This window comes from Phoca vitulina, unplaced genomic scaffold (assembly GCF_004348235.1).
Source record: "Phoca vitulina isolate PV1807 unplaced genomic scaffold, GSC_HSeal_1.0 scaffold32, whole genome shotgun sequence".
In the NCBI taxonomy this organism is placed as follows: domain Eukaryota; kingdom Metazoa; phylum Chordata; class Mammalia; order Carnivora; family Phocidae; genus Phoca; species Phoca vitulina.
In genome coordinates, this window is record NW_022589735.1 from 5,991,284 (window position 1) to 6,060,769 (window position 69,486).

The window sequence follows — 69,486 nt, forward strand, 5'->3', positions numbered from 1 at the left end:
AGGTAGTGTCCGGTCATTCCTGTTGCCTAGGGTGATAGGCTTAGATTTAACCCGTTCCATTCCCTCCTCGTCTTGCAAGCTCTTGAGAACATGGCAAGAGGCTTCCTTCTGGTCCAGCTTATGAATAATTACTCCTTTTCTGTCAACAGGGCTTCTCCGGGCCTTTCTGAGAGAAGCATTGTCCTCTTGAGCATGTGGTTGTGACCATGCTGAGGTGTTGTTTCATAAACCAGCTCATTCTTGGTCCATGAAGTGTCTGGTATGGGGAGGGTGTGGCAGTGGTGGGACTGGGGAGGTGTAGGGTACGGAAAGTAGCTGGGCTCAATCCCGCCCATCTATGACCTATAGCAGAAAAGCAGAGGAGGCGGCGGGGGGCATCTGGCCAGCAAGACAGGTGGTAAAAGGAATAGATGCAGGCTGCTGTAGGCACAAGGGATGCCCTTAATCAGACGACACACCACCAATCTGATTCCCACCACTTGGAGCAGTTGGAATTGATGGCCCCAGGTTCAGGCAGAAGTTGTGCAGCCTCGGAAGTCTCCTGGGCCTGGTCCCTGAGAGGGAGGTAACAGGGCCCCTGGCCAGTTTCCATGTGATTTGGGGCTCTGTCGCTTCCTCTCAGAGGATGGGTCCCTGGAGGCGGCCAGGTGTCCTGTGCATGCTAGGCTGCCTGTCTCTGAGATTCCTGTCGTTGCACCTGTGTACTCTGCAGGGCGCCGGGGGGGGCCTGGGGGGGTCCAGGGGGCTGGGAGGCTGAGAGCGGCTGAGAGCCCTGGTGATGTAGGCGCCGGCTCCGCAGGACTAGCAAGCAGTTCTGTGGGGAGGTGGGGCAGCAGGAGGTATGAGGGCGAGTCCTGGGGGGCTGGGGACCCGGGGCAGCCTAGAGCACTGTCATCGGAAGGAACGGGGCTGGGGCAGCGGCCTTCTCCGGGTAAGTACCGAATGCATTTCTTTTTCCTCCTAGGAATAGTGAAGAGAGTTATCTGTAAACAGAGGGTGAATTCACAGTCATACACCACAACCAGAAAATGCTGTCCTTGCACAGGCCTACTGACCTCTTGTCCCCTGTCCCCAGGACTTGGGTGATGTGCCTGTGCCTTCAAACCTAGCATTGCAGTTCTGCTGGGCCTGGCCCAGACCTGGAACAGGTGTAGTTCCCAGCACAGCCACAGGGTGGCACAGGAACCTCTTGCAGGCTGGCTGTGGGGAGCCATCTCCTGGTTTGGGCCGTGAAGCTTCTGCTTCACGTGTTTGTGGATTCTTGGGTGGTGCTCGGGCAGAATAATACAAATGCGCCCAACGTGTGTATATACACACACGCTGATGTACTGCCCAAGTTCCTCTTTGCCCTTGGAGAGGGAGCATGGTGGACACTGAGGGACTGGACGGTATTCCTTAGAGTCTGTGAACTTACTGCCTGAGGTAGACTCAGCCTTACCAGACCTAGCCTCAACCTCAACCAGGCAAACTTTAGCCACCTGGTAGGTGTACCTTCTTTTCACATACACACTTCTCTGTTGTATAGGGAAACACATGGGTTTAGTGCCACAGAGCCTAAGTACGGCCCTTTTGCTAGGATGGCCCAGGGATACCCCCTCTTCCTCTCTCCCTACCTCTGCAGTCCCTGGTCTCAGGTAGAAGATGAGGTACATGACCATTTGGCGTCCAGGCGGTCCTCTACTACAGTCACTTTGGGTTTTTTTGGTCTTTTTTTTTAGATTTAAGCGTTCAGGATAACACAGGCAGGGATCCTAACTTGAAGTGAGGGAATTGGTGGACCATGGTGAGTTCTAGGCCTGGTAGCCAGGGGCTCAGGCCACTGAATGGGGTACATGAGATTGGCCTGCTGAGGATCTGCTAACCTTAGTCAGCATCAGGTCCTCATTAACAGAGGACCCTAGGCACCAGGGGCCAGAACTACCTTCTTGAGTCTGCTTTTCTAGAACATTCTCCATTCTTAGGAGACATGGGTTCCCTAATCTGTGGGTATGCTATGGGACTGGGGGACCAAAGGAGGGCTACAGGCCCAGCAGAACATGTGCAGAGTCAGGGAAGCAGCTTGAAGCAAAGGGAGGATGGTGGTGGGGACAAACCCACCTGCACGGACCACACCAATCCGTCTGCTGGTTGAGGCCAAAGCGAGCACGGCATTTCTTAGGCGAGCCAGGGTCTGCTCACAGCCATGCCAGAGGGGCAGAGCAGGGCAGAGGGCGAGCAGGCAGGCAGCAGGGCAGAGCAGGGCCCAGAAAGAAGAGGTAACATCAGTGTCAGCCAGTCACAGATACCCCATAGGCCCAATAGGCAGCGGGCCTCTCCATGGCACAGCCAGCCCCAGTGGGAGCCCCAGGACCCAGAGCCAAGTTCTTAGGAAAGGTGGGCACCTAGCTAGGCAGGAGACGCAGTGGGAAGAATGGTGGAGGGAGGGAGGGAGGGGATCCTGGCACGTTAGCTCCTCTCTCTGGCTGCAGCGTGGGAGCTGCGGGAGAGGAGCCCAAGGGAGACTCACAGGGATCCAGCCTCTACTGCCTCAGGGCTGCCCACCCCCCACATCTCCCTGCCCACGTTATCCAGTTTTTCTTCCTTTTTGCCAGTGCTCAATCTACCTAACCCATAACCCCCTCATGCTGTAGCTTAAATCAGATGGACAGCAAAGCCCACACTTCAGCCTCAGAAAAGGGCGAGGATTCTACCCCACCTCAGTCCTAGCCTCGAGCTCCCCTGTGTGGGGGCAGCACAGCTGAGATAGTCATGGATGTGGGGTCTGAATTACCAGACTCGGGGCAAGAATTCACCCACAGGAGGGAGACTTGAAGCAGAGCGTGGCTACCTTGGGTCCTCCATACAGAGCACTTTGCACTGCCTAAATAAACAGGGCTTGGGGGTGGGGGGGTGACCGAGAAATGGCCAGGCACCAACCAGCCGGCTGTGTGACTTCAGGGCCTAGGCACAGCTGCACCTCCGTCCCCACAGCCCGCATGCCCATCTCAGCAGAACCACAGGCTCGGTTTCTCTGGCAGAGGCTAGCTGGGAGCAGGGCTGGCAGAGGTGGGAGGGTGCAGTGGGTCAACACACCAGTGTTACACTGTTAAAGGGGCTTCGTGTAGTTGTTCCTCACGTGGGCATTTGACTTGTGAGAAGTGGGCCTTGTTTCCAGAGGGCCCAAGGCCTGAAGGTCTGTGGCTGAGTTCTGCCCCTCCCTCAGGGCCAGAGCAGGGTGCTCATGAAATGCAGGCTTGGAGAGCAGTCTCCGCTACTCACCTGTGTTGGATTCCTGGTGCTTTTCCCGTGACCGCCTTTTCTTCTTCCCCTGCAGGGAACAGAGGGAGGGATTCTGCTCAGATCTGGGAAGTGGTCCCTCGATAATTCCAGTGAGTGTGTGGCTGGGAGACCTGCAGCCTAGCCTGGCTGTTGCTGAGATTCTGGGTACACAGTTCCCTCCTCCCCAGGAGGCCTGGCGTTTCTTGATGGCAGTTTTTGCCGGGATAGCATGGGGCAGTTAGAGGCTTCTCCTCCCTTTCCCATGCGGGTCTCCCTTCTGAATGGAGGCGATGACTTACAAGGCCCCTTACTCCCCTTCTGCCTATATGGCCAAATACCAGGCAATAGCCCTGTCGGGGGAGTGCATCCCAGGTGGAAAAGAGGACATGGGCCTGTCTTCAAGGGGCAGCTTCCCTTGCTTAGCTCTCTTCAGACTAGCCACGTGAGGCCTTGGGCCCTTGCACTCCACCACCTGCCCTCCTCGTCTCTGCCTTCAGGACAGTGGTCTGGCTTTCCCTGTGGAGACTGTGGCCTGGGGCATGGCATCTTGAAGGTTCCCCTCCCCGTCCCTACTGTGTGTCACTGGCCACTCACATAATTGTCCCGCGCTGACCAGCCTGGATAGAGCTGCATGTGCAGCTGCCTCTCCTTTCGGGCCAGCTCATAATACTTCGCTTGCTCTTCCCGAGACAGCGCGTGCCACTGCAGTGGGGAAGAAGGGGTAGGTGGGGTGCACCAAGGAATCAACAAGGCAGCACCAGGGTGAAGGTGGTCAGGGCCCACTCCCGCCAGCCCACCTGCCTGTGGCCTCACCCTTCGGCCTAGAATCTGGTTGATGGCAGCGCTCTCCTTGAGTGTGCACTCTGCGATGACCTTGGCTCTCATCTCCTTCATGTATAGCATGAAGGCGTTGAGGGGCTTCTTGATGGTTGGCTTCTTGGCCTCCTTCTCCACCTTGGATTCTGCCTGCGTCTTCCTGAGGGGTATATGTCCAGATCACTCAGGAGCCCCCCAGTGTCCACCTAACGCGACTGCCTTTTTCTAGTGTGTGTCCAGTGTGTGTGTAAATGCATGGTAACGAAGGTTTTGTAAATGGTATCTTTCCCAGCTGCTCCAAAATGGATGATCAGAGCTACGTAACTCTTCCTTGCAGGAATACTGCAGCTAAGAGAAGCATGTTTAAGGACTTCTCAGCCCCTCCCCTGTTGGCTCAAACCAAATCTCTGTTCCCCACCCCATCCGTCCCCTCCTCCTTCTAAGGATCAAAAAACACTGGTTGGGGGAGGTGGGGGCGGAGTGCTGGCTGGCTCACTTGGAGGAATCTAGCACTCTTGATGTCGGGGTCGTGAGTTCGAGCCCCACATTGGGTGAAGAGATTGCTTACGTAAAAAACAAAACAAAACAAAACAAAAACTAACAAAAAAACCCCGAACAAAACACTGGTCAGTCAGTGGCGAGAACCACAAGATGGCTCAGCCAGAGGCCGCCCCTGGCAGCCCCTGGAGCTTCTAGGTGGCAGGTGTAGAGCCTGATGGGAGGATTGTGTCCGGCTGATGAACAGATGGGACCCTGAGGTCTGCCCCCTCCACATTGGGTGCCTTCTCACTCACAGGCTGCGGTCATACGGCTGCAGCTCCTGCTTCGCTGAGGGAGGTACGATGGCCGGGTGCGGGATGGCCGCGGGGTGACCAGGCACACCAGAGCCTAGCATCAGGGGCGGGTGGGTGAACCTAAAGGTAGAAGGAGAGTTAACACTGAGCCAGGAATGTATGGGCCAGACCTTGGACACCTGGCGGCCCCTGCACAGTACACGAGGACAGGGGCACACGCCACCCCCACGGGCTTGCACACAAGCACACAGCTACACACAAACACCTGCTCCCAACACATCACACAGACACACTGCACAAACCCGCATACGTGTCATTCAGGTGGCTGTGAAGTGAGTCCTAAATAGCTTTGCAACCTGTCCCCTTACCTTATGCTAAACCAGCTCAACCTCCTGAGCCTGTGGCTGCCCTGTTGAGTCTCCTTCCTCTCCTGCTTGAACCCTCCAGGCCTCTCTCCACACAACACCCAGAGTGACCTTTGTAAGCGCCCGAGTGCTCTTGGCCACCCCTGCTGAAATTCCCTCACAGCCCACCGAATAAAACCCAGGATCCTCCATGGGACCTGCCCCGCTGACACTATCCGCCCCATCCTTTCCCGTTTTCCATCACTTCACACCACCAGCCATCCCCGACCAGTGCTGTTCCCCTTGGCCGCTTTACTCAGGACATGTGACTCTTCGTGAAGTTCTCCCTGCCCATGGCCCTGTTCGTGCTCTGTCCGTACCCCCCGCCCTGGGCTGTGAACTCCAGCAGGGCTGGACATGTCTGCTGAGTTCTTGTTCCATCCCTGGCTTGGCTCTGTCACTGAGGGGGTGAGTGAAGTGGAGGGACACACATACACACACCTGTCACTTCGCTTTTCTGCTCTTCTGGGGAAACCACCGTAAGGGCCCGAGGTTGGAGACACATGGAAAAGGTGGTGCCTCGGCGCGGGCAGAGCTCATGGAATGCCCAGGAGAGCGTGCCTGACCTGCCCTTCAGCAGGGAGGCACAAAGGGGTGAGTGCACGCACACGTGCACTTGGGCGGGCTCACGCACGCACAGAGGCAGGAGCAAGAGCGCACACGTGCGTGCACTGTCCCTGGCTGCCCCAGGGCGCTTGGCTGCACGGTATGGCCCGGCCTCAGGCCTCTTGCTCTCCCACTGGCTTCATTCTCAGGCACAGCGCAGCAGGGGGCTGCAGAAGGACGGACGGACGGCTGGACAGACAACTAGCACAGGGCAAGCACTGGCCTGGGCATGGCCTCGTGTGGGCACTGAAGCCTGGGCAACAGGAAGCAGGAGCCTGGCTGCAGGGTTCGGGACTCACCTGGGGTAGGGGGCGCCAGGGGCTGCAGTGGGGGCAGGGAAGTGCTGTCTATATCCGCAGGAAGGGGACAAGGGGTAGAGAGGAGGGCTGGGCCTGTGGTTGGGAGAGACAGCTGTTAGCAATCTGGCTACCGGCCAGATGTGGGGCAGGACCTCCCCACCAGGTGCAGGGGATCGGCCTCTGTAGGACTCTCCAGCGTGTGTACTTGGCATCTGCCACCAGGGGGCACGCCGTGCTGCTCTTTGCTCCACAGACTGGTCCTGGCGCTTAAGGGGCAGAAATGGCAGCATCCTCCTAGGACCCAGCTTAGGAAGCTCCCCCCACCCCCACCCCAGCTCACCTCCAGCCTTATTTCTTGGTCAATACAGGGTTGACATCTGCCTTAGGGCTTCTGCATCCACTGTTAAAACGCCTGGATTATTTTCCCCCTTTCGATTCCTGGCCTGCCTTCAGGCCCTGCTTGGCTAAATGACCTTTTCTCCTGAAAGCCCTTGAAATCCCAAGCTGGATGAGGCAGCCCTCTGGGCTCTTACAGTCCCCACTGAAAGCACTAACACGGCCCTGTCGCTGTCGGGCCTCTGGCGGATCGGGCCCCGAGAGGGCAGGGGCCTGAGGGTCTGCCCGCGTCAGCAGTGCCGCTCTGGTGTCCAGAACCCCGCCTGGCCAGCTCCAATCCTGGGGGTGTTCCTAGGCGGAGTCCTGATTGGTATTCAGAGTGGGGCAGTGTCCGAGGAGAATCAGGAAATGGAGTGAGCTGAACACCGATAAAGAGCACGTGGAAAAGGGCAGGCAGGTCTCAGGGTGGACCTCTGGCCTTCCCTTTCTTCCTGGGAAACCATGCTTTCCTGCTGTTGGGCGACTGCCCCAGCCCAGGGACGCCGCAGACCTGTCCACATCACACTGTGGGTCACGAGCAGAGGGCCAAGCAGCCTGCCGAGGCCCGGCTCCGGCGGAAGACGGGCCCTGTGGCCCCCAGTCGGGCCTGCTGACTTAAGGTTCAGGCTGGCTTGGGCTGGCGCAGTGTTCACAGACTCTAAGGCTCTCTCAGCAGCTGGCCAGGGCCTGGGCTTGGCGCCAGAAGGGGCACAGGAGAACTCTGCTCCTCAGGGAGCTCAGCCAACGGACCAGTCGGCAGGAGGCACTGACGGGACTAGGAAGTAGCCCCTTGCCCACCACGTGGCTCAGAGGCAAAAGCCTGTCTCGTGGCCATTCATGTTGTCCCCTCCCTGTCCAGGCAGGTCTCCCTTTCCTTCCTTACCTACTCTTATAACCTGGGCAGCTCGCCGTGCCCCCCACCCCACGCCACTCGAGGCCCCCAGACATGGAGGCCGAGTTCACGTGCGGCAGGACTGAGACCAGGAGTCAAGGGGAGTGCAGTGGGCCACCTGGGGAACGGACAGAGCTGCTGGACGGCCCCCAGTTCTGACACAGGGCTGGCAGCAGAGTGCTGGCAGAGCAGGGTGGAGGAGGAAGAGGACACGGCAAGTATGGGTCTCACCAGCGCGAGGCGCCCCCTTCCCGCCGGGCCCACACTCACCAGCTCACAGTGTGGGGGAGTTGTCCCATGCTGCCTGAGGTCAGAGAGTAGAAGCCAGAGAGGTCAGGGGTCTGCAGAGGCCTGTGAACTCCTACAGGGGAGAGGGGCCGAGGGAGTGAGCTAGCCGGACCTGGGACTGCACCCTAGAGCCTCCTGTGGGGCCTCTAAGACCCTCCCTCCGTCTGCTGGAGGACCAGACATACCGGTTTGTTCGGGACTATGCCAGTGTGATGACAGGGCCCCATTTCCAGGGCAGAGAGGCTGGGTGACCAGCCTTAAGGACACTGGCTGGCCAGGGGAGAGGTGGAGCCACTGAGGGGTGGGCAGGCCAGGCCTCGCCGTGCCCTGGTCCACTGCTGGTCTTCACCTGGGGCCTCTCGGCTGGGGGCTCTGGCCTGGCTTTGTGTGCAGGACGCAGGCCCCCTGGCCTGGGCAGCCTGGGTTCCACCCACCCCCTCTGCCTCCCCAGGGTTGAGTCAGCACATTTCCCACAGCCGACAATGGCTGATTTCAGAATGACTTTCCCTGAGGCTGAGGTGAATCAGCCATCACAACCACCACTTTCCATTTTCTCACTGGGGGGAGGGAAAGGATACAAGTTTTATTGTCCTCAGCTTTACACAGATGCCTGCTCCCACATCCTGGCATTGGGAGGCCCCTCGGGATTAGGCTCCTACCTCAACCTGAAGCCCTCCAAGTCTGACCTGGCACAACCTGCCCTCAGGCTCCCCATCCACCTTTCTGGTGGTTTCTTTGGGCTTTGAGTTTGCCCAGCCCCAGGTTTTCCAGTTGTAAAAAGGGCCTAGCCCCTGGACTCAGAAGCTAGGGACTTGGCCCCCAGACTCTGGGGCTGCCAGGCCCCTCCCCTTCCCAGATCCATACCTTGTTTCTGGCTGATGTCGGCTGGTGCAGGTGTAGGGTGGGGGCTGCTGAAATGTTCATAGAGAGGAGAGAGTTGTGGGACGCTGTGGGCTGGCTGACTGGCCTTGTTGTGCTGAAAAATGAGGGGGGTGGTGTGAATGTGGGGAGACCCAAAGGAGGAAGGCCCAGGGCTGGGGGCATACATATAGACAGAGCCTCTTTTAGCTGTGCGGGTAGCCCAAATGTCAAAGGAAAGGGGGGGTGGTTAAAACCACAGGCCTCAGGGAGGGGGCACCACTCAAGCCATCCTATGTCCAGTGGCCCTGCCCACAGCCCCCCACGCTTTGCTCAGGCAGCCCTACCACCTAGAGAGCCTCTTGGTTTCTATACACTCAATCCCAGAGGCACATCTCCCCTGTCCAGGAAATTCTTTCTGCCTCTGGGTCTGAGACACTCCCTCCCCGCCCCCCACCCCTCGTCCCCTGGTTTCTCTGAGGCCCTGTGGCTTGTCTGAGGGGCTGCTCACGGCCTTCAGCCCCAGACATCAGGTAATGGTCTCAAGACCTGGCTTACCCCAGGACAGCCTGGAGTTTTCTTTCCTCTTCCTCCAGCCTCCAGACTCAGGGTTTGGAGTCTGACCCACTATTCCACCTCAGGCTTCACAGGATTTGTGGGGACAGGGAAGGCTCCCATCGCCCTTTAACTCAGAGCAGGTGGGCTAGGTGGGGCCAGGCTCCCTCCAGGGCCAGCCCACCCAGCCCCCACACTTCCTGTTTCCTCAGCAACACAGGACTCTTACTTTTCACACTAGTCACATGGATCTGTCATGAGATGACTCATGCTGGGAAGGGGGCTCCCCATGCGACCCAGCCACAGGGAGGTGCTGCTCGGGGCCAAGGCACAGCTCTGCATATCCCCAGCGCACCCCTGCACAAGCCGGGACCCTGGAAACATCATCTACCACTGAGGCTCAGCTTCACTTGGAAAGTTCAGCACAGATAAGTGACTTCTGACTCACGGCACAGAAGCAGCAGGACATCTTTGGAGCAGGACAGTAGTGAGAGGTTTTGGTCTGGGCTCCTTCCCAGGGTGCAATTTCCCACTGGGGGAATTCAGCCAGACTCCCTAACATCTCTGGGCTTCAGTTCCCTCTCTTGTGTAATGGAGTTTGTGATCCCTGCATCACCAGGTCCGGGGAAGCTTAGGGTGGCTCATGGTGAGGAGGCCTGGCACAGGACCCCTTGGGATTGGCTGTTTGGGGTCCAGCGAGGCGAGAGGGAAGGCCCGGTATGTGCTGCAACTCAGCCAAGGTGTGAGGCTTCCAGGTGGACACAGACTCACCCCCCCGGCCCGGCAGCGGCCCTGGCTGCCCTGTCCCCCACACTCCTGCCTCCAGGGGAGCTTGAGGCGGGGCTCCTGGCCGCGGCACCCTTCCCTCGGGGCGCCACCTCTGCAGCCCCCTGGCCGTCCATCGGCCCACCGGGCAGAGCCTCACATCCTCCTGTCCTCAGGCAGACGGGGTGGCGTCCCAGCAGGACCACAGCCCCTCGTGAGCCCCTCTAACTAGAGCCCTGTCTCGGTGTCCTGGGGCAGCCCACGGAGGGCTCTCCCCTGTGAACTTGAGGAGTCGTCGGCTGGCCCCGTGCAGACCCTGGTTCGAACGTGTGTGGCCTTCAAGAACGGACTACAGTCTCTTGTCAAACGGAGAGGGTCACAGGGTTGCTGTAAGGGCAAAGGCACACAGTACCCAAGAGCTCGATTCCTCAGGTGTTGCGCCATGAGGAAGGGACACGCAGGGAGCCCCTCACGTGCACAGTCCTTCCCTGGCCCTGAGGTGCTGGCCTCACGCGGGCCAGTTTTGGTCTGAATTTGCCAGAGGGCATCTGCCTGAGGATGGAAGACCCACGTGGCAGCCCACTGGCAACCTCAGCCCTGCAGGCTGAGGACGGGGCCATGGCGTCTCCAGGCCGTGGGTGCAGTGACTTTCCCGTTGCTGTTCTAAGACAAGGCTCTCGGAGCCAGCTGGGGGGCCCGTGCCACACTCAGGACCCGGACACGACTGTGACAGAGCCGGAGCGCGTGTGGGCACGGGGGCAGAACGGAGGCTCCTCAGGCTTGCCGGCAAGGGCTGGCGGGACAGGAAGGGGCCGCGGCAGCTACGGGGTGAGGACACCTGTGGAACCCTTCAGGACTGCGCGCCTGCCGCACGCCAGGCTCTGTGCCAAGCAGTCCGCGAGGCCAGCAGCGTTCCCACTAGGGTACCCACAGGCTGCCAGTTCTCCCCGCTGTAAATCCTCCCTCAGCCACCAGCTCGTGCCTCGTTGCGAAACGCAGCTGCGCCATCCCCATCCTGGGCTCCTGTTCTTAGTTCCCGTGCCGTCCCTTGCGCCATCGCTTCACCAGATGGCTCCTGTCAAGGTCCCCAGCGACTGCCACACTGCTGAACTCAATGCTCAGTCTTCCTTTTACCTGACCTCTCGGCAGGACTGGACACAACTCATTTCTCCCTCCTCCTTGAAACAGTTTCTTGGCTTGGCTTCCAGAATGCCACACAAACCTGATTTGCCTCCAAGCTCACAGGCCGCTCTCTGTCGGCCTGCTTCCTGCCTGCCCATCTTCCTGACCTGACCCAAGATGGGCCCTCGGCTTTCCATCTCCCCTCATTCCCAGAGTGCTCTCATCCAGGGTCACAGCTTTCCATGTCTTCATCTGATGACGGACATTCCGATCTCAGCCCCTACTTGCTCGAGGGAACTCCACTCCCCAAACGCCTACTCACCACGTCTACTTGGAAGTCTGAAATGCTCCCCAAACTCAGTACGTCCAAAGCAGAGCCTCTGGTTTTCTGCCCCAAATGCTGTTCTCCGTCTTCCTCAGTTAATGGCCACTCCCTCCTTCCAGTTGCTCAGATACCCTGGAGTAGTCCTTGACCCTCTCACATCCCGCCTCTGGTCTGTCAGTCACCTGTCACCCGGACGACTCCAGTGGCCTCCTGTCCCTCCACCAGTCCTCCATCCAGCAACCATGTAAATCAGATCACAGCTCTCCTGCCCAGAGCTGCCCGCGCCCTGAGAAAACCTCCAAAGCACTGTGTGGTCAGGCCGCACTCCCTCCCGCTCTTCCCTGCTCACGCCCAGCATTTCCACGTGTGCTTCAGCCTCCAGCTTCCTCCTCCAGCTGCTCTAGTGATCACTTTCAGGTGTGCCATGAGCTAAAGTGGGCAAGGGTGCTTAGGCTCTCTGACATTTATATTAACCTTTTCAGTACAGGATCCTGGGCCAGTTTGCCCCTTGAATAATGACGATGAGAAAAGTAGCCCTGATTACCTCACTGATCACAGATACAAAAATTCTGCCTTATCTTAGAATTTGGGGGAGCAGCAGCCGAGGGCCTGGGAAGCTTCCTGAAAGCCTCTGGGGCCTTTTTACCCTGATAGGTCCCCAGGAGAGTGGTAGCCAGACATCATCAGCCCTGCCCAGGCCTTGTGACAGGGCCACAGCCTCAGGGCCCATTCCCTCAAGAACCTGGGACCCTGGTGGAAGGCATTCCACCATTCGCCACCTAAGGGCACAAACGCCTGGAGCCCTGGCCCAGAATGGAAACCCTGTGGAATGGAAACCCTCCACAGGTCCCTCCGGCCTGGGGGCTTTTGAATGTAAGCCCCTGCTTCCGAGAAGGCCTTGCCATCTAAGCCCTGACTCTGGCTCTTGGGCCCCCAGACCTGTAAGCCTGGCTGGTGGAGTGGGACCCCTGGAAGGAAGTCTTAGGACCAGAGCCTGGGGTCCAAGGTGCCAGCTTCAGGAAGACAGTCTCAGAGTTCCACTCTGCCCAGGAAGGGGGTAGGGCAGGTCTGTTCCGAGGGAGGGAGAGGGTGGCCCCACAGCACATTTCTCAGCAAACCCCCGTGCCTGGGGAGGGCTAGCTTTGGCCAGGAAACCACAGAGGCCTCTCACCTGATGGAGGACCAGAGCTGACTGTGCTAGGCCAGGCTGGCTAAGCCTCACGGTGCGGCACAGCCAGGCCTAGGAAAACCCCGAATCCAGCTCAGCCTACAGCCTGTGGCCTGGGATGCATGTGTGGAACGGGTATTGAGGGGGTGGGAGGTAGGAGGTGTTGCCCGATGGGTCAGAGGGCTCTTCCTGTCCACCAGCCTTCCCTGGGAACTCGGGAAAAGCCTCTAATTAAACAGGAGTCTGCAGCAAAACCACAGGAGAGGTGCCAGGTGGGCAAGGGTGGAGCAAAGAGCCTGCCATTCGCTGGAGGCCTTGGGGTGGCCAGGGCTCCGGGGCAGGGCACTGAGGGCCTGGCCAGTCCTTCCCACGGTGATGCAGGCTGCCCCTCAGCCTCACTCCCCAGCCCCCTCCGTGTCTGCGCTGGTAGCCAGGGGGAACCGTCTGGCATAGGGCCCAGTGCCCCACGCCCCCCTCAGCCAGTGGAACGTCCCGCTCCACGGCCTCAGCACAAGGCTGTCCCAGGGCCAGGCCACCCAGACAACAAGGTGGGGTTGCCTGGGGCCTGGCATGTGTATGGGGAGCCCCGTGACCGGAGCTCCCCCCTCTCCTTCTGAAACTGACCGCCCAGCCTCCAGGGGAAGGGGTCAGGCCTGGGCTGGCCATCCCCACCAGGCCGAGTATCTCGACGCACAACCTCACCTGTCTTACCTGAAGGCAGGGTGCCAAGCACAGAGCTGCGCTCCCAGTAAGTGTTCACAACAGGGTGGAATGACTACACAAAAGACTCAACAGCAGTCCATACTCCTTGGTCAGGACGCTCCCCGGCCCATTATCTGCCTCTGCCTGCATGCCCCCATCTCACACTCGCACGCACGCACACACACACACACAACGCAGCACTACACGACAGGTCTAGGACTCGGAGACCCTGGGGCTGGCAGGCCAGGTCCGCCACAGTCTCGACAGAAGTCATCCTTCCTGCTGGTGCATGGCTTTTACTGCTCGGCACCCCTCCGACTCAAAATCCACTGTCCCGAAAGTGGCCCCCATTTTTCTGGGACACTTTCACTAGCCCATGGCTGGAAATTCCTCACTGTGCTGCCCTAGCATCGCTCCTCTCGCTGAGGAGCCTGGAGCCAGGAGGGGGATCAAAAGGCAGGGCGGGACGGGAGGAGGTGGAAATCAGGGACTCCGGGGGGGCAGGTCTCCTCTGCTCATAGGTTGAGCTGGGGCCTGGCTGGGCTGCCCTCCCGCACCCCTCGCCCCCCTACTTCCTGCAGGCTCAGGTGAAAACTGAACACCGTCGGCATTTTCCCTGCAGACCGCAGCGGTCTGCTCACAGGCCGTGTGCACCCTGAGAGCCCTTGCCACCGCCGGCAGAGAAAACTCCCTCGCCTCTGACGGTTGACTCTGAAAACCCCCACATGCTTGAGCCCCACAACACTTTCCCAGCGAAGAAAGTTGCCGCTTCCTCTGGCCTCACGCGTGGGGGTGGGGAGTGCGTGAGGCCCTCCCAGGCCAGCCTCCCTGTGGCTGGGCGGGGGGGGGGGGGGGGGGGGGGGGTGTGCCAGGAGACGTGCCCCCCCCACTCCCCCCCCAGATCCTCCGTTGATCACCAGCGGCGGACCCTGTCCGTCAGCTCGTATCACTGAGCGTCTGGGTGCCAGGCCAAACAAATGTTTCGGGCTGAGAGAAAAGCATTTCCTAACAGTCAGCAGGCGGCTACCATGTGTGAGGCAGGGTTCTGAGTGCCCTCCGGAGGGTAACTCCTATGCTCCCCAACAACATGCATAAATATTCTCTCCCTCCGACAGAAGAGGAAACTGAGGCACGCAGAGGCTGTGCAGTGGGCCCGAGATCCCACAGGAGGTGCCAGGGGCCTGCGGTTGTCGCGCACGGACGCGGGGGCGCAGGGGAGGGGGCCGCAGCCCACCCGGTGTCCTTCTCCAGACGCTGGTTCAGCTATCCGAGCCACTGCTTCCCTGACCCCAACAATGCTTCGGCGGGCTCCAGTGCCGCAGGGATTGGGGTTCAGGCCACACCACCTGCCTGCCAGCCTGCCTGCCAGGGGGCACCGAGAGCCCCCCTGATGGCGGGAGCTGGACCTGCCAAGGCCTCGGCACATGGGCACCCCACTCATCCTGGCACGGCCACGCAGGCCTGCCCCTCGCCCGCCCAGGTGCCTAGCTCTTCTCTGCCTTGGTGCCTCTGCCCGCCCCCTCCTCCGTCCCCTCATCATTTCCCACGTTTCCTCCTGCTCTCTGCACACCTCGCCCCTTCTCATTCAGACCTCAGTCTAAGGGTCACTTCCTCGGAAAGCACCGTGACCTGGCTGCAGTCCCCCAGCCTCGCAGGCAGAAGTGCCCAGCGGGTGCAGAGGTCGGCCTGGGGCTCCGGAGGGCAGAGCCGGCTTGTTAGTCATCTCCGCCTGTCCGGGTTCTGTCCTTGGCACGTCCACTAAGACTTGCGGAAGGAAAGGCCTCCAGAATCCCTGGTGCCCCAGAACCTCCGCACGCCCCACCCCCTCATCCGCTCCGCCGTGGAGCGGACTTCAGCCCCCCTTCTTCCCTATGCTCCTGGGCCGGAGCTGGAGACACGCCCGTGGGGATGAGCCCACAGGAGTGGCGGATCCACACCTCGAGCCTCGTGTTCCTTCCAGGGCAGCGGGGGCTGCTGGTGCAGTTACCGTTCTCTTCTGGGGGTGCACAGAGGGGTGGTGAGTACTGTGGGGGCCACATGTGACTGCCCATTCAAGAAAGGCATTCTTCCCATTTTACAGATGAGACGTGTGAGGCTCTGAGGTTGAGAAGATTTCCTGTTAGCCATGCAGCCAGGTCCTCTCTCAGGTCCGTGCTGGGGCCCCTTGATGGGCTCTCGGGGTCTTTGGTGATGCCAGACGGCCACACCGTCTCCCCTCCTCTCCTCTCCAGCCACAGGGGGCTGCTCGGCCCTGCCTCGAGAACTCTCCTCCGACTTGGCTTGGCCAATGTCCATCCATCTCGCAGGCCTCATCATAAATGAGACTTCCCCCTGGAAGCCCTTCCTCCCCTCCCCGTGTGAGCAGGGGTCCCCTGCTATGGTCCCCCGACCGCAGCACTGACCCTACTGTGCCGAGGTGTCTGTTCACTGGTCTGTCTTCACTGCTTCCCCGAGATCGGAGATTGTACCCTGCACTGTTTGTTACCCCAGTTAAAGCTGGGCCCTCAAGGCTGGGTCTCTAGCGGGGGGTGGGGGGGTGGGGAGGGTCCCAGCACGAGCCAGTGTTTAGGGAGGATGTGGCAGCACTGGACAGAGCACCCAGGCTGGAGCTGGGCACAAGGTCACAGCAGTACTCGGGAGGCCAGAAAGAGTTGGGGCCACTGCTTGGAGTCAGGGACCTCCTGCCTGACATCGGAGACCCCACGCCTCCTCCTACCCACCCCCCCATCTCTTCCTGCCTGCAATACTTCGGCAATCAGGATAACCAGAAAGTTGAAGCCAGGGCTGCTGCTAGTTCATATGGAGCCTTTGTGCTCATTAGAAAAAGTACATCTTCCTGTGGACAGATACCTGGGCCCATGTGAGGGCACATGGCTCGGGGTGCATGAGTATAGGCTGGGCCTCAGCTCCTTGGCCCAGCTCCCCTGCAAAACCCCACACACTGGCCATGCTCAGAAGTCCCCTCCACTTCTAACTTCTCTTCCCCGCCCTGCCAAAAGCCATGCTCCATCCAGGGCCTGGCCCCGAGCATCCACTCTGGCCTTGATCAGTTCCTCCTGGCTCCTCTCTCACCTCTAGGGCCCACCAGGTAGTCCCACAGCTCCCCCAGACCTGTGTCTGGAGCTGGGACCCACTGTCACCAGTGGTTGCTTAAGTGCCAAGGGATCTGGCCAGTTGCCGAGTGGGAAGCTCCCCCAAGGCCTGGGACACTGAGGGTCAGTTTCCGAGAAGAAAGCAAGCCCCCCAGACCTTCCAAATGGGACTTGCCTGCATATCAGCTGGGCCTCGATTTGTGGGTCCCAGCAGACCCTACCTCTGCAGACAGACCCTGGCAGGGCTCGTGCCATTTTATCCCCAGCCCCCACTCGGGGCTCTGCTGCCCAGGACATGGTGCTCTCCGGAGGACAGCCCGAAAGCTCCCCGCCCACAGCATGCCGGACGCCTTGTGCCAGACACCCACCGCAGAGCACAGAGCCGTGGCCGTGTGGCTGGCCGAGCTGGAGGACTGGGGGATGGCTGGGCCACACCCTTGGGGACCGGGAGGCTTCGGTCCCACCTGCCAGCAGAGTACTGTTGCCATGGCTGCACAGAGCCCTGCCAGGTGCGTGTGGCCAGTCTACCAGCTGCCTGGCCTCAACATCAGATAACAGGGCCCTGCCACGGCAGAGGTGAGGACCAGAGTCCCTGCATGAGGCCTTGGCAAACCACAGGCCTGCTCTAGACCCAGCCTGGCCCCGAGGCACCCTCCGAGCTAGCTGAACCTCACTGAGCTGAGTGGCCTGGCCCACAGCCTCCAGTGGTTTCTGTGCATTCGTTTACTTGTGTTTTCCTTCCTCCTCTTTGAGGTGAACGCCCCTCAGGACAGGATGTTTTTAGAGGAAAATAGAAGCTTCCGGGAGCTGCTGCAGCTGAGCTGCTCGTTGATTGATGCTACCGACACACGGTGTGGGGACCGAGCAGCGGCCCCGCCCTCCCCGCCCAGGCAGCCCCTCGGCCCGCTCCTCTCCCGTGCCTGGCTGTTCGGGAGCCCGCCACGGGGCCGAGCAGGCCAGCACGCCCTCGGAGCTCAGCCCACCTTTGGCAGGAGGGAGAGCACGGCTCTGCAGAGGGGGACCTGGGGAAGTTCAGAGATTTTGTTCCCCTGGGAGTAAAGCCAACAGGCTCTGTAGGAAAGGCAGGAAGGACAGAGCAGGGATGCGGAGTCAGAGACGGCAGCCCCCGCTAGGAACAGCCAGCGCCCCCAGCCAGCGCCCAGCAGAGCTCCACCCCTGCCAGCATCCGACCAGTCTTCCCTCGTCACTTTACGATGCGTGCGGACAGGGAAAGCGAAGCCCAGAGAGGCTCAACAACTTGCCCAAGGTCTCACGGCAAGTAGCGACAGATGCGGATTGGAATCCAGCCCTGTGGGGTTCCTGGCCAGAGATCGTCACCACTCAGGGGCAGACCTCACAGACCAGCTGGGAGCGGGGCCAGCATGGAGACCACACATGGGAAGCCAGGGGTTCCCAGGTTCCCCTTCCCTCACTCGGCGTCTCCCCACCCAGACCTCCCGCCCACCAGGGACCCGGGATCTCGGACGCTGCTGGTAACACCGTGCGGAGAAGCTTTCTGGCACTCACTGACGAGGCCTCTGACCCCCACCTAGCCCTACGTGAAGGCTGCCTTCACCCTGTCCTCATAGGAACTGACTCAGCTTCTCAGTCATCAGTGACTAAAGGAAACCTGGGAGGTCATCCCTCCCACAGGGTCTGGCCTGTGCTCACCCCTCCACATGGGACAAGGACTAAGGGCTGCTGCTGGCAAGAGCAGCGGCTCTCACCGAGGCCCGTCTAGAAGGGCAAGCATGCTGCCTACGAGGGAGAGCCCAGAGAGCCCAGGCAGCGCCTTGAAAGGCGGGGGGCTAATGGCACCTCCAGGGAAGGCGGGGGAGGAGACCCGGAGATCTCAGCACTGCGTTTCTGCCCCGATTAATGTGAGCCAGCTCCTGAGGAGCAAAGTCAGGACGGGGGTTTCTGGTCAGCTGTCTGCACCAGACCCAGGAGGACAGCCCTGCCCGGGGCCGTGGTCAGGAAGCTCCCCTGGGTCTCATCCTTGTAGCTCCTGCCACCCTTGGGGCCCTGCCCGGACGGAGCCCAGCAGTTTATGCCAAGGGAAACAAGGCACAGAGCCGAAAGGAGCTGCTGCGGGCTTCTCGGCTCTCAGCAAGCCCGTCAGGCCCAGCGTCCACGACGGAGCAGGGCAGGGCTGCCACAGGGGCCCTCGGAAGACGGAGCCCCCAGTGAGGTGGAGTTAGGGGGTTCCGAAAACCACACCAGACAGCTCTTACAGATACTCACCAAGGTGTAACAGTGTAAAAATACATGGGAGAGGGGGAAATACCAAACTCCTGGGGGGGGGGGGGGAGGAGGGCAGAGGGAGGGGGTAGAGGGAGCCAAGGGGACCCAGCTAGGGCTATAAAACCTGTTTTTTTTTTCCCCCCTAAGAAGGAGTGGATAGGTATGTTTGTCTAAGAGGCAAGGAAGCATGGTGGTAAGAGCAGGAAACACAGAAGCCTGGGTTCGGATCACTCCTCCAGCACTTGGAAGGTGCAGGTCTCCCCAAGCCTTGGGCTCCTCATCTGTATAACGGTCCTATCTCATGGGGTTGATGTTGGGATTAAATTAATGAAGAACAAAATAAAAGAAAGAAAAAAGACAAAAGCAAGCACATCCCAGGCTTTTCAGGAAAGCCAGACTTTGTGCCAGGCTGGGTCCACTGGCTCTTGATTTCCTTTGGACTCTTGCCTGATTGCTATCAGGCCAGACCGCCGAGCTCCTGACTGGCCTTCAGTGACCAGAGCTGGGGGTACAAGACCAAATTGCTCTTGAAATGCCCCAGCAGGATGTGCCCATGGTGGGGCGGGAGGCCACACTAACAGACAGGACATACCCATGCCCAGGGACACCTCAGCATCCTTAGTCAGGCCATTCTCAGTGACTCAGAGCCTAGGACAACCTCCAGCCCAACCCCACATCACATGGAGGAAGGCACCTACTCCAGAGAGGCCCAACCCGGAGCACCAAGCTAAGCCAGGACCGGAGCCACAAAGAGCAAAGGGTCCAAGAACAAACAGTTTTTAAGTTATATCCTGCACACTTTCATCAGGCATCAGACCTGACCGATCTTAAATGTTATTTGGAAATACTTTCCAGGGCAACATTCATTCTGGAAACCTTGGGCTCCTGCTTCCAATCATGAAACACAACCCTTGTGGCCCTAACAACGCTGACTTGTCAGATGTCCAGGGAGGAAAGTATCCCGCCCTGACCCAGGCCCAGAGCCGTGAGGCCATGCCCAGGAGGGGCACTGAGGGCCAAGTGTGTCCTTGGGGCCAGAGAACCCAGCTGGACCCAGCTCACGAGCCCGAGAGGAGTGGGGGTACCACCCAGCGTTGAGGCTTGCGGTGCCCCTATCTCCCACATTTGAGAGAAAAGCGGCAGAGCACCGAGGAGCCCGGACCTTGGGGTAGAAGAGACCTAAGTCCAAGCCCTGACTCTTCCAGGTCCTGGCGCGTCCTTCACCTCTCTGAGCCTCAGCTTCCCCATCTGTGAAATGAGAGCAGCAACAGTCACCACTTTCTCAGCTTCCTGTAAGGGTCTCGGTACTGGGACTTAGATACCAGGCACGGGCCAGCACTTGGGAAGTTCTCGACACACACACCACTAAAGCTGCTGTCACTCCCTCAGCTACGGTTTGCTGAGCGCCTGCACCGCACCGTGCCCTCTGCAGGGACTGAGAGGCCAGCAGGGAGAGGACAGATGTGGCCCAGGCCCGGAGGTCTTCTCCAGCCCTTTCGGACCCAAACCACCATCCCCGGAACCCCGCCTCCACACGGCCATCAACCCCTGTGGCCTTGGCAATCGCAGCTTCGCCTGTCCCTGCACCCTGAGGACTATGGTCACCCCCAAGCCCCACCCATGGGGCTGCCCACCACAGCTGGGTGGCTCCCGCCTGCACACTGCGTCCAGCCAGCCGGCGCGCTGTGGGGCGGCTGCCGGAGCCCGGCACGCACGGAGCAGCCGCCCCGCCCGGGCCCCGGCTGTACCCAGCAGGGACCTCACTGCTGCCACCACGAAGCTCTCTGCAGGCTGTCTCTCAGCATCCCTGAGGGTCCACCCACCCTCTGCCCGCCTGGCCACTGGGCCAGCCACAGAGCCATCTGATTTGAATGAAACTTCAAACTTAATGACTTTCATGCTGGTTATTTAAAACGCAATGTAATTTTCTTAAACACCCTATTATTTCCTTTGATAGCTACAAAGCTTCCCCCAATCCCATAAGCATGTTTATTTTTAGGGAAAAGAGTGGTTTGCAGTTGGGTCACAGAGACCATAGAGAGAGGGAACCCACAGAAAGCAGGGCAAAGAGTCAACCCCAGCAGCCTGGAGATCTGCAGCTGCCCTGCCTCCCTGCTGGGGCCGGCCCCCACCCTCCTCGAGCCAGCACATCAGCCAGTGGGCCTCCTGTCCAGCACCTGACAGTGGCCAGTGCTCCCCCTCCACAGGGCCCCAGGGTCCTCATCTGTAAGATGGTGCCACCAGCTTCCCAATGAGTGTCCCACAGACATTCCAGGCATGTATGGGGCTAGGAAAGGGGTCCTGGGGCCACCGACACCACCCCAGCTGCCTCCCTCCTGCTTCCTCCAGACATTCTGCCCTGGGTAAAGCCTTGGGGCCCGAAGCTTTGACCAGCTGGATGAGATCTGTGCCCAGATGGAGTGGCCCAGGCAGGGGCTGCGCACACTGGAGGGTGGGTGGGTGTGGCCCTGCCAGTAGGGGCTCCCTGTTGAGGGAGGGGGCTGCTGGTGGGTGTGCGTGCAGAGGTCAGCTGAGCCCCACCAATGCGGGGCGTCCTCTGGGAGTGGCTATTTTTAGATCCTAGGCTTTCATGTGGCCGAATGATGTGGAGTTTACAAAGCATCGGTAATGCGTTTCAGATGGCGGCCCAGCAGAGCGGGAGGCTAGGCCTCTACCACGAAAGCCAGGTCAGAGTTAGTCAGAATGCCCTCAGCCTGGCCTCCCAGCACCTGTCCCTCCTGCCCCCTCCCATCTTCCTTGCCTGATGATGGGGAGGATGGCCTGGAGCAGTCCTGGCAAGGCCCAGCAAGCGCCCCAAGGCCCACCTGAGTAGCAGGTGCCTCTAGCCCACACTTACCTGAACCTCAGAAATCCTTCCTGGCCAGGGATCCCCACTCCCAATTTAGAGAAGGAAATGGAGACCTAGAGAGGTTAACAGATTTGCTCGAGATCACACAGCCAGGAGAGAAGGTGGCCCTGTCCTCTGGCTTCCTTCCCCATCACAGCTCCCTGCCCTCATGGGCAAACTGGGCTTTCTGGGAGGGGGAGACATGCCACCCTGGCTAGGCCAGCCCACACATGGTGGGGAGGGGCAGCCCTAACTGCCAATCCCCAAAGCCCACTGTTCCTGGGGTGGGCCATGTCCTGCCTATCCGTGCCTTAGCCACACATTCGTCAATTGGAAGCAGACAGTGTGGGGCCCCAACAACTTTCCTGTCCTGGAGAGAGAAACAATTGGTCGTTTTCATGGGAGGGGTAGGGGAAGCTTATTTGGCAGAATGTCTGCTTCCTCTGACCTCCAGGGAGCTCTGGCTGCAGAGTCGGCTGTGCCCGAAAGCTCGGTCACCGGTCTTCCTCTGGGCTCCAAAGCCACGTCTGCTGGCAAAGCCCAGGCAGTCAGTCTCCATGGGACAAGCTACATGGGCAGCCCCCACCCCACGGGAGAGGGCAAGACTCACGCCCATCCTGGCCCTAGCCCAGGCCACAGCCCCTATCCAGCAGGGACCATCCCTCCCCACACGACGGGACCGCACCAAGGGGAGCCCACGGTTCTAGCAGGATCAGAACAGGCCAAACCCTATGACCAGGACAGACCCACCCAGGACCCACCTGAGAGACTGTGCATGCTAAGGCCACATCTTTTTAAGGGAGGGCGGTGGTGCCCAGGACCAAAACCCAAGCATCATGGATCTGTAAGTGGAGGCACCCAACTGCCTGAGGGAAGAAGCTACCAATGTCCTGGGTTCTCAGAGACCTTCCCCAGACTTGAGTCCTGCTAAAGACAATGCTGAGAAAAGGTGCTCTCTATGCCCTGGCTAAATTACCAACGGGCTGAGGGACCTGACCTCTGGGGTTCAGTTCCTCTCAGTCACCAGGAGGACAAGACCCTGGACTCATGACCCGAGAGAGAGACTGACAGTCAAATGAAATAACATGAAAATGCAAACGTCCACCTCCGAAGCTCTGTTGCCCTGCACGTGCCAGCACACCGGGTCTCCCCTGCCCAAAGCCCACCCCTTTCCTTGGCCCTGCTCGCACTCCTCCTACCAGCTTGGGGCCTCGCAGCGTCCACCCTGCCCCAGCTGCTGGCCCTGTCTGCCTCTCCCTCCATAGCCAACTCAAACCATCTGCGACGGTCACCACTTGGCCCTTCGTGATGCCAACACACCGCGTGTGCCCGCCAGCCACTCCCAGGCTCTGGGACCAGTGCTGCCTGCATATCAAGTTCGCATGCTGGGCCCTCCCTGCTGGCTCTTCTCCAGCCTCACCTCGTGCTCCTCACCGACCCTGGGCTTCGGGCTGCCCTTCCAATGACCAACAACATACTCATTTCTGTTCTTCTCTGCTCAAACTGCCCCGCCCCCAGAGCGTTCTCCCACGTCACCTGTGCAGGGTTCCAGCTGGCCCTCTCAGGAAGCTCTTCTGGCAGCCCCCCCGCAGCCGGCCTCTCCTTCCTCGCTGCCCTTCATCCAACTTGGGCAGAACCTCGAAGTTAACTGTGAGCCCCCAGGAGAGTCTCTTTGCCTCAAGAGGACTGAGCTCCGGAGGGTAGAGGCTACCGCCCCTCTGTGCTGAGCCAAGGCCAAGCATGCAGGGGCTCGGAAATGCCAACAGGGGCCTGGAACCAGGGTTCCAGATACAGCAGTCACTCTGTCACGGGGCAGGCTGGACAGCTGCGCTCCATGGCGCCGTAGGGGAGCCGGCTGCTGAGCGGAGAAGAGCAGGTGTGGGGGCTGTGTCCCAGCTCAGCTTCAGGAGCCCCCCTCCAACCTGGCACAGCACCCTTTGCAGGAGCTCTTCACGCCGGTGTTAGCAACCCACTCCCCAGTGCTTGCACTCACAGCATCGGCTGCGTACCAGGGACCCCACACACGCTGCCTCCTTCCATGCCCCAGGAACCCTCCTTCTCCTTGTTTCTTGATGAGGAAACTCAGGCTTCCAGCGGTTAAAGAACTCACGCAGGGCCTCTCAGCCAAGGAGTGGCAGATACAGTATTTGAGGGTGGGTCTTCCAGACAATGCCCTCCCTTTCCGTGCCTCTAAGGGGCCTTGGATAGGTCCCTTCCCTGACCTGGCCTTCCTGTCCCCACCGGTGGAGGAGGGTGGTTACCCAAAGATCTGTACACTGTACTGTTGGGGAAGGGGGGCCCTGAGACCTGATAAAACACCTGTTTCCTCCACCCGAGTCTTGTTTGTACACGCGGCAGGAAGCAGGCAGTCACAAGGCGTGAGGGAGCGTGACTGTATGGCTTCAGGACCACAGGCCCCCGAGGAGCTCATAGGGAGGCCGCGACACCCCCGCCCCTCCCTACGGCGGGACCCACCCTCATCCAGCCTGACCTCAGCAGTCATTTGAATTGAAACCAGGATCCCCCGGAGCCCATGCTCACAGCTCAGCTAAACCCCCTTTGCTGCAGGGGCACGGGGTGGGCTGTGGTCTCAGGAGACCCAGGAGGCCATGGGCTGCTAGCAGCCTCGGGGAGGTCACCACCAAGCCCACCCCTCTTCAACTCCACTCACACCTGAGTCTCGGAGCACCTGGGGAGGTGGGCAGAGCTATGGAAGCCGGCTCGGTGAAACCCTAGTATGACTGGGTGAAGACTACCCGGGCCTTGGTGACCAACCCAGGGCTCTGTCAGCCCCTCCAGCCCACTGAGCTAGAGGAGCGGGCAAGGACCCTGTAACTACAGCCCCTGCGGACGGGGTGCGGTGGCGGCCTGGAGGAGGCCTTTGTAGTGCTCTCCTGGCCCTGAAAGGCAGCAAGATGGGACCCTGAAAATCAAGTCGCACCTTGGGGGCTGCAGATTTTCCAAATACCACAGCCAATACCACACAGCCTTCCAAGTCAGGAAGGAAGGCAAGTCAAAATAACTTTTAAGTCCCATTTCCCACCATGACCCTATTAAATGAACAACAGAAAAGAAACTCCATGTTGGGAGTTTGCATGCTTCGACACTGCAAGGAACCCCATAGCAAACTGGGGCCAGAGGGAAGCAAAAGGCTGTAATTCTTCCTACCATTTTATTTTTAACATTTTATTTTTTTTTATGTAATCCCTACCCCCAGTTTGGGGCTCAAATGCATGATCCCAAGATCAAGAGTCACAGGCTCTACCCATTGAGCCAGCCAGGCATGCCTGATTCTTCCTGCCTTTTGACCCCATAATTCTTACACGTATTGCTCCAAGAAAATAATCAAAAAGGAAACTAAAGAGTGATTTGGGGGCACCTGGGTGGCTCAGTCGTTAAGCGTCTGCCTTCGGCTCAGGTCATTGATTCTAGGGTCCTTGGATCGAGCCCCCGCATCGGGCTCCCTGCTCGGCGGGAAGCCTGCTTCTCCCTCTCCCACTCCCCCTGCTTGTGTTCCCTCTCTCGCTGTCTCTCTCTCTCTGTCAAATAAATAAATAAAATCTTAAAAAAAAAAAAAAAGTGTGATTCGTACACAGCATCATTCCCACTGGTAAAGAAGGCAAGCTGTGAGCAAACTAGAACCTGCCTGAGGGATAACAAATAAAAATGCTGTATGTGGGCACCATCTGCGGGAGCAAACATGCACCACCACACCAGGGGAAGAACTGGGGCAAGATAGGACGGGGTGCACACATGCATGACCACGTGAGCAAAGGTCTGAAAATGGTTTGGCAGCTGGTGGCCAAATGGGTCTTTTCCTTACAAAAGAGCTTCAGCCCCGAACATCTTCCACAAAGGGCTTCTACGTGGCTGGGGAAGGGGGTCTTCTTTCAGATGAATCTTTGAAGATGAATCTTTGAGCATTGTAGGAGAGGATCTCAGGATAGAGAGAGTAGTGGGGCTTCCATCCTGGCTCCAAGAACTGTACTTCCCCTCCCAAGAATCCCTAGGTGAGGTACTGTAGCAAGAAAGGGGCCTGTACACAAAGTGCCTGGGGGGGACTCAGTCATTTGACTGTCTGACTCCTGATTTCGGCTCAGGTTGGGATCTCGGGTCTTGGGATCAGGCCCCATATAGGGCTCCCCGCTCAGCAGGGAGTCTGCTTGAGATTCTTTCCCTCTCCTTCTGCCCCTCCCCGCTCGCTTACTTGTAAGCGCGCTCTCTCTCTCTCTTAGAATAAATAAAGCTTTAAAAAAAAGGGGGAGGGCCTGTATACCTGTGTCCCTGTCCCGGAGCTTAGCCCCCAGGGTTTAGACCCCCAGACCCCTGTGGCCCAAAGTAGAGATACAACCTTCCAGATGGGAGTCTATATGGGGCCTACCACTGAGCCACCACTAGTCCCAGATGAGCCAGGAGAGCAAGGGAGAAGGGATCAATTATGGCCAAACCCCAACGTCCCGAGCCCAGGACACACTGGCACCTTTCTGGGCACCTCCCTGGCACTGCTGCCTCCAGTCCACACTCCAACTCTGGGAGGAGGGCTCACCACTCCGATTGTGCAAATGAGGACACTAAGGTAGAGAGATACTTTTGACAGTTGGGCTGCCTTTGGTCTCAGTACAGCGAGTGCATCGTAAAGCAGGGCCACCCACTGCGGCCTGGAGAACCAAGGTGGGTGAGGCAGCAGAGGCCTGGGGGAATGACAGAGGGTCCCACTTGGATGTTCACAGGAGGTGTCTCTGGGGAAGTGATATTTGAATTCAGCCCTGAATGACGAATGAGAAGGTGGCAGCTCTGGGAGAGCCGGGGAAGAGAATTCCAAACTGAGGGAACAAGTGCAAAGGTCCTGAGGTGGAGAAAAATAGGATGGGTGTAAAACAGATGGAGACACTGCAGTAGCTGCTATTTAGGAAGAGAGGAAGAGTACGGCACAGACAAGGAGGGGCTGTCAGCAGGGCCGGCCACCCAGGCACTACGGCTGTGGTGAGTGGTTTGGACCTTACTCCAAGAGCAATGGGAAGCCACTGCGGGGTTTCATCTGATTGATGCTGGGCTGGTGTGTGGAGCCTAGATTGGGGGTTAGGGCAGGGGTTCAGAGGGGGGCCAAGGCTGAGGCACAGAGAGCCTGGAGGTGGCCGTTACTGTCTTCTGGGTGAGGGATGGTGGTGGCCTGGGCTTTAGGTGGAGACTGAAGTAGAGAAGTGGGAGATCTGGCATGTTTGGAGAGGAGCCCAGGTACTCTTTGTGCTCATCAGCTGGCCGACTCTGCATCTTCAGGAAGCTGCTCGGCAGACCCTCCTCCACAGCCCACAGCCCACGTGGGGGCCAGCTCCACCCAGGACGCCCCAGCAGGGCCTTCTGTGACAGCACTCCTCCTACCAGGGCCTGGTTCCAGTCTGTTCATCTGTCTCCTCCACTCAGCGAGGCACTCCCAGAAGCAGAGGCTGGTTGTGATCTGTCTGGTGCCCAGCCTGGTGCCAGACCCCTCCTAACAAGGTTCACTCCAACCAGGGCTGGTCATCAACCCTCACTAACCGTCCCCAGCAAGACCCGGCCACTCCCTCTCTCTGAGGCTATGGAGGGCTGGGTGGGTGCATCTCTGCAGAGCTTCCCTGGACATGGTGGCCGTGTGTCAGCAGCACTTCCTTCCTCTGCTCAAGTCTTGCTCATACCTGCACCTCCTGCTCCCCACAGGGCTCGTTAGCACAGCCCTCATCTGACCTCAGACCTTGGAACCCGGGAATGTGAGCTCAATGGCCTCCAAGCAAGGGTCCACTGCCTCAACTGGGCTCCCCCACACTGGAACTGATGCCCAAGCCCCTAGCTTGGGGCAGGCACATACACCGGGACGGCTGTGGAGATCAGGCCTGGGGAACAGTCCCAAGTCCCTGCAAGAGCCAAAAGGCTCAGCCTTTTTATTTTTTTTCAATTGAGATGTAATTCACACATCATAAAATTCACTGTTTCAAAGTATACCGTTCAGCGGCTTTAGTATATTCACAAGGTTGTGTACCCATCACCACTGTCCAATTTCAGAACACATTCATCACCCCAAAAAGAAACCCCATACCCATTAGCAATCACTCCCCATTCTCGTCTTCCCTCAGCCCCTGGCAACCACGCACCTATGTTCCATCTCTATAGATTTGCTTGTTCTGGGCATTTCATCTAAATGGCTAAAGGCTCAGCAGCCTTCCAGGCCATAGACTCCGAGTGGAGCCCACAAAAGGGGCCACAAGAGCAACCGGGCCTCATCTCCTTTCTGAGATTTGTGTCAGGCTGGCAGTCTCACCCATCCAAGAGTCTGAGTTTCCCTATGGAGTGATGCCTTACTCATCCCAGAATTTCCTCAAAGTCAGGCCCAGGACGAGCTCACTGGTCCTTCCATCCCCACCCCCACCCCCAATCTCAGAGCAGAACAGAGCAAACAAAACAGAAACAAGGAGGGGCTACTGGTCGAAGCCAGGAACAGTCTACAAGCCTATATCAGATGCCTCACAAACATCAGCCATGAAATAAACTTTGACCTAATTCTCCCTTCCCAAAACAGAGTTCACAAGAAGGCACGTACCAAAAAGAAGCACCCTTTTAGGGAAAAAAATTTCCCTCTGCCCCCTGGCAGCTGGGTGTGAGGTAGTCATTTGGTCCATCGCCCCTGGCAAGGTTTGAGTCTGCCCGCTTTGAGGCATCCAACATGGTAGCCACATGGGCATGCCACCCACACGTGGGTAGAGGACACCCTGGCATGGGCTTTCCCCACTGTCTGGGGAGGTTAAGCGACTGGCCTTAAAAACTTGTCAGCACAACTGCTGACCGCCTGGATTCTCTGAGAAAGGGCAAAGGGGGTCGGGGGGCCTAGATCTAAGGCCCATGGGCAGGGGCTGGGCAGCCTGACATCTGTGCCCTGAAGAGGGGCTCAGGAAAGCAGAGCTGGGAAGAAACCTCCAAAGGCAGTTTTTCCTCAGGGCCCTACAATGGACTCCTGACCCACTGTAAGAGTATCTTTTCTGATACATATGCTCCCAAAACATGGAGTCAATCAAATTTGCTTTTTAAAACCAACCATATTTTATTTTATTTTTTTTTTTTTTTTTTTTTTTTAAAGATTTATTTATTTGACAGAGAGAGCGAGAGAGGGAACACAAGCAGGAGGAGTGGGAGAGGGAGAAGCAGGCTTCCTGCTGAGCAGAGAGCCCGATGCAGGGCTCGATCCCAGGACCCTGGGACCATGACCTGAGCCGAAGGCAGACGCTTAACCGACTGAGCCACCCAGGCGCCCCATAAAACCAACCATATTTTAAACGTTCACACAACTTTTTGGGTAACACAAGCAACTACTCCGATTTGCTATTTATTTTGAACTATCAGGTTTGCTTAAAAGAGGCTCCCCTATATTCATGGACATTTTCCTCTCCCGGTGTCACCCCAACTTAGGCCCTTGCCTCTGTCCTTGTCCCCAGCCCCACGGAACAGCTGGTTCCAGCACACAGAACATGAGCTCCAGAGCCTGTCTTCTTCCTCCCATGTTCCCAGACAGGCAGTGGGAAGCTGCAGCTGGGTGGGGAGTAGGGCAGGGGATTTACGTCTACAGGAGAGAGGATGATATACAGAAAAGCCTCTGCTATAGCTTAAGAAAGATGCCCAAGTTGAAAAAACAAATGACGCAGGCCAGGAGAATAATGGTGTGCCTGCCCGCAGCCCCCACCCCCGATCCTGACTGCTGGAGTTGGCTGTCGGTCGCCTACACTCTGACCAGTGTGAGCTTAAGGACACCAAATGGTCCCATCACCACACCCTGAAAGAGAACGAGGCCCTCCCACTCTGGGCACTCTCCCACTGGCCCAGGCCATGAAAGGAACGCAGAAATCCCGCCTCTTCCCTACACCACTGTGGAATCACAAGAGGCTGGAGGGGAGCCTGCCTTCCTAGGACTGTTCTCGGGCCTAGGCCTTTTGTCTCCTGAAGGCTGTCACAGTGACCCCAGCGCCCTATACAAGCAACTCACCTGCCGGCAGTTTGGCAGCGCTGCATTATGTCAAGTTGGCCCAAAATCTAAGGGTTACACGTTGTAAGGGACCCAAAAGCATCTACGGTAAGCATCTACTTGTGCAGGGCGGAGGTCTCTGGGGAGAGCTGCTGCATCAGGTGGCAAGGTCAGAGGGCAAGCCCCCTGCCCCATAGACTTGAAAGAAGCAAGCACCTCATAGACGGAGCCACCCTAGAGCAGAAAGACCACTCACCCAACATGCTCCTTCTGCCTATGAGGAAATGGGGAGTCCAAGCAGCAAGGAGCTCATTTCTACAGTCAACAGTTTACCAAGTTTTCCATTCTGGGGTTTCTAGAGAGAAGCCTCAATCTGCCTTCTCACCTCCCACCAGCTTCAGCATGAAAACAGCTTTCAGAACCAACCCTCCTCCCTCCTGATCTGAAACAGCCTGGCAGTCACCCTCCTCCCTCGGAGTGACCCTCCAACTAGCCATGTGACCCGCCTACCTGCTGGCCCCTCCTGCACTGGACCTCCATTTGCAGCCACCAGAGTTCCCCAAACACTTCGTGTACTCTAGGAGCTCTCATCTCACCCTTGATTTAGGCCAGCTGAGGACAGTGTGAAACACTAATCTCAATTTTTTTTTAAGTGCAGCTGTACTGCTCCAATGCACCCAGAATAGGCTCTTCACCCTTTAGATCATCCGTACCAATGAGGCAGAAAAGCATGGTTTGTAATGATCATGGAATCTTTTCGAAGCACCTAAACGTATTTAATTAGCAAAATCATTAAAGGGGCCCCTTAGCCACACCACTGATTTGAAACCACCTCCCAGAGCTTATGAGAACAAACCAGTCTCATAAAAACCTACTTTCTACACATAGCGTTCAGGGTCTTTCTCTGGCAAGGGGGCATTCATGCCAATAAGGACAGAGTGAGTAGAGCATGTTTCTCCTGCACAGCCAGGAGCTCTGAAACACACTACCCTTTCCGCGCATTCTTCCAAACACCCAGGCTTGGGGTCTTAGGCTTGGGGAGAAGGCTAACTGCAAAACTCACAGCTAAGACCACACTACCAATACCACCCGCAGGAGGGGAGGGGATGGTGTCAGCTCAAAAATTCTGGGAAAAGACTCTACCCTGGCATTACCTAGCACCAGGACAGGGCCTGCACCTGCTTGTGAGCAAGCTAGGAAGACAAAAGCCAACAGCTGGAGGGAAGGGGGGTGCCTAGGGCAGTCTCTCTCCTTCCTTCGGCAAAGTTCTCCCGGTTCAGATCACACTGGGTGTGTGAGGGAAAAGGCACCAGAACACAGAGTTCTCACCTATCTATCTTGTTCTAGGCAAAAGTCACTTGTTGCCCATGCCTCACATACCTGGTCAAGGAGGTAGCAGGCACAAGGCCTGCCGGGGCCACTTACCAGCGGGGGCTGCGGCTGGGGGTGCTGCCCGGCTCCCGAGGGGGGCGGGTAGTGCATGAGCAGATTGAAGGCGGAGTAGACCGTGTCTTTGTACATGCCGCTGGCGCACTCCGGGGCCTTCAGGCCTGGAAAAACCACAGCTGGGTCAGATGCGCCCGACCGGGTGGCTCGGGCTGGAGGCAGTCTGCTCTCCAGAGAAAGAACTGCCGAGGGGTCCGGCTCACGTGTGTGACCGGAGAAGGCACGGGCTGGGGGTGCCTCAGTTCGGATGAAGGACCCCGAGTCCAGGCCTCCCCTCGGCGGCCCCTACTCGACCCCCGGCCCGCCCTCCGGGCCAAGGAACCTGGGCCAACGCTTTCTCCTCAAGACTGGGGATTAGGCAGTCACCTGGGCAGGAGGGGAGGCGGAGATGGCGGGGGTCTGTTTACTCCTATAAAGGTCAGGGCACCGGAAGTGACTCGAGCCCGGCGGCGCCCTGGAAACCCGCCCCCCACTCCCCCCGCCCCGGCTTTGCCGCCTCCTTTAGCTGCCGTGGGGGGAGGCCCCCCCAACCCCGTCCTCGGTGGCCCCCCCGTCCCACCCGGGCCCTTAGCGGGTGGAGGGGAGGCGGGCCGAAACTCACCGTCCTCCAGAGACTCTGGAAGTTTGTCGGGGAAAAGTCTCTGCGAAGTGTGCTCCCTTCCGAGCGCCTGCGGGGAGATCCAGAGGGGCCGTGAGGGGCGCCGGGCTCGCGGCCCGGGGCAGGAGGGGTCTGAGGGATGGGTACCCCAGGGGCCCGGGAGGGCGGGGCGGGGCCGGCCGGGCACGGGGGGCGGCGGGCGCGGGAGAGGCGCGGGGCGCGGGCCGGCGCTCACCTCAGCCCCGACCTCCGCCTCGCCGCGGGCCCCGCCGCCGGCCCCTGGGACCTCCGCGCCTCCCGCCGCGCCCTCGGACTCATTGACCAGCGACGACTTGAGCTCGGCCAGGTCGCGCTCGGGGCCCGCGGCGCTGTCGCGGCTCTTGTCGTCCTGCTCCTCGCCCTCGTCCTGGAAGGCCAGCAGCTCGTCGGGCGCGCAGAGGTCGTCGCCCCCGCCCGCGCCGCCCCCGCCGGAGTCCAGCTGCGGCATGGTGCGCTCCGCCCGCCGGGGCGCGGGGCGCGAGAGTGCGGGGCGCGGAACCGGCCCAGCAGGCGGCGAGCCCGGAGTCCGGACCTCCGAGCCCGAAGCGCGGCGGGCGGAGCGCGGGCTGACTCCGCCTGGGCGGGCTGCGGGCGCGGGGCGCGGGCGCCAGGCTGAGCGGCTCCGGGAGCTGGCGGGTCCGAACATCAAAGGCGCCGCCGGCCGAGTGCGGGGGGCGGGGCGGGGACGCCGGGGGCGGGCCCTGTTGGTGGGCGGGGCCAAGCTGCCCCGCCCCGCGCCTCCTCTCCCCGAGAGGCTGCGACGCGAGCGGCGCGCACAATCTTAAAGGGCTCGCTCTTCCCGGCGTCACTCTGGGAGGCGTCCGGCAAGTTCGAAAAGCATCACCCTTCTTCCGAAATATGGGGACTCTAAAGGAGACTCCTGACCCCGCTTCCTCACCTACAATAAGGGATTCCCGCTCTGCGCCCGGGGTTCTCCCCCAAGTGCCGAGGGAGCGGGTCTCCTAGGCCTTGGGGCGGGAACTGGAACGCAAGCCAAGGTGTAATCGCTTTGGCGCGCCGGACCAGTACGTCCAGGGCTTGAAACTGGGGGCTTCCTAGAGGTTGGAGGCTGTTCGAGGCTGCGCGCGAACCCCGCCTGGCAGGGTTAGGATTCCTCAAATTCCCGGTCTCTGCCCTGTTCTCCAACCTTAAGCCGACCTGGGACCTCCTTCCAGGCTGCCCAGATACAACGCAAACACAAGCATATTCCCCTCACACATTTATTGAGCGCCTGTTGCATGCGGGGCTCACGCATCACACATCTGCCATGTGGCATCTCCGAGGCTCCAACAGAGCCAAGAGGACAAGGAGGAAAGATCCCCCAAACCCCGTGAGGATCCTTCAGCCACCCACCCCCTCCCTCCCTCCCAACTCGGTTCTACGCCTAGAACCTGCGGCCCAGGGATGCGAGCCTTTGGGCAGCCACGTAGGCCGCGGGATTCCGACGAGGGGGTGCGTCGTCAGAAGCAACTCAGCACGGGAAGTCGCATTCCCATGGAGCCAATTGACTCGGAGCCTGACGACCGCGGACTCGCGCAAGATCCAGGCTGCAGGCTCTCTCTATTAGAGCCAGAGGAGCGCGGGAACGTGCGCCAGCTTCCATCACGTCTACAGGGCACCCGGGGTCGTGTCCACGCGGGCCTCCACAGCACGCTTGGCCTCGGCTCCACCACTGTATCTGGGAAAGACACAGGTCCTTTAGGATCGCGGTGCAGTGAACCGCAGCCCCCCAGCAGTTTTCTGAGTTGGATTCAGTGTAGACTTTCCCATCTCTCCGGAGAGCACAGGGAAAGAGGGTATTTGGGAAGGAGGGTGTCTTGGACGCCTCTCTCGCTCGGAGCCCCACGGGACGCCTGGCAGCGGCGCAAAGCCGGGCCGGAAGAGGGCCGCGCCGCGCTCCCGGTCCAGGCCCAGGCCCAGCCTGGTTGGCTGCGGATCAAAGAGCCAGAGCCGTCCTTCTCTGCGTTCAGATCCTATCTGCGCCGGCTCAGCGGGGCGGCTCGGCCTCCTACCGCACCGCTGCAGTGCCCACTTTTCCTCCCTTCCGGGGGCTGGGGGGTGGGGGTTACTAGCGCTCAGTTTGGTGATGGAGATGTGGAGAAGATCCTGCCCATTAGGTTCCCCCAGTCTCCTTTTCTGAGTGTGAGCTTGCTGCTGAGTCTCACTTTATCCCCACTGGACAGTGGTGGTGGTGGTGGGGAAATCCAGCAAATCTTAGCCCAGTAGAGAGGGGAAAGGGTACAGGAGGAGGGGCTCATGCCCTCCCCCACCTCAGCCCCTGAGGTTATAAGATCTGACTTGGGACGAACCTCCTCTGGGAAAGCTGAATGGGAAGATGGATCTGCCTAACTCAAAGGTTTTGGGGGTCCTCTTGCCTTTCAGGGTGACCCCAGCTTAGCAGGCACCTCCTCCAGGATAAAGGTCCCCAGACCCATGAGTGGACACAGGACAGTGGGGGTTGTTTTCTCTAGTCCATGGAGAAAGGAGAGAAGTCAGGGCAACAGTGAGGTGGTTTGTTTTTCTCAATAAGGCTGAATTTTTTCAGCTTAAAGTATTAGCTTTTAATCAGAGATTATGGATTTTCTGCTTTATTGGTGTAAAAACAGCCTTTCTTTACTAAAATAATAGTGGAAATTGATTTTTTAAAACGTCCTTATTTGGCAAGAGAAAAACTTGGCCATTCTATTCACTCTCCCACCCCCAAAACTCTTTGGACATTTTCTAGGGCTGTGAAATCCCAAAGTCTGGGAACCACTACCCTACAGGATCATGCCCTGCTGGGTGGAACCAGGGGAGGAGGCAGGTGAGCAGGGAGAACATGGGTGTGAGGAAGAGAGGTAAGGGAGGGAGAAACAAGCTGAGTACCAGACAGCTACAGCCATACTGAAATCAGCTTGAATGCCTGCTAGGGAGAATCTCCTATTACCTAACCCTGGACTCAGGCTGTGGAGAGGGGAGAGGCAGTGGTGGGGTTCCTGTTCTCCAGAAGGCATTGTCTGCTTGAGAAGCTGAGAAGTTATTAGAGCCAAGTTTGTTGGTTATTAGTCTATGCAGACCATCGGCAGAAGGAGCTCAGATATGGTGAAATCAATGTGGCTGAAGTGATCATGTGGGCTTCCTGGAGGAGGCAGACTTCATCTGGACCTGGGAGGCTCTGTAAGGTTTGGAGAGAGAGAGAAGAAAAAGAGCTCAGGCTTGTCCATCAAAGGCAGGTGTGGCCCTGCAGCAGCCTGTTGTCTGGTCAGCACTGATTCCATCATCATCATCCTCATTATCACCTGCCACATGACTTCATATTCCTGAGTGATTGCTATGTGCCAGGCGTCATGTCAAGAGCTCCACACACATTATCTCATTTAATCATCAAACCAATTCTGTGACATTGGGACTATTATCCCCATTCATGAACGAGGAAACAAAGCTCAGAGAGGTTGAATAAGTCACAGGATCTCACAGCTTAGAAGTGAGAGTATCAGAATTCCAAAAACTTGACAGTCTGACTCCTGGACTTGCACCCTAACTACCACCACACACTCTAGTGTTCCATCATGACCTCTAAAATTCCAGAAGGGGGTTCTTACCTGCTTTGTGGTCTCTGCAGAAAAATGCTGATGAATGAACTGTGACTAATAGAGTCCTTACTTTCCGAGGGGCTCATGTTGCTTGGAGGGACCACCAGGAGGATTGGGGACTCTCTCTTGTTGGCCTGTGTAGGGTGGTTCAAGCTCTTTGCTAGAGAGGAGGGCCCAGAGCATCTCCCTTGAGTCAGACCTGTCTATACCACCTCTGGGCCCACCCTGGACTGCCCGCTCTGGCCACCAACTCAGATCCCATACAGTCACAATGGCTCTGGGGTTCTTCCCCAGGGTGGTGAGTGGGATCTGAGTGGGATCTGCTGCGGCTGCCCCTCTGGAGGTGACCGGAAGTTTCAGGATGAAGGCCAGAGTCTTCTGCAGGAAGGCCCCAGAAGGACCCATGAAGTCCAGGTCAGAGCTGAAGATTTATTTATTTATTTTTTAAAGATTTATTTATTTGAGAGAGAGAGAGAGAGTGTGTGTAAGTGCATGTGGGCACACGCACATGCAAGTGGGGGGGGGAGGGGCAGAGGGAGAGAATCTTCAAGCAGACTCCCAGCCTAGTGTGGAGCCCGTTGGGAGCTCCACCTGGGGCTCAACCTCACGACCCACGAGATCACGACCTGAGCTAAAACCAAGACCTGGACCCTTAACCGACTGAGTCACCCAGGTGCCCCCAGAGCTGAAGAGTTAATGAGGCTTCATCTTCATGCATGTGAGCCACAGGTGGACATGTGGTGTCCTCGGAGGCTGGACAGAGGACGAATTCAGAGCTCACAAGGGTTGAGGGTCTGACCAAGAGAGCTCCAGCTTTAGATTTAGGCAGATCTATCTGAGTTTGCATCCCTGCCCTACCATTTACTAGCTGGGGGATTCCAGACAAATCATTGACCCTCTCCGAGCCTCAGCTTCCTCCTGGGTAAAATGGGTATCACCACCCAAGGCTGCCTAGCACTGCGGGAGTGATCTTGAGATGATTTCCATATCCTAGGAAAGAGCTTAGCTCAAGGCCTGGCACATTCCAAGAGCTCTAATAAATGGGTGCTCTTGAGCTAGATAGTTTGGGGAAGTTGTTAGGCTAATTGGCTCTTCACGTAAGGTCATGTAAGTCATCTAAGTATTCTCATGGCCTGGGCCCACCTCATCACAGCTAAGGCTGAAAATGTACTTTTCCTTTCCTTTTCTTTCAAGTTCCTTCACATGAAAGGCCCATGTGAACTCTCTGACCTTTTCTAACAGGGAGACCCTTGAAATGTGGCATTTCCAGAAAACAACTCAAAGGACCCCCAGAGGGGTTTGGTAAATTACAACGGGGAGAGGTTGGGAGCGGCATCTCTTCCTGCCCTTCAGCCCGCCTGGCATCCTGTCGGGACATGCCGAGCACAGCCTGGAGGCCTGGCTGCTGGCTCTGGGCAGGAACACTTCCCGTGTGAGCCTTCTCGCTCAGGGCAGAGCCTGGCCACACATCCTAGAGGCAGACTGTGGTTTGTTACTAGAAACACAGTGTGCTCTCTGGAAACTGTGTAGTTTCACTGTATGTTCATGTGTGTGTGTGTGTGTGTGTGTGTGTGTGTGCATGTAGGTGGCTGTGGCCTGCAGAATGGCAGACACACAATTGTTATGATGTGACTACTCTGGGTCAGGTACCAGTCAGCTGCCTTCAAAATGAAGCAAGGGATAGGGTGGACCTTGCTGGCTCAGTCGGTAGAGCGTGCAACTTTTGATCTTGGGGTCTTGAGTTCAGGTCCCATATTGGGTGTAGAGATTACTTAGATAAATAGGTATTTTAAAAAATAAAATAAAATGAAGCAAGAAAGGTTTGGGGTCATTTTTTCCTTCTTTATAATCTTCCGTGGGTTCTCTTCCCACCCCACTCCCCAGACTTCATGCAATAACCAAGAATTGCTCTTAAAATAAAAATTTAATGAGGGCACCTGGGTGGCTCAGTCGGTTAAGCATCTGCCTTCTGCTCAGGTGGTGATCGCTGGGTCCTGGGATTTAGTCCCACATCGGGCTCCCTGCTCCGAGGGGAGCTTGCTTCTCCCTCTGCCTCTGCCTCTCTCTCCCTCTGTTTCTCATGAATAAAGAAATAAAATCTTTTAAAAAAATAAATAAAAATTTAATGAAAAAAATGCAATGATAAAGCTAGATGTTAGCTATTCCTGCTGAAACCCCAAGGAAGTTTGGCCAAATTGGCTTGCGGGGTGGTAGTGGGGAGACTACAAAGAGCTGCTTCTCAGCTTCAGAGATCTTGTTAGGACAGTTTCCCACAGGCTGAGTTCCCACATCATGCCAGCCGCGGTTCCCAGTGAATGGGGCTGGGAGTCGCTCACCAGGAAGAGGAAATCACCCCGGGGTTTCCACAGGAAGGGGTCCGGACTCAGAGGCACCAATGTGTCGGCAGCGAAGGTAGGCTGCGAGTGGCCGTTGTCTGGCACGCACTGTGTGTCAGAGTGCACGGGTCTCCGAAGAGCGTGGGAGTGGGGGGCCTGTGCCGCGGTCCCTGCACTACCCCCTGACCCACTGCGTGAACTCAGGTAAGTCCTCTGCCTTCTCTGGGCTCAGGGCCCCTTACCTAGTTCCAGGGAGGTAGTGAGGAGCCCGCAAAATGAAACCAGAGGGGAGACAAGAAGCATCACAAATGCGACAGGAAGCGAGGGACACAGAGCCAGGGTCCCTGTGGGAGTGGCCTGCCGTCTCACAGAGGAATGTGCCCATATTAACTCATGTTTGGATTGTGAGAACAGCCCCGGACACGCTGATAGAGGAACGTCTTACCAGGAAAGTGCCGCCAGATGTCTAGTTGACACAGGGTTGTAACGGCTTTGCTGCTTATTCCTACTGCCTGTTATAGAGCTGGCAAAGCGCAGTGATCAGAAATTTTTAAAGATTATTTATTTATTTGTCAGAGAGAGAGAGAGGGCATGAGCAGGGAGAGCGGCAGGCAGAGGGGGAGAAGCAGGCTCCCCGCGGAGCAGGGAGCCCGATGCAGGACTTGATCCCAGGACCCTGGGATCATGACCTGAGCCGAAGGCAGCTGCTTAACCAACTGAGCCACCTGGGCGCCCCAATGCTCAGAAATGTTTAGACTGAATGGGTGGATGGATGGATCATTCACAGCCGTGATCACTTAAAATCTGGGGAGGAAGTACTCTGCCTAGTACCTGCTTTCAAGGAACTCTTGTAGGACACATCAGGACAGATAGAGTTTCCAGGTGCCAAGGGTTCAGGAACATGGCTGTTGTATATATGTCCTAGCACACAACCAGCAGTCAAGGAGGGCTTCCTGGAGGAAGAATGTCAGCCTAGGAGGCAAGTAGGATTAAAGAGAACAGGGCTGGGATGCCTACCTGGCTCAGTCGGTGGAGCATGTGACTCTTGATCTGGGGATTGTGAGTTCAAGCCCCACGATGAGTGTAGAGCCTACTTAAAAAAAAAAAAAGAAGAAGAAGACAGAGCTTTGATCAGGTGGAGCAGTAGACACATCTGGCTTATGGTGGACTTGGACCCCATAGGATCTCTGGGGCTTAGGTGAGCCAGGATCCTGGGGGAAAGTTTGGCCATCTATTGGGCATTGCCCAGAATGGCATATCTTCATGTCCCAGGTCCTACAGTTTCCCTACCCCCATCACCGGGGACAATTCCTCTCCTCCCCAGACACTGGCTCCCCCTGATTATCCCCTCTCCAGAACAGACTCCTGGGTGCATAAGCCACCATCTTCCACTTGGAGAGTGCCCCCTTTTATTCTGAGCACCTGGCATGTTGCAAGAAGGACCAACGGGACGTGGTAGGCACGGAGGCCTTGAGAAGAGCCTGCACCAGACCCTGTAGTCCTGGTCCCAATGTGCACAGCCAATAAAGGCTCTGAGAAGGCCTGCACCAGAGATGTCCTGTCTAGCCTTCTTCAGTCAAGTGTCTCCCAAACTTATTTGACCATAAAACTATTTTTCCATGTGTAATTTTCCAAAGAACAGAATTCCTCTGGAAGTCTTTTGGGGAATGCTGGTATCCCTGCTTTCAGAAGGCAGAGAGGGGCACTTCTTATCCAAAACTTACTCCAGTCTGTGTCCCTGATAGAGAGGAAATTAGCAGTAGCTGAACCCCAAACTGGTCATCACAGCTCTAACCAGGCTTCACTCCTACCCTACTGGGTTGTCACCTTCTTGGGATCATGGACCCTTCATCTGTGCCCTTGCTGAGTGCTAACATGGACCAAGCATACAGTGGTGCTTAATAAATACCTGCTGCCCATGAGGTGAAGCTCTTGTGTATAGGTCCAACCCAACTTGGTTCTTCAAGCTCCCAGCAGGGGAGGGGGGGTCACGGTATTCCCATCGGTTTGTTAGTTGGGAATTCTTATATTCTTATGGGGCCTAGACTTATTTCTGGTCTCTCCCTCATATGGGACGCTTTCCCACCTGCTCCTGTCCACAGGGATCTCTCTCCCTTCCAGATCCCCATGGCCTGTAGAATTGGAGCCATTCAGCTTCTCCTGGGCTGTTCGGTGTGTTTCCTGTGAGTGAGTCTCTTGCGTCTCCACGGCTATCTGCTTTGTCATCTGGCAGTCAGGAGCTGGGCTTGAAACTAATAGCCTGTGTGGAAACCGGGGCTCCTCCAGCTCCTCATTGTGGGTGGGAATGTGAGCTGGTCACTGCTCTCTTGGAGCCTCATTTGCTCGCCTGTTCGGTGGGGGACAATAATGGCACTTGTCTCAAAGAGCTGGGAAGAGGGGATGTGCTCTTGCTTGTAAAGTACTTAGCACAGCATAGTCTGGTGAAGAGTAGGTACTGGCTGAGTGGTGTCCAGTGTCACTTACTATTATTGGTCCCAGCCAGCAGCACTGTGCTCAGGACCGGGCCCTTAGAAGAGCCCGTCCCTGCAACCCTACAGTCCTGCTAATCATGGGTGGAACGCGGGGACCAGGGTAGGGAAGGCACTAGGAGCCCTGCCTTCTGAGGCCAGCCTGAGGCTGCCAAGCATTCAGCCTGAGTGAAGGCTCCTCCTGCCAAAAGATGGCCATCTCCAGATGTCTACAGGCTGGAGGGAGCCGGCTGGCCTGTGCGGCCTGAGGGCAGAGACAGGACTAATGGGAGGAAATTACATGGAGAGATTTCATCTCAGCTTGAGGAAACACGTCTACCAGTCAGAGCTGGCCAACCATGGCCTGCCCAGGCTGCCAACAGAGGCAGTGAGCTCCCCGTCACCGGAGGTGTGCGAGCAGAGGAGTTCCCAAGGGAGGGAAGCTGCTGAGGAGGGTTTCCACCCTTGAGGCCCCCCTCCGAGGCCGTGGGCAGTCCCTTATGCTTCCATGCAGCTCTGCTCCTCACTTGGCTTGGTGGAGTCCACTGCAGGCATCTGAGCTCTGGCAGCCTCTGAGGTGAGCATGAGAGCAGAGCTTGGACATCTCTGGCTCCAAATTGGGGCTGGAGGCTGGAGGGGCGTGCTGCTGTAAGAAGCTGATTTCAAGGGAGATGAATGACCGCATTACCTTTTTGGGGAAGCAGCTTAATGCAGTGGCTGGTAGCATGGAGCCTGAGCCCAGTCTGTGCCCAGGCACCCCTACCCCAGGTCTGCTGGGGCTGGGGACAACAGAGATAGGCGATGGGAGGGGGCTTGTTTTTAAATCAGCTTCCCCTCCCTTGCTTCAACTTCTAAAACCACAGGCTGGAAGGAGAAAGATGGGAAGGAGCAGGAGAGGAGAGAACCTGGGTTTCAATTTTGGCTCAGCCCCTAGCTAGCTCCGTGACTTTGGGCAAGCCACTTAACCTCTCTGTGCTTCAGTCTTCTAATCTGTGAGATGGAATGATAATCATACCTATCTCGCTAGTTCTTGGAAGAATTAAGTGGGTTATTATTGGTAGAGTCCTTGAAATAGTTTGTGGTCCCTATTAAGTACCATAAAAATATTTGTTAAATAGATAAAAATTAATTGAGCAACTCCTATAAGCCTAGCCTAGTAAACATACAAGGGGTTTTACAATAATCATCTTGTTTAGTCTTTACAAAACCCTAATGAAGTTGCAAATCCTATTATTAGGGAAACTAAACCCGAGAAGGTCAAGTTCCTTGCCCAAGGTCACACAGCTAGTGAGAGGCAGAGCTAAGATTTAAAGTCAGGATGTTCTGCCTCCTGGACCTGGGCTCTCAACCACTCAGCTCCGTCACACCAGGAGTTTGCAGCCACTCTAAGGGAGGTAAAGTGCCCACAGGAGCAGGGCAGCAGATCAGCAGGCAGGAAGGGGTCAGAGAAGCGCCCTCCCTGTCCCTTCTCAGGCCGGAAGTTCCCTCTTAGTGGCTGCTGCCCCGGGGGGAGATTTTTTTGGACTAATTTGTGGCAACATTGCTGGGTGACTCCGATTACAAATTGCAGCCTTGCTTCCTCCAGCTGAGTAATCTCCATCGTGGGGTCCTGGAAACACCTAGAACTCCGGGCTACTGGTGTTGGCTTTGGCGGTGACACTGCTGAGGGAGATGGGCCACCTCATGCAGCCTCTAGGAACAGGGACAGGAGCTGGGAGACCTGGGTTCCCCATACAGTCTCTCTGGGTGTGGGTGAGGCTGTGGGTCTGGGGTGTGCTGCTCACTTCCATTCTCTCTGCTGTCTCAGCAGGACCCCTCTGTCTTACTCAAGACCATGTCCCCTGGGCTGAGCCAGGGCCTGGCTGAGAGTAAATGTCTAATAAATATGTGTTAGACCCAAGAATATCTCCAGACACCTGCACTGCACTTTACTGTTTACAAAACCCCAATCCTATCTATTATCTCATCTGATCCTCACAACAGCCTGAGAGGTAGGTCTTTTAACCCTATTTTACAGAGGAGGAAACTGTGGCTCCCAGAGAGGAAATGACTCGCCCAAGGTCACAGAACTCAAACCCCGGTCTCAGTCTCAGGGCTCTAAATTCAGTCTAGCCCTTCCTTGTGTGGGGACTGTGAGGAACAGAAGGGACCTCTAGTTGGTCTTGGCTTCTTCGAAGGCTCCTCAGAAATGGGAGATCGGGTTATTGGCTCCCAGGGGACAGCCTCCAGGGCTTCTGATGGGGGGAAGGGGTGCTCAGGAAGCTAAGGATCATTGATTCATGTACCAAGTCCTTCCCCCGCCTCTCCGGGGTGCCAGGACAAGTGGGTCCATGGCCTCAGGCTTTCTGTCAGAGAGGTGGGTCCAAGTCACTGTCCAAAGGTGTAGCATCAGAGCTTTGCCTCATTGAGGGGGAACAGCGCTCTGTTTCTTGGAGACAGAGCCCCCAGGAAAACTTTTGGGATCCCTCTTGGGGCTGTGCTAGGACCTGGGGGTGCAGAGCCAGCTCTGCGGAACCAGCCTCCCTTTTGCCGAGGTGAAAGTGTGTCCCTTCAGCTTTGGGTCACTGGTGGGCCTCTGCTGACTGCTGTGGTTTTCCTTGTCAGCTTTGCTGGTTTTACTTTTTGTTCAACACTCTATTATTACTGACATCTTAAAGGGTTTCCCCTCTGGTCAAGCTTGGTCTTCGTGTTTATAATTTGAGAACTTCTCTCTTCTCCCTCTTTTCTTTTCTTTCTCTTCTCAGCCCATGGTTTTGGAAGATGCTGAAGCAGGAGGTAGGTGGGGGGCTGGTTTAAAAGCAACCTCTCCCTCCATCCCGCATCTCCCTGCCCCGATCCCAGCAGGCCTAAGGGCACCCCCCACACACACTCGGGTAGACCCTGCTCTTTGAGCTGGGAATTCTTTTTCCTTTTCTGATTGGGGGCCTTCGTGCCGCTAGCCCCCTTTGTGCCCTGACCCATCCATTCTCTTTCTCTCCAATATTCTCCCCTCTCAGGGCTGCCCTCCCTGCTTGGGGAAGTTTCTGGCACAGCTGAGCCCCTTGGCCATAAGCAAGTCACCTTGCTTCTTAGAGTCTATAGTGCCCTGAGAAAGTGGGCACATGGCCGAGCCTGACAAACTGGGGGATAGGAAAAGACTTTCGTGAGGCCCTTCTCATCCTGATTCAGAATGGGACTAGGCCCGTGGTCAAAAACTCCCTTTCTGGAATTCACGGTTCCTCTGGTTTGGGTGGGGGTTTCTTCAGTAGCGGCACGTCGGGCCACAGCAGCTGGCCTGATGCAGTAGAATTCCAGCTATAGTTCAGGGGCTGGGACAGACTTTCCATCCTGACTGGTGGGGCCAGAGCTTGACAGTTGGTTTCTGGGAGCCCAGGACTGCAGACCTGAGAACCACCAGTCCATGTCTGCCTTGGAGCCAGAGAAATGTTCCCTGTTTTTTCTGCTAAGCCCTGTCCCCAGGATCCCAAACTGGGGAGGAACAGAAGTCTCAAAGCTTTTTTGTCCCAGCTCCTACACAGTACTCAGGGTGGACCCGGCTGGTCCCTGAACTTCTCCAGCTTGTGTGGCTGAACTTGAACATTTGCGTTCAAAGATGAGATTCAGGTCCACAGGGGAAAAGCACTTACAACCCCTCTGGTTGCTGGGACTTGTACACGAGACCAACCCGCAGTGCGCCTGCACCCCAGCATGGAAAATGCTGTCTTGGCCTTTCCTTTGCACCCACAGAAAGTCCCCAAGGTCCCCTGGGCACCAGGTCTCAGTGCCAGTCAGGGAGCTGCGCTCGGATGCCGGCACAGGCAGGCTAGGCGTCTGGTTCGCTGCTGGTGCCAGAGCTCCCAGAGAACGGGCAAGCATCCGGGGGCAGTTAGAGATCGCCCTGTATGCAGAAAGGCCTGGTGTAATGAAGCACCCCAGACGGCAGAGTTGAGGCTATGCAGGCCCCCAGGGGACAGGAGAGCAGCGCAGACCACAGGGGTCAGGAGGGTCCCCCGAGGAGGGGCCAGAGCTGCAAGGTGAAGAGCCTGTGAAATGGGAGACAGGGAGGTGGGGGCCTTGTGGAGAAAGGTGGGGGGTGAACTTCCTCTGTCCTACCTTCCCTAGGCCAGCCCTGAGCACTGAGGAAAGCCAGCCTGCTAGAGCTCAGAGAGATGTGGGAGATGGCCAGTACCCCCAAATATGCACACAGGGGAAACCAAGGCCCAGAGGGGCAGGGACCTGCCTGGGTCTCACATGTCCCTGGGACTCCCCCTTCCTCTACTTCATAGCTCAAAAATTTAGGAGCCATTTGCCCTAAGCACAGGGAATCTTGAAACATGCAGCAAAACAAAACAAAAGTCCGAAGAAGACAGTTCATGTGTTGAGCATGAGTTGCTTTTGTAATAAAAAACAAACCATTTAATGTTATTTAAAAATGCTGGTGGAGGGGCACCTGGGTGGTTCAGTTGGTTAAGCGACTGCCTTCGGCTCAGGTCATGATCCTGGAGTCCCGGGATCGAGTCCCACATCGGGCTCCCTGCTCGGCGGGGAGTCTGCTTCTTCCTCTGACCCTCCCCCTCTCATGCTCTCTCTCTCTCTCATTCTCTCTCAAATAAATAAATAAATAAAATCTTAAAAAAAAAATGCTGGTGGAAATACAAACGTCAGGGTCGGATGGGGGCTTGGGACTTGCTTGTGGCAAGCAGTTCACTAGCTCAGGGTGACCAGGTGGCTCCTTCCACAGCCTCTTGTGCCCTGGGTCCTGGGGAGGCTGTGATTCCGCTGGACAGCACCCCCTGGTGGCTGGCTCTGGAAGACTCTGTGTCTGAACTGCAGGGTTGGGAAGTAAGGAGGGTGACCCTTGGACACGGAGCCCCTGCCTGCCCCACAGCTGACAGCACTGCGTACCAGGGGATGGACTGGAGTCACTGGCAGAATTCATCTCCCTCCTGAAGGAGCTGTGACAGGTTCTCACCTGGACTCTGGAGTAGGCCTGGTGGCCTGATGTTCTGATTCAACCGAGCCCCAGAAGGGGGTCTTTTAGAACAGAGTCGCTCACACGGGGCATAAGGGGGGGGGGACACTTCATGACTGTGCCCTGCCTTCAGTGTTGGTGACAGAGCCGTGACACACAGCTGATGAGGCCCCACAGTGAGGGGCAGATTGAGGTGTCCCTACTGGGAGTGACGGGGTGTGGGGGGAGGGGTGGTCAGGAGGGCTGGCTCTTCCCTGGCTCACCTGCTCAGGCTGGCAGGATCGTGACAAGGATAACGGCAGTGACAGCTTTAGCTCACGTTTGCTAAGTGCTCCATGTGACCAGCACCGGGGAGGCCTCACAAGGGCTCTGTGAGGCCGGTGGTCCTTTTCTGGTGTTGTTAACAAAAAATCTCCAGGTAGAGAGAATAGACCCACATATATGCCCTCATTCCAACTGCACCATTATCAAGACGTTGTCACACTTGTTTTCGCTCATTTCATCTTTCTTTCTTTCTTTTTCTTTCTTTCTGTTTCTTTTAAATTAAATATATTAAAGCAAATCCCAGACATCATGTCATTTCACCCTCGTGTGCTTTAGCACGTATGTTTGAAAAATAGAGATACTTTCTTACATAACCGCAAAGCCATTACCACATCCAAAAAAAGTGAATGATAATTCCTTGGTGCTATCTAATACTTGGCCCATGACATGGATGCTCTTATTGCCCCCATTTGACAGAGGAGGACACAGAGACTCTGGGGGGACAAGTAACTTGGTCCCAGGTCACACAGCTTCATAGTGACGGGGATAGGATTTGAGCCCAGGGAGTCTGACTTGGGAGCCCACCACTAAATCTTAGTTTCCCTCTCTGTAAAGTGAGGGACAACGAGGACTTCTTTGTTACTTCACGGGATAATGGGTGAGTGGACCATGTCATTTTTGCTTCTAACAATAACAATGAAAATAATAATGAAAGAAAGCAATCAGAAGAATCATTAGAATGTTGGCCTAATTGTAAGGGAATATGACAATTAAAGGAAATTAAGGTTTGCTGAGTCCCCACTCCTCTGTCAGCTCTCCCTCATCTCATTGAATCTTTACCCCAATCCTGTTTCTTTTTTTTTTCCAATCCTGTTTCTTAATTACCAGCTTCATTTTACAGGTGAGGGACCCAGGGACTCAGAGGGGGGAAGTGCCACCCCAAGGTCAGGCCACTGGCAGCGCCAGGCTGGTCTACTGGGGGTGGCAGAAAAGCCTGAGGTATGTCAGAAGCTGAAGGTGGCCTTTGCTAAAGGCTTTGGAGCGTCCGGTCTCCGTGGGGAATGTGCCAGTTGAGATTACTTCTCACAAGCAACAGAAATCCCCTTTGGTGGTCTTAGGCAGGATAGCAGTTTACTGCAACGATATGGGACGGCTCACAGAATGGATTGTGAGGAGGAAGGCAGGCTGGGAAAAAGATGAGCCTGGAGCAGCCCTGGGACTTGGAAGCCACAGCTGCTCAGAGGGTCCATCTGGGCTCCCCATTGGGATGAATCCGCTTCTGACTACTTCCCTGCTTTGACGTGCTTTCCAAGACCCAGAACCCTGGGGCAGACTCCAAGGCACCCAGCATGGGTGGCATGGCCCCTGCCCACCATGGCTGGGAGAGTGTGGCATTTTTCTGGAAGATGTGAATGCTGGGCCATGCCAGCGTTTTTTAAAGGAGTGAAATGGGGAGGGAGCTCGAGGGGATTCCCCAGAGAAGACTCAGCCGGCTCTGGTTTTCACACGTAATTTTGCTTCTGATCCTGGGAGTGTGAGTCACACGTGAAAGTCTCTTGTTTGGTGAGGCCTGTGTCTGCGCTGCCACCACCCTCAGTTAGCTGCCACCTCAAGGCAGGAGGCCCAGGTACGGGCAGGACTCCCCGTCTGCCACCGGCTGCTGCAGCTATGGGAGCAAGGCATTAGGGACTCTAACTTTTGGGCCCGGTGCGCAGGGGGATTTTCCATCCTATGCATTACGTGAAAATAGAATGCAAATGATACGTAAATGAGCCGGTGCCCTAGAAGCCCTTCCGCTGGGTAGAGATGTGAAGGGGCTGGGGCTCGGGCTGGTCTGTGCCTTCCAGAAAATGCTCGATCCTCTCGCCCCCAGGGAGAGCCACAGCCTCGGGCAGATCCACCGCCGCCTACTCCTCCTGCAGGAAACCTGCCTAGCTATCGCCAGGGTCTGTAGCCCTGGGCACTTAGTACTCCCCAGGGGCCTCAAATCCGTAGGAGAAGCCGTGGCACGTAAAGTCTCAATTAACAAATAAAAAGGGTCCTGCTGCTTCTGTTTTCTCTGCCTGTGGCCCATGCACAGGGCTGGGCACACAGGGCCTACTGGATTGACCCGGGGCCAGCCAAGAGGCCAGGCTGTACCAGCAGGGCCTGGGAGAGGAGGGATGGCCCTCTTCCCACTCAGCCTCAACCCCTGGGTCTGGCCCACAGCTTCTGGTGAGACAAGGAAGCTGGCTGGAAAGGCTGACTCCAGGGCGGGGGCGTGGGGGCTGCTTAGCAGTTGGCAGAGACCCAGCAGACTCCCCGGATACAATGTCCTCCTCCCTCAAGGCTGTGCCGGGCTGATCAGATGGGAAAGTAAGCCAATGGGGGAAGTGGAGAAGCAGGTGGTGAGAGGGACCCCAAGGGCCCCAGCCTCTTCACCGTATATCTGAAGGGAGACTCCAGGGCCCTGAGAATCAGGAAAGTTTTAACTTCTGGGAAGTCAAAAGGCAGGTCCCCTCGAAGGTTAATTCTGTGGCAACCAGAGGGCAGGCCAGGAGAGTCCGTCCCCCAAGCCAGGTCCAGCCAGATGCCTTTTTCTAGTGGCCCAAATTACAGTCCTCCCAAAAGCCCTCCTTCTCGGAGTCTGGGCTCAGCCTGAAGGACACCAGGCTCTGACTGGTAAATTTCAATGAATTCTGTCTTTCCTGCCTGTCTCTCTATGTCCCTTCCCCCTCTCCCTTCCCTCCCACCATCTTCTTTTCATGAGGCTCTGTTTATCCTCCGTCTTCGGGTCTCCCCCTTCCCTCCCCGCCCCCCAACCTCGGGCAGCCCTAGCAGCGCCTGACCTCCTTGTTCATCACACTGCAGGATCTGAGCCTAGAGCACAGCGTGCTTGCTCACTGCCCCTGAATAGGCTTAGGCACCACCATCACACGCCTTAAGACACAACTTTAAATCCAGAGCAGGCTGGCTGGGTTATTTTCCTGTCTGTTATAGATTAAAATTTGGCACCTTTGGACTTGGCCCCCTCCCCAGTGCCTCTATCTGAGCCTTCGGGGTGAGGGTAGGCCCTGGGCTGGCCCTGGTTACCACGACCTTAACCCGCTCCTTGTGCAGGCTGCAGACAGCGCCCACGACACTGTCAGGCCAAGCTCACGCAAGAAAGCTTCGGGAGCCTGGAGCCAAGGATCCTCCCGTGACGAAGATGGGGCTGGTGGTCAGGGCCATGCAGGGTATCACCATCTGTCTGGACACAGAGGGCTGCAGGGTGAGAGGGGGTTGGTGCATGAGAAAGGAATCCCTGGTGTTGGCCAGACCTGTCCTGGTAGGGTCCCCATGGGAAAGCCCCCAGCAACCTGGGCCACAGTTGCAGGAAAAATGAGACAGTTGCCTCCTATGGGACCAAGCCCCCCGCAGCCACTAGACTGACCTCTCCAGGGTGAACCCAGGGGGCTGCGGGCTCTAGGAACAGGTGGCTTCCCTATGCGGTGCCTGGCCACGACTGCAAACATGCCCTCACCATTTCATCATCCAAAGATTTTTTTAAAAAAGAGTTTTGTGTTGTGGCTGTTCTGGGTGAAGTCTTGACGATCTGATTTTAAAAGCCTTTCCCCTGCTGCACACTCTGTGAGTTACCATAGAGATACTTTAGAGGCAGAGCAGACTTAATGAGCTCGGTTGGGCCTTTTGTGTTCCTGAATGTTTTCCATTTCTGAGCCCTTAACATATAATTAGAGAGATTATTTAGCATAGACGTTTTCTTTTATTGTAAATTAATTTCAAAACCAAGTTCTGAGGTTAAATAATGATTGTATTTGTTAATCAATCCAACCTGGATTTCTTTCCCAAAGAAAACAGGATGCCATTGTCAAAATGTTGGGAACAGGATGTTTGAGAATTTGGGGGTTTCATTTATGGCAGTGATGTTAAGGCTCCTGGCAGTCAGTACTCATCTGCGCTGATGTCTTTTTATTAGACAGGAATGTGTTCTGGGAGGAGGTGAAACTGGAGATGCTTTTGGGATGGGGTCCTGGGGGTCCCGTGATCCTCCAGCGACGGCCTGGGCCCCAGGAGAGTCACAGCTTCCAGAGAGGGGCCTGCCAGCGCCTTGGCCAGGCCGCAGGTTGGGGAGCCCACAAAGGTCTAACCGAACGTGGTAGGTGGATGAGAAGGGCTTGCCTCAGGGAGGCGGTGGGACAGGCTCCAGCAGCTTGAGGACCTCATGCCTCTCCAGCCCTGTTTCCCTGTCAGAGTAGGTGCCCCTGTTTTTCTCAGGGTTTCTCAGTCTTGCTACTACTGACATTTTTTGGCCAGACAACTCTTTGTTGTGGGGACTGTCCTGTGCGTTGTAAGATGGTTAGCAACATGCCTGATGGTGGCCTCACTAGATTCCGGTAACAGACGCGCACCCCTCCCTCACTGTTGTGACACCAAAATTACCTCCGCATGTTATCAGAGGTCCCTTTCTGGACACATTTAGCCCCAGTTGCGAACCACCGAGTTAAAAAGTAATACATATTTATTGTAGAAAATAAGATAGAAATAACCTGGAATTCCAGGATCCAGAGTGAACCCCTGTTAAGCTTTTGGTGTACTTCTTTGCAGACCTTCTCACGCATGCGTGTATGCGTTTTTGCTTTTTCATGAAACCCAGGCCACACAGCGTGCAGCTGTGGAACTTGCCAGGGCACGGGCTGCCAGGGATCGTCGCCCTCGTTGCTTCATCTACCGTGCCGTGCCTTCTTCTCAAGCTCTGTCGGAAGCTCCCCTCTTCAGTCACGGCGGGCTGGAGAGCCTGGAAGTGTGGTGTGACGCTCAGCAGATTCTCATGGTCAGCTTTAGGGGTCCAGGGACCAATGTGGTCATTCGCCCAGGGACCAATGTGATCATTCGCCCAGGGCTGACCTGCGGGGACTGACACACGCTCACGCTAGCGCACCGCTTACAATCAAGTCACCCCAGCCCCGTTTCCGCCTGGCCCAGAGCCCGGGCTCTGCCCCACGGGGCCTTGTGTTTTAGTGGTCAGGCCTGGCAGAGAGCCCACCTCGCAAGGAGGGGGATGCAGGGTGGGCCAAGGCAATCGGGAGCTCTCAAGTGCCAGGCAGCAGCGGGAGGAGGGTTCTGCCCAGGTGACGGATTGTGGCCCCTCTGAGGGTCTGACAGAAGCAAGACACTTTCTCAGGGGAAATACCCACATCTGCCAAGTTCTGCATGCAATTCTGTAGACCCCAGTTAGGAACTTCTGAGGGCAGGGATTTTCCTGGGGACTTGTGGTGACCTAGAATCTTAATCTCTCTCTTCCAGGAATATTTGTCAAGGCCCTGGGAAGGCTCTGACCTCGCACAGGGCAGGGCCTCCCTCCCAGAACAGGCAGCATCAGTCACAGGCAGTGGACGGATGGATGGGTAGAGGATGGGTGCACGGATGCCTGGGCCTTGAGAACGGGGACCAAGAGCTGAGCTTCTCCCGGGAGCACAGTGATCAAAGCCAGCACTGGCTGAGCCTGTATTATGGGCTGGGCCACTCACCTAATGTGCTCTCTGCATCACTCGATCTGACGGAGAGAAAGGTATCATTATCTGAGTGAGTTGCCACTTGACTGAACTGGAAACAGGCTGAGACTTGCCCAAGAACATACAGCTTTGTGAATGGAAAGCCGGAATGTCCACGCTCCCAACCCCGAAGCTATGCTGACTCTAAGGAGGGCGGGAGGGAGTTGCCTGGGCTGAGAAGGACAGGTGCACACTCTGCCAGGACCTACTGGGACCTTTGGCCCCGGGCCTATCTTCCCAGCCAGGACCAAGAATGCTTCTGGCATAGAGGGAGAATGGAGGAAGCTGGTTGCCTAGGGCTGGAGGGATGCGGAGGAGGGTCAGTGTTTTGTGGGCACCGAGTTTCAATGTTGCAAGATGAAAAAGTCCTACTAGAGATCTGTCGCGCAATAAAATAATGTGAATATACGAACACTACTGACCTGCACACTTAAAATGCTTAATGTGCTCAATTTTATGTTATGTGTTTTTTGTACCACAATAAAAAACAAGTGTGGAAAAAAAGGTTACTTGTGGAACTCTGAATGCTTCTGGCTTCTGACCTGGCCTCTTCTCCCTGAAGTTGGGCAACGGCCTGCATGCTCCTCCACCTGACCCCCCCCAGCCAGCACCCTGCGGCGTGTCTAGGCACTGCGGGAAGGCGCTGAGCTCCCGGGGCTATCTCCAAGTCACCGGCAAGGGTCTTCTGGAGCCAGAGAGAAACAGGCAATCTGGGGGAGCTCGGACCAGCCTGGGGGCAGGAAAATGGGAAATGTGTGCCTCAGGGAGGTTTTCTTATATTTTATTTAATTTCTCTTCTGAAAAGACTACATAGGTAGTAGGACAAACTTCAAAGGGTACAGGAAAAAAGGTACAAAAAATTATGCAGTGAAAATTGTTTCCTTTCTACCCCTCTCTCCACCCCACCCCTTCCCTGGGGCAGCCGCTCTGCTCTTACTACTTTCCTGTGTATCTTTTCAGAGACAGTTCGTGCATCTGCAAGCATATACATTTGCATTGTGTGCAATCTTCTTTTTTCTGCCACGAATAGCATATTAAGCATACTGTCCTGTACTTTGGTTTTTTCGCTTAACAACACATCTCGGAGATCATGTCCTATCAGTATATAGAGACGCCTGTCCATCTGCTTTAGAAGTGTGAGAGCATCCATTGTGTCCGGGAACCTTCCGTTGATGAATCTGGCCTCTCTGGGTGATCATATAGGTTGTTTCTGATAGGTGTGGTGATAATGCTGTCAAGGATCATCTCATCCATTCACCATTTCACGCACGGTCAAGTACATCTGTAGGCTAATTCCCCACTGTGGAAATGCCGGGTCACAGAAGTTGTGCTTCTAGCTGTGATGGCAATGGTCAGGTTGTCCTCCACAGGGGCGGTTCCCATTCGGGACGATTCCTGGCTCATCGCTGCCTCATCCACACTTAGTTGTTATTGTTGTTGTTTTTAAAGATTCTATTTATTTATTTGAGAGAAAGAAAGAGAGAGGGAGAGAGAACTCGAGTAGGGGGAGGGGCAGAGAGAGAGGGAGAAGCAGGCTCCCCTGCTGAGCAGGGACCCCAATGCAGGACTCTATCCCAGGACCCCGGAGTCATGACCTGAGCCGAAGGCAGACGCTTAGCTGACTGAGCCACCCAAGTGCCCCTCAACACTTAGTTTTATAACATGTCTTAGTCTTTTCGGTTCCGATAGGAGACAGATGGCATTGTGTTGTTTTTACATTTCTCTCATTGTACTGAAGGTAAGAATCTTCTCGTGTGTTTAAGAGCTGATTTTTCAATTCCTTATCTGTGCCGCCTCTGTGTCCTCTGCCCATTTTGCCGGGGGTCGGTAGACTTCTCACGAGTCTGTAAGAGTGCTTATCGAACTACAGGAATATGCCGATGATTGGAATGGATTTTTAGAGAAAGGGCCACAGAGCGCTGAGGTTCCAGGCCTGCGCCCCGCCCCGATCCTCTGCTATGGGCTCATTGAGGAACTGGGTGAGGCCCTGAGCCGGGTTCACCTGGAGGGGAGTGCCTGGGATCGCTTTTCCTGGGGCAGGGCAGAAGCTTTAGGGGAGCCTTGATATCTGAGGACAGGCAGAAAGGGCCTGGGTAGACTGAGTAGATCTGACCGCTGCTCTGGGCATTGTGTGTGGCCCAAGTCTGCAGAGAGCTGACGAGTAGGGGCAGCTTGTCCAATCCTTGGGTCCAGAGTATTCCTCAGCAGAAGCCCAGTGGTGCCTGGGCCCATTCCCAGCTGTGCGGAGGAAGTAGCGGACGGGGTCTTTGGCACAGCCTTGCTAGAGGCCACCCCCAAACCAGCTCACCAGCCACCTGGCCTGCCAGTCTCAGAGCAGGACTGGCCTGGGCAGCAAGGAGTCTGGGATTCCATACGGAAGCCAGACCCCTTTTCTGTGTTTCCCAAATAGCCAGCACGGAGGGAGGCCTGTGGCATCTGCTCGGAGGAAGGCAGAGGCATGGAAACAGAGGATCCTTGGTTGCTGGGATGAAGGAGAGACAAACGGCCCAAAACCACCACCACCCTACCTCCCCGCCTTCTTGCTCAGCCCCCAGACTAGGGATTTCATAATGCTGAGAACCCTGGCAGAAGCAGCTTCCAGAACCTGCCTCAAATCCTGAAGCTAGGGTTGCTCAGTTGAGCCATAGACCTGAGGCCTGGGCTCAGGGCTCCAGGCAGAGGCAACATTTTAGGCGCCTTGTCACCTGGCTGGAGAGTGAGGGCAGCTTGGTACTGGTACTCTTCTGGGGAGCACGGGCATGGAGGGGGACAGGGAGTGCAGTGGCTCCTTCCCCAGTCAGCCACTGAGGCCTGGGAGGGCCTGGGAAGGAACCAGAGTGTGGGAGTCAGGCCCTGGAGACAGGAAGCATGCTCCTGGCTGAAGTCCTGGGGAAAAGCCTCTGTTCCACCTGCGGAGAGTCTGACTCCATAGCTGGTGCCCTGTGGCTGTGTATGGCTCAGGAAGGCTGGTGGTCAGACTCCCTGACCGGGCCAGAAGGCCGGAATTACTCTGCGTCTTTCTTAGAATTCCCGTGTAGCTCTGGGCTTGTCTCTTGGGCTCTCTGCGACTCTCATCGGCACTGTCAGAAAGAACTTTCTGCAGTGATGGAAATGTTCTCTGGTGTTCTCTTACCAGCCACGTGTGCCTTCTGAGCACTTAAAATGGGGCTGGCGTGACTGAGGAGGTGCATTTTCAATTACGTTTAATTTTAATCAATTTCAGTGTGAACAGCTGCGTGTGGTAAGTGGGCCCTGGGAGAGCGGGGAGGGGATGGCAACATCGGGTATAGAAGCACGTCCCCCAATGATTTCAATAAACCCCAGTCCTGTGATAAAGTCCATGAGAAAAAGGTCAGAAGCAGTCCACGGAAACAGCTTACTCCGTCCTTAGATTTTTGAGATGCATATTCGCATGTTAAATAAAAGCTCTGAGATGTTCTGCTCAGAAGAAACCCACTTGGTTTTATTTAAGCTCAAATTTTCCAATTGTATTTGACTACAGTACAGTTTTTTTGTGTTTTTTTGGACTACGGTACATTTTTACGTGGCACATCTATCGCTGTTGTGTGAACACCTTTGAAATGCTGGACAAGGGGGCGAGACTCCTGGAAGAACTAATGCCCCCAAGTGGGGCTCCTCCTGGTTGCTGCAGCCTGGGTAAAGGAAACCCCAGAGCTCTTGGTTAAAACTGAAGGCATTGCCTTGGGTTGCCACAGCCCTTGCCGGCCTGCGCAGGAACCCAGCAGTGGCCTTGGGAGGCCCCATCACTACGTGCTCGGCCCTGGACAAGGCAGCAGTGGGGCGTGGAGCCGCTCCCTCCCACTGTGTCCACTGGCCTTAGAGCGTGGGGACAGGGGCCTCTCTGTGGGGAACGCAGGGGCAGCGGCCTCCCTTTCATGTCTTTCAGTCCTACTGCTTTGACCGCGGCGCTTGGACTAGGAGAAGCTCTATCACTCTTCCAGGATCTGAGCCTGTGGGACCCTGTTAAGAAAAGAGGAGAGGTGGGCTAGCTATATGTTAGGTGCTCCCTCCCTTTGCCCAGGTAGGCAGTTTGGAGGTCGAGGCCCAGAGCAGGCTGGGACTTGCACCCTTGCATCTCTGCAGGGAGACTCCAAGAGCTCCTACTGGAAATGCTTCATGCTTGCTGGGATGAGGCGGTGCCCAGCCCCGGGCACTTCGTTTTTAAACCAAGTAGCTCGGGGGTGCCTGGGTGGCTCAGTCGTTGGGCGTCTGCCTTTGGCTCAGGTCAAACCAAGCAGCTTGGCAGCTGCAGCCCCACCCACAAGCCCAGCTGGCCCCCGTGGTCTGGGATCACACAGCCCCGGTCTATGGGGCACCTCAGTGGGCTTGGAGAAAAGTAACAGTTACTCTCAGATGAGGCAAGGGATTCCAGCTGGGGGAACGTTGAAAGGTTTCCCACAGTGTTTCCCAGAATAGGGAATGGCCGGCAGGAGAGAGGGGCTGCTGTGGCCACTTTCGATCCATCTCTGGAGGGTTGTGGCCTGGCAGCCACCTCTCCCTCAGGGGAAGACTGGGCAGAGGGAAGAGTGCCCTTGCTCCGACTCTACCTAGAACTCTGTGGGCGCAGGTCTCTGCCCTGCACAGAGGTCTATGCTCCCCTGCCCACCCCAGGGCTCTGAGCCTGATATGAGGGGCATTGGTGGGAATTCTGGAATGAAGTCCCATCTGGGAGACCTGCTCAGGCCCTCTGGGCAATTACAGGCCTGTAGGGCTTGGGCTTATATGGGATTCTCAGCTCTGCCTTGTATAAGGCCAGCCTGGCCCAGCCCAGAGCCCCTTGGCCTGGCCCGTCTCCCCATGGACGCACTGCGCTCACACGCAGAGCTACCACGGCACGGTTCTGTGGGTACTGCTCACAAGGGACCCTCGTGGCTGTGCTGGGGACAGACACACATGCGTATGGGTCAGTCTTGTCCCGGTGTACATCTTCCTCGCCCTACCTCAGTGCTCTCAATACATGGAAGCCGCCGCCTGATTAAGAATAGGCAGTGGTCTTACCCACCGCAGAGGGGAATGGCTTCCCCTAGGGCATTGGAAGCAGGTGGCACTCACATCTAACTTTGCAGGACCATATCCAGCTCTATTGAGTGAGGTGCACCTGTACTCTGATGACTCACACACGCCTTCAGATCGCTAGCAGATCTATGACTCAGGGTTGGGAATCCATAAATCACCTTTATTCCCTGGAAGGATGATTGCGCGTGAGCTTGAAAGAGGCCTTGGCTGCAGGTGGCTTTGGCAAGCCCGGGCCAAATCTGTGAACTAGGCTGGGAAATTCCACCAGTTCTGCTGGGCCCTGAGAAGACACAGAGGCCGCAACCAGGAAAGATTTGAATGGACATCTCTGATAACCTAAGGCCCAGAGTGAATTGACTGAACTGTAGGTCTGTGCTTTGGTAGAGCACCTCTGTTCCTTCCACAGGGGGTGGGGATTGGTGACGGGAACAGACACGCTTTATGAGCTCTAGAGTCAGTGCTGGAGATCACCCCCGAAAGACCTGTATGTCTTCTAGATGAGGACACACATCCAGAAAGGTCAAGGCATGACCCCAGGTTTGAAAAGCATGTGAGAGACAAAGCCAGAACCCCAACCTTGGTTTTCTAAGCCTGGCCCCTGTGCGGGAGGCTTCTACACACAACTCCCTCTCCAAAACAGAGAGAAGCCCAAGACAGTGACTCAGAGGCCCCCTTGGTAGTTTTGCTGATAAATTCTTTGTTTGGAAGTGAGATGTTCTGCCTCCATTAAAGTCTTTAGGAAATTATAGTGATTTTGACTTTTTCAGACATGTTTGAATTACTCACAGTCTGGAATTCCCAGGCAGGAGGTGAAACCCAGAGAGGCTGCAGAGAAGTTAGGGGCACGGAATTTGGGGTCAGATGGATCTGCGTTCAAATCCCCACTCTGTCACTTGCTAACTGTGTGAGTTAGCCTCTCTGCACCTCGGCTTCCCTGCCTGATTTTATAATTAAATGCTGCACTTACTTCAAAGGTTGGTGGGCGACTAAATGAAGTCACAAGCAGAGAGCGTTTGGCCTCTAGGAGGCATGAGTAAATGGGCGCTGGGGTCGTTCCCTGGGCACCCGACTGAGCAGGAAGGCCAGGTCTTGGTCAGCAAGCACAGAATCAGCCAGAAGCACTGAGGCCTCAGGCAGAGTCTGCTGGGCTTTATCAACCAGGAGCCGGGCTGCCTGGCTTCAAATCCAGCTCTGCCGCTGACCTGGGGCCAAAGGACATTTCCTCTCTGAGGCTGTTCCCCTCAAGGAAAAATAAATGTGATCAATGACAGCTGAGGTCTGTTGCAGAGACCTGTGTGTTCAGGGCTCAGAATGGTGCCTGGCATACAGTTGGTGCTCATAGATGATCGTTTTTATCATGGTTCTTTCATTTCATCCTGTGCTTTCGCCGGTACCTGTGCTTTCTTCGGAGTAGCAAGCGCTCGTGTGTCTATAGAGTTCGTGGAAGAGTTTTCATAGCTCTCTTTCAGCCAAATATGGTGTGAATTTGCACTTTGCCTGTTCAGTATGTGGCTGAGCCGTTGCCCATGCTGTTCCCGTGCCAGGAAACCCTTACTTCTCCATGACCCCCTATCAGCGTCCTTCCCAGCCCCTGCCTGCAAGACTGTGGGAAGAACGTTCCCCAGCAATATTCCCTGAAAGTCTAACAAATATTTATGGAGTGTCTACTTCTGTTCGAACACTGTGCTAGCGTCAACCTCCCCATTCTATTTTTCTAGCCCATTTCTGTACTTGAGCCCTTATTTATTCCAACCTATCCTATCATGAATGTTCTCTCTAGATTTTAGACAGTAAAGGGCCTTATAAACTTGCATAAGTTTCCATGGCCAGTTTGTGCCCCGCAGCCTCTCTGTCCTGGAGTTTGCTCCCTGAGCACAGACCCACCCAGGGGACAGATGTGTTTGTCTCCCATCCCCGAGCCAAGGGCAGATGGATCTGAGCATGCTCAGAAGGACCACGGGGTACCACCATCCAGTTGGGGGTTCAAAGCCCTTGAGAGGTAGCCCCCAAAGGGAGATGAAAGCTGTAAACTGTTATTGTAAGTGTGTCTTCTCCTCTGTGGGTTGCATGGGGATCAAAGTCTGAAGGAAGTGGAAGGTTGCTCTCTGACAAAAACACCGTATTTTTAGAAGTACTTGGTGGTTTAGGATGTTTGCCCCAGTGCTGCCTTTCAGTGGCAGGGGGTGGGGCTGGGGGTGGAGGCCCAGGGCTCCCACCTCGAGCTGAGGCTTGGTGGGAGTGGGTTTCCTGGCAGAGGGCCCGAGGGTGGAGGCTGAGGGTGGGAGGATAGTCCATCATCGATCACATAGCTTTCCTGAAGACCAGAGCCCTGAGGCCACACACTGGGTGGGGAGCCGTGGGGGGCTCTTTCCTTCAGAGATGGGAACACTGGGGCGCAGAGGGGAGCAGAGGCTTGGCCAATGTCCGCCCCCACCCCCACTCCCATCTGGGGATTTGAGACTTGCACACATGAAACTGTTAGAGAACAATGCATGTATTCTGCAATCAGGGCTAATTGGGGTGGTTCAGAGGAGGAGGAGGAGGGGTGCCAGGAGTTTGGGAGCAGGACATCAGCGGGTCTCTGAACCAAATGTCCAGGAATAGTCCGTGGAGAATTAGAATAGCTCCCGGGGTGTGGAAGGGTTACACTTGGGTAGGTGGGAGGACTGTGTGGGCGAAGGCGGGGAGGAAGGAATTAGCTGGGCCTGAACATGGGGTGTGAGGGGAGGCATGGCGGGGCAGGAGACAGGAGGTGACCTGTCCATGCTCCCAGCACCTCAGAGCCTGCCTCGCTAACTCCTAAGGAGCCTCATTTTCAAAGAACCCTGGGCGAGGTGAACTGGCTAAGCCCCGCACCAAGAGGGGAACGGAGAAATGCATGTTGGGGGGCTGCCCGGCCCTCCCCACCCTCCCCAGCGTCTCTACCTTATAATCAGGGTGGCCCTTCCTTAATGTTTATGCCAAATTCCCAAACAGCCAGGCTGGGATGGTGAGCTATAATTTATATCATTTTTCATATGGGTTCTGGGCTCCAAAGGCTCAGACTCCTTCAAATGGGAACCACATTGGAGAAGGGGTAAACCAAGAGGATGGAATGTTAAGAAATCTGGTCCCAGGAAGCCACCTGCTTCTCATTTGGGACGTGCTTGGGTTTATTGTTTGTTTCCAGTGCCCAGCTGGTTTTCAGAGGTGGCAGGGCAGCCGTGGATCACTGTCCTTGCCAGGCGCCTGTGCCGACGCTGGGCGAACCTCCGTTGGGAGTCCTCGCGGCCTCCAGGGTGCCCCCAGGGGAAGCTCTGCGGAGGAAGCTGGGAGCCCACTGCTCTTGGTCCTCGCCTGTCCCCACCGAGCGAGGCCAGCTGGAGACAACCGAGCCTGGGCAGACGCCCACAGCCTGCGGGAGGCTGGCGCCGCGGGCTAGCTCGTGGGAGTGAGGACTCTGGGCTCCCCCCACGTGCTGCTTGTTGCAAATCGAGAAGCAGTGCAGCCAAGGAGGCCAGGAGACAGGCTGCCGTGACGAGACATGAACCGGAGCGACACACAACAGCGCGGATGGATCTGAAACACGTGGTGTCGAACGAAGGAAGCTGAAAGAATAGGTACTGTTGATTCCATTCACATGGAGTTCAAAACCAGGCAGCACTTTCTACGGTGTTAGAGGAGGTAAGCTCAGGGGGCAAAACGCAAGTTGGAAGGGATTGCCCTGAAAGTTGGGATAGAGTGGTGAGCTGCGGTGAGGAGAGAGGGGAAGGGGCGGGGCGGGGCGGGGCAAGGGGTGCGCAGGCCACCTTCTAGTTCTTGATCCCAGAGCTGCTCCAGGAGCGTTCGCTCAAATTCCTCATGCTTTATGTCCTTTTCTGATTATTTATGTTACTTCTTGCAATACAAAAGGGTAAGAAAGCAAAAGCAGAAGCAAATGAAATGACCGAGCGTGAACCTCACTGCCCTCCCCAGGCTACCTCTTCTCTCCAATGCACTTTCCCCCAAAGGTCCCCGTGCCCGTGGTCAGCCCCCTCCCAGGTGTCCCACCCAGACTTGCCTTGGCGCTGATGGGGTCATAGGCCAGGGGGCCCCCCTGACCCCTAGAGAGCCCGGAAGCTCAGGAGTTGTGGGGCCCCTTTCTGTGTGGCCCCCGGGCCCGCTCTGGAACTGCCTGTGGGCTGAGTAAACGGGCCAGAGGACCTCTGTGGACAGCCATGGAGTGGCCTCTGGCAGCAGGCCTGCCCTGCGGGTATCCACGCTCGAGCGACGCCCTGGAGTACCTCTACTGTGAACGAAGGGCTTATCTATAGAGCGTGCATGCTTGTCGAAAAACAAATCTCTGATCTTCAAAGTTCTGTTCGCTCTGTGCATTTTCTTCAAGGAGAACCATTGATAGATGAAGGCAGGTATTACCTTTCAAAGGTAGAAGGAATCCCTCAGTGTTGATGTTGAAGAAACCATGCAAGAAAATGAAGAGTGTGTGTTGGGGGTGGGGTGGGGGGGTGGTTCCTGGGAGCGAGGGGGCTGGGCTCTGGGGGCTGGCTCCCCTCCTTGGTCCCTGTTTCTGGGGGCAGATGACTCTCCCTGAGGCGCCCAGGCCTCCCGGCTCTTCCTCAGGCTTTCAGGTGAGAAACTTTCCATTGTTGCCTTATCGTGCGGCAGTCCGCCTCGCCGCCTTGCAGCGACCACAGGTGCGCACAGATCTGAGGCCCTGATCTGTTCCACTCTCTTTGTGCCAAGCAGAGCCGGGGACGCGAACCCCAGCATGAAACGGCGCCCACAACCGCAAGGCCGGGTGTGCGCCCTCTGAAACTGTAGGTAAAGACAATTACCGGCAATTTCCATAGCATGGTTTGTGTTTTGTTCAAAGGCCATGGAGGTATTCTCAGCAGCAGGCCCAAAATATATAGTATTCCCACCGCACGCCGCCCTCATAAATGTGCGATAAAAGTTGTGGTCGCTTTGTCCTGGCTCTTCCTTTTAACAGTCAAACCTTCGAGTTTGATGGTGAAACTGCTTTTTTTTTTCTTAAAGTGTACTTTGATGGCTCAGATAACGCTCCATGATAAAGAGCTGGCTTCAAAACCACTCACTGTACCTCATGCTCACCATTAGGATGCGCGTCACAAGGGAAAATCAGGTGCCTGAACTTATGAGAAGTGGGATAGGAATGTGCTGAGTCTATGATTTCTCCTCTCTGCTCCCTGTACTGTAATGATACAGAAAGAAAGAAAGAAAGAAAGAAAGAAAGAAAGAAAGAAAAGAAAAGAAAGAAGAAAAGCATCAGGCGCTGATCAGAAGGGGATTTTATGAGAGGAGAAACGGGGGGGCAAGTCCTAGAAAGAGCTGTTTCCCCTCCACAAAAGTTGCCAAGAATCTGTGCATTCGTGCCCATCAATTTTCTTAAATTGCAAAGATTCTGTGAGGCTGATGTTAAGTGGCCCAGAGGGTTTGGGAACGTCTGCACTCTCCTGCGGAGGTTCTGGGGTTCTGGATTCATCAGCCACGGCATCTCCTGCCATTTGATTTGACCTCTTCTGTTAGTTCATCAATATTTGGAATCTACTAAGGGCTGCCCACACTGGGGAGTCATTATGTCACAATAAAAACAGACCAGTGTGTTGTGTAAATGTTGGTTGGTTTTTCAAAGCAACTTCATGTCCCCTATCTCCTCTCCCATCCTATGGAGACGGTTGATATCAGTATGATGGACAGCACAGACCCCAATAAGTGTAGTACTATGTATGCCCATTTTACAGATGAGGTAAGTGTAACCAGGGCAACGACTGCAGAAAATACCCCAAGGCCAAGGGAAGGGATTTTCAGGGGAGGTCCCATAATTGTGTCTGCAGAGACCGGGCGTTTTCAAAGACCTCTAAACTTTGCATGGAATCAGTGGCTCCCCAAGTCTGTTAGGAGAGACCATCTTGGCTCCCAACTTCATTTTTAGTTTTGCCTTGTGCCCAGGGACCCCCCAGAGACCACAGAGACCCTTGGCCCGTGAGGCAGAGGGATTCAACCTGGCTTGAATCAAACTGAGGCTTGAATCTGGCTTACCAGCTGTGTGACTTTAGGTGAGTTACTTTCCCTCTCTGGGCCTTGCTTTCTTGGTCAGGAGAGCACAGGTGTCCCAGGAAAAGCTGTCCAGTGTCCTTGCCTGGCATGGCAGTTGGTGATGTGATTCTGCGAACTGCCCTGGATTTGCATAAGCAGAGCATCTTATTGGCTTCAAGGCGCTTTCGCATATCTTTCAGCAGCTCATTTGATCTCAGCCACAGCTCTGTGTGGTGGGCAGGCGGGCATGCCATATTTTCATATCACCATTTGAGAGATGGGGAAATTGAGGTGCAGGAAGATTAAGTGGCTAGCCATAGGAAGTCTGGCAAGCTGGTGGCTGGCCAGGACCTGAGCAGACGTGTGGGGGTTTCTGGACCGTCTCTGGGGCAGCAATTTGGGAAGATCTCTGGAGGGACTGAGATGCGGGCCAGGGCTTCTGGATTCGGCTTAGAGTGCCTGGCCTTCTGAGCCTCCTTGCAATGTGTGGCTTTACTGTGGGGCCCTCGGCCACATGCACAGTACCTGGCTGCATTTCAGGAGATGCTCTCTGAGGTAGCTGTGAAGGTCTTTCCAAGGCAGAGGCAGAGAAATCACTGCTCCTGGAGACTCTTCCCACCTCAGTCCCTGTCCAGTGTGTCCATGCGCTCTGCCTTGGATCACACAGGTTTCCCTTCTAGGCATTCCCTCATTCCTCTTCCCAGGTGAATTCCTAGCTATCCTTAAAGCCCACACCAAAGAGCCCTCCTTTGAGCCAAGTACTCTACCTACATTTTCTTATTTAATCCTGTTTATTCGTTTGTAAAAGGAATAGAAGTATCCACTGTCACATTGTTTATCCCTCATTTTGCAAGGGGGGAAACAGGTTCAGAAGGTTAAGCCACATGCATGCCTGAGGTCACAGAGCTGATTAGGGCTGGAACCAGGAATTGAAACTTATGACATAAAAGACCCACTCAGGACCCTTAGGTACCATACAGCTGTGACTTTATCCTGTTCACAAACCACTTGGGGACCACCCCTCCTTCTTCTGAGCACTTCCAGCCTCTGCAGAGTGCGTATTCCATGGGTCTCTCTTGACTCCCTCTCTGGGCCCAGAGTCCTACAGGTCAGAGGCTGCATCCTGTTCAGCACTATCCACTCTACACGCCTGCCTGGCATGTGGTCTTGGTAACTCCTTGCCAGTTGAAGGCTCAGATAGTGAAGAATTGCTGTGCAGCAAGATGCCAACACCGGCTGGGGCCTACACCCCTGGGGGCTGCTTCTCTTTCCAGTGGGTCCCATAGGACCAGGCCACTGAATGTTCCAGGGCTCTGGGGCCTAGCACTTAGAGCATAGTAGTGCAGTGGATGCCCCATTTTGTTTTTCTCACACTGACCAACACTTGGTCCCGACTCTTCTAACTGGAGAGAATAATGTGCTGTTTAAAAGCACGGGGTCAGGGTTAGACACTCTGTTTCCCATCCACTGTGTGACCCAGGGCAAGTGCCTTCATGTATTTCATAAATCTAAGACTCCATCCATCATAAGGTGTATCATATTTTATGTCCCACCAAGAAAGAAAAAATGCTCCCTGCTAGTTAAACTATAGTAAGCCACCAACCATAAGATGCGTCTCAGTTTCCGAATGTTAAGATTTGTAAAGGCACTTCACAAAAGAAAATATATAAATGGCTGATAAGCACATGAACAGATACTCAGCATCATTAGTCACCAGGGAAATGCAAATTATAACCACAGTGAGATACCACTACCATATCCATCAGAACTGAAAAAAAGCACACCCCAAAATTGACCATACTGGGTATTGAGGATGTGAATCTACTGTACTGTTGATGGGACTGTAAAACCACTTTTTGAAGAGAAATGAAAACATATGCACATAATAACTTATACTCAAATGCTTAGAGCAATTTATTTTGTAATAGCTAGAAACTGGAAACAACCCAAATGTCTACCAGTAAGTAACTGGATAAATACATTGTGGTACATCCATATCATGGAATGCTACTCAGCAATAAAAAGAGGAGTGAACTATTGATATAGGCAACAACGTGGGTAAATTTCACAATTCTGTTGAATGAGAAAACCCAAAGAGAGTACATACTATGTGACTAGATTTATATAAAACTGTAGGAGTGGTGCCTGGGTGGCTCAGTCAGTTAAGCGTCTGACTTTGGCTCAGGTCATGATCTCAGGGTCCTGGGATTGAGTACCGCATCAGGCTTCCCACTTAGCGGGGAGTCTGCTTCTCTCTCTCTCTCTGCCCCCCCGCCCCCCCCCCACCCGGCTTGTGCTCTCTCTCTCTCTGTGTCTCTCTCAAGTAAGTAAGTAAAATCTCTAAAAATTAAAAAAAAAAAACAACTGTAGGAAATGTAAAGGAATCTATATTGTCAGCAAGCAGGTCGGGTGGCCTGGGATAGAGGTGGAAGGAGGGAGGAGTGTATTACAAAGAGGTGTGGGAAACTTGAGGGAGATGGGAACGTTCATTATGTTGATTGTGGTAATGATTGCATGAGTGTAAACATGTCAGAATTTAATTGTATACTTTAAATATGTATAGTTTAGTGTACTTCAGTTATACCTCAGTAACATTAAAAAATACGCACGTTTTAGAATAGAAAGATTTTCCTTGTCTGTGATGCAGGAATGTTGTCGTGAGGCTCCGATGAGGTAAGGCATTCGCCCAGTGTCTGGTCCTTTACTTCTGTAGATGGCTTGCGGTTTTTACTCCCATATGAGGTCCCTTTCCAGACAGGGGCCTGGGGATGGGAGAGGCCAAGGACCCCGCTCCAGGTCCCGCAGGGAGCCGGTGTTGTGCAGGCCGGTGTTCCCGGTCTGGAGTGGTCCCCGAGCCCCCGTGGCCTCTTGTACTGGTCCGACCTCGAGTGGGGCAAAGGGGGACAATCCTAGCCTCCAAGGGCCTGGGAATGGTCTGGCCCACGGGAGCCAAGGGCACTGGGGACCCCCATGTGAGAAGCCCTTAGCATTTGACGCCGGGTCCTTCTGGAGGACACGAGACTGCCGGAGGTAGTTGCCTCCCTTGTGGCCCGCCCGCTTGGATGCCACACTCCTTATACAAGCCTGCGGCGGGCCCCAGGTCTCCTGCAAGTGGGTGATTCAAAGCCACTCTTCACAGCGAGTGTGAGAAGCCCCCACCGCAGACCGCCTTCAGAGCAGGCCAAGATTCGACATTACTCACAACTTCCAGTACCTGCCCGAGTTCAAACAGGAAACCTGGTTTTTCCTCTCGTGTCAACAACAGCCTTTATTTCTCTCTTTCTATTCTGGCCTCTGGGCTCTCTTGTGGAGTGGGTTTCTTGGGGTGAAAGTCTGGGGTATCAGGGGCCCAGAAGGCCCCAGCAGCGGATGCCTTGACCAGAGCCTCCTCACCTGGGAAAGCCTGGGATAAAAATGACATAGCTCATCTGTGGCTTTGTCAACAAAGGGAACGTCTGGCCAGGCACACGGTGGGCCTTTGGCATATGTTTGTTCAGCTGATCTAGATTGAGGTGGAATAGGTTCCCAAGCCAAAGCAGCTCCTCCCAGGTTCCCGGCTCAGCAGATACGACCTCAACCTGCTCACCTGGGCCCGACATGCTGGAGGCACGTCTCTGGCTTCCTACTTACCCATTCCCTGCCCTGGGTGGACCCCAAGTCCGTCTGCCCTTCTTCCTTGGTGTTTCCCAAGTCCGTCACCTCCTCCCCACCCTTTCCGTGACGGTTTCAATGCAGACCGCTGGCCCCCTTCGTGGGATGCTGTCACGCTCTTCTCTGTCTTACCTGGCCCCATTCCAGCCACAGACCACACAGTGGCCAGAGCCGTCCTTCCTAGATGCCACATCAGAAATGGACCTTCTTTGCTGACTATCCTTGCACACCCTGTGTGGTAAATCTAAAGTCCCTACTGTGGCCTGTAGGGCCCAGGGTGGCCTCCCATCTCTCCGAGCTCATCTCTGCTCCCAGAACGATCTCTATGTGCTGAGGATACGCTGCCACTTCACGTGTCCTCAGGCTCCCTGGCCCCCTGGGCTTTGCGTGATGCTCTGAGTAGGCCCCTGCCTGCCTGGGACATTCCACTGCAAAAGCTCTCAGCCCTCAGCCAAGTGCCCTGCTCCACTTCCCTACTCCTTGTCATCTTTCCCGAGGGATAGCCAGTTGATTTCCCTCCTGTGCTTGTGTGTACAGCTCGGTTTTGCATGAGCCACCCATGTCGCTCTCCAGCCTCTGAGGCCAGGGCTCCGACTGGGTTCTGTGTCTGGAGGCCTGCCCAGCCCTGTTTCATCAAGGAGGGGGGAGCCCAGACCAGGGCCTTGGCAGCTGTGTGTCGGACAGCCTTCTCTGGGCCCTTCACATCCTCAGGGGATCGAAGGTCTGGAACTAGCTGGCATGGGACAGCAACTCCCCACCTCCCCCCTGCTCCCCAGGCTCCCTGATGCAGCTTGCTTTATAAGGAACACATCCTGTGGCACCGATACTTAGGGACCAGAGCCAAAGGGGAAGGGTCTCTTTCCAGGGGTATTTCTGTAGACACGGAATGCCTTTTATGTCCTTCTCCAGCTTTAGCTGGACATCTGACCTGTGGCCAAGACTGGAACACTCAGACAATCCACATTCCATTTTTGCCAAACTCCTAAGAAAGTATTTCTGGAGCAGCCTGGAGAAACAGTGCCCCCCCCACCCCAACCCCTACGCCGGGTTGGATGGGTGTTGGGAAGGCAAAAGGGAGGTCTTGCTCTTCTCTGTACCTCAGTTTTCTCATCTGTAGAATGGGGAGTACCTCCCTCATAGGGTTTTGTGAGCATTAAATGAGTGAATATGTGTAAAGTTCTTAACCAGAGTTGGATGCACAGTAAGTACGTTTTGTTAGTGCTAGTTAGTGTTAGTAAGTGCTATTTGTTAGTGCTTTGTGTTAGTCTTGATGATAATGATGATGATGATGATAACAATGATGAGGAAGGTCCATGGGCCCTCCAGCATGATGGGGATGTACAGTCACAGTGTGGGGAGGACGGGACAGGGGGCTGAGTCATAGATCCCTCTCTCATGAGGAATAAGCTCTGTGAGCACAGAGGCTGCATCTGGCACATGGTAGATGCTCAGTAAGAGTTTATTGAAAGGACTTAGAGTTTTTGATTTTTCGGACCAGGCTGAGGTTTTCCTCCTATGCCAGGGAAGGAAGGCTTTGTCAGGCAAATGGGAAAGTAAGGAGGTTTAAGGGTGAATGTTTGATCTCTTAAAAGAAGAAACCCTTTAGTGTACCTGCGTGGCTCAGTCGGTTAAGCATCCAACTCTTGATTTTGGCTCAGGTCATGATCTCGGGGTCTTGGGATTGAGCTCCATGTTGGGCTCTGTGCTCAGCAGGGAGTCTGCTGGAGATTCTCTCTCTCCCTTTCCCTCTGCCCCTTCCCCTGCTCATGCTTTCATATGTACTCTCTGACAAATAAATAGATAAGTCTTAAAAAAAAAGAAAAGAAACATTTTAAGTGCTTACTTACAAGGGTAGTGCTAATTAGTAATAATTATTATCTGGCCATTAAGTCAGACCTTCCCCCAGAACTGTTGGGTACCCATATAAGCCCCAATTGGGCTCTGAGTGGGCAAACTGCCATTTCTTTAAGACAACCTGATTCTCTTATTGTCTTTCCTGCCTCTCACCTCTTCAGCCTTCTGTACGTAATGGCCTTGCATCCTTGGATGATATGACACCCTTAGAGGCTATTTGATCCGGTCCTCTGCCTCACACCTAGATGTGCGTGGCCATGATGGAAGGAAGGGCATGTCTTGAGTCCTTTGAAGGCTGCCACAGGGCAAGAATTCTCTGGGCGTGGAGTCTCTCCCATACACCATGGATCTTCCATGGAGCTGAATCCACCAGGTATCAGTCTGTGTGGGGTGCTGGGGAGAGAGCAGTGAGTAAATCTGACTCAGCCTTACCTGCCCAAGGCTCAGGGTCCAGTAGGGGAGATGGGGAGATGGACATAGCACAAACATTAGACACACATAAACATATCATTGCAACATGTGCAACATACAAAGGAGATATCCAAGACTAAAATGAGAGCTGGGGCGCCTGGCTGGCTCAATAGGTAGAGCATGTGACTCTTGTTCTCAGGGTCATGAGTTCGAGCCCCACGCTGGGGCATAGAGCTCACAAAAAAAAAAAAAAAAAGAGAGAGAGAGAGACTAAAATGAGGGCTGCTCCTCAGCAGGAAATGACCTGGTCTGGGGGACTCAGGAAGGACTTCCCAAGAAGTAACAGTTCAACAGAGATCTGAAGCCGGCATAGGACTACCTTGGTGAATGGGGGTCTGGGGAGAGAGCATGCAGGCCAAGTGCGCAATATGTGAAAGGTCCTGAGGTCTGTTGAAAGGACAGAAGGATGGAGGAGTTGCACCACTGAGTAAGGTTACAGATGGTCAGGAGAAGAGGGCAAGGACCTGGGTCCAGACTCTGGGGACAGTCACCATGACACCCATGACTGTTCTGTTTGCTCTATCTAGGTTTGCATGGAAAACAAGCCTTCCTGGTGGATGTTTTCACAGCTTACATGAGGATTACCAAATACCAGATCTCCGCTTACCTGCTTGGAGCTCCCTCCATCAGCACATGATTCCTTGGAGGGTGGGGTAAGCATCCTTCTTCCCTAGTTTCTTTTAAAAAAATTTTTTTTAAGATTTATTTATTTGAGAGAGCGAGAATGAGAGAGAGAGAGAGTACATGAGAGGGGGGAGGGTTAGAAGGAGAAGCAGGCTCCCCGCCAAGCAGGGAGCCCGATGCGGGACTCGATCCAGGGACTCCAGGATCATGACCTGAGCCGAAGGCAGTCGCCCAACCAACTGAGCCACCCAGGTGCCCCTTAGTTTCTTTTTTAAACTCCAAATGCTCTTCAGAAAGGGGAACCAACGGTCCTCCCCCTGCTGAGTGATTGGGACAGGTTTGAGAGAACCAAGAGAGGAAGGGGTAAGGCTGCTACAAACGCTTTATAGGTGAGATTGACTTAGCCTGACCAGCAGCCCCTCAGGCAACAAAACCTCCTGCCTTGCACTCCTACTACTCAGCACTTCTCTCTTCTCGGGATGAATTGGCATTCATGAGCTGGGGCCAGAACTCTGGCACCTGACTCCCACCCAGGCTCTGTGCGTGACACCAAGTTGCAGGACACCCCCACCCCAGCATGCTCGCTGCTTGGCTTGACATCCTTTTTCAAATTAGATTTAATTTCAAGTTTAAAAAAATTTTTTTTTTTTTTTTTTTTAAGTAAGCTCCCTGCTCATCATGGGGCTTGAACTCAGGGCCCTGAGATCAAGAGTCACATGTTCTACTGACTGAGCCAGCCAGTCACCTCTCAAAGTTTTTATTCATTCTTTAAAATTGACTTCTAATGATGTAAATAATGCAGACATTGGGGGGAAAACATGGTTAAAGCTAAAGCTCTCCTATCCCAGGACCCTACCTGAGGGGTATATTTTGGGTGGTTCTTCTTCCGGTCTGTTCAATGCATTTTCATTTGTATGTGTACAGATACAAGGATAGATAGGTGTACTTTAAAAAAAACAAACAAACACATAAATCTGAGTTCTGTGTATTATTTAGCAACTTCCTTTCCCACTTAACAGTACATCTTGAAGATCTCTATATTTGTATCATTGCACATCAATGTATGTAAACCCACCTCATTCTTTCATAACCACAGTTTAGTATTCCCAAGTGTGTATTCCTGTAGGTTAATTATTTTGTCACTGATGAATATTCATTCACACTGTTTCCAGATTATTACTATCACAAGCAATACTGTAGCAAACATCCT

The 69,486-nt window shown here is 55.5% G+C and overlaps 1 protein-coding gene and 1 long non-coding RNA gene across 5 annotated transcripts; both read right to left on the reverse strand.

Moving 5' to 3' along the window:
* Positions 1-729: 729 nt before the first annotated feature.
* TCF7 (transcription factor 7) lies at positions 730-31,927 on the reverse strand. 4 transcript variants are annotated; one of them, XM_032425282.1, is made up of 11 exons: positions 31,675-31,927; positions 31,443-31,509; positions 30,821-30,945; positions 8,597-8,708; positions 7,715-7,805; positions 6,178-6,270; positions 4,869-4,988; positions 4,072-4,234; positions 3,853-3,960; positions 3,259-3,307; positions 730-960 (listed from the first exon to the last, which is right to left on the reverse strand). In XM_032425282.1, exons 1-11 carry the CDS (start codon positions 31,924-31,926, stop codon positions 881-883), a joined length of 1,260 nt encoding a protein of 419 aa, XP_032281173.1. In that variant the 5' UTR covers position 31,927; the 3' UTR covers positions 730-880. The 4 variants fall into 4 exon arrangements, with proteins under 4 accessions (XP_032281173.1, XP_032281172.1, XP_032281171.1 ...); XM_032425281.1 differs by lacking the exon at positions 6,178-6,270; XM_032425280.1 differs by lacking the exon at positions 6,178-6,270 and having other exon boundaries at positions 3,853-4,234.
* Positions 31,928-32,855: 928 nt separating this feature from the next.
* LOC116645249 lies at positions 32,856-35,161 on the reverse strand. The gene is made up of 3 exons (XR_004301930.1): positions 35,060-35,161; positions 34,405-34,632; positions 32,856-33,156 (listed from the first exon to the last, which is right to left on the reverse strand). It is a non-coding gene; the product is annotated as an uncharacterized LOC116645249 (long non-coding RNA).
* Between the last annotated feature and the right edge of the window lie 34,325 nt (positions 35,162-69,486).

Coding starts and splice junctions, on each gene's coding strand:
- TCF7 (XM_032425279.1), bottom strand. CDS start 31,926: ATGCCGCAGCTGGACTCCGGCGGGGGCGGCGCGGGCGGGGGCGACGAC. Junction 7,806..8,596: donor CGACATCAGCCAGAAACAAG/GTATGGATCTGG, acceptor TCTCCCCTGTAG/GAGTTCACAGGCCTCTGCAG. Junction 4,235..4,868: donor CAGCCGTATGACCGCAGCCT/GTGAGTGAGAAG, acceptor TATACCCCTCAG/GAAGACGCAGGCAGAATCCA.